The sequence below is a fragment of the Phasianus colchicus genome, chromosome 19, assembly GCF_987193195.1.
Source record: "Phasianus colchicus chromosome 19, bPhaCol1.hap1.1, whole genome shotgun sequence".
Taxonomy (NCBI): domain Eukaryota; kingdom Metazoa; phylum Chordata; class Aves; order Galliformes; family Phasianidae; genus Phasianus; species Phasianus colchicus.
Window position 1 is genome coordinate 9,800,707 of NC_143454.1, and position 70,180 is coordinate 9,870,886.

The 70,180-nt window shown below is 48.7% G+C and overlaps 1 protein-coding gene and 2 long non-coding RNA genes across 8 annotated transcripts in view; all 3 read left to right on the forward strand.

Annotated features, from left to right (window-relative positions):
- LOC116234315 (uncharacterized) overlaps positions 1-1,634 on the forward strand; it is a 7,442-nt gene extending 5,808 nt beyond the window's left edge. For all 4 annotated transcript variants that reach the window (XR_004168107.2, XR_016458849.1, XR_016458850.1 and 1 more), the window contains one exon: positions 1-1,634. This exon is cut by the window's left edge. This is a non-coding gene — a long non-coding RNA (uncharacterized LOC116234315).
- Positions 1,635-7,314: 5,680 nt separating this feature from the next.
- OLFM1 (olfactomedin 1) lies at positions 7,315-32,918 on the forward strand. Of its 2 annotated transcripts, none has more exons than XM_031601833.2 (6): positions 7,315-7,560; positions 17,103-17,252; positions 22,096-22,251; positions 24,499-24,718; positions 29,382-29,488; positions 32,229-32,918. In XM_031601833.2, the coding sequence occupies exons 1-6, from the start codon at positions 7,495-7,497 to the stop codon at positions 32,901-32,903; spliced, it is 1,374 nt and encodes a 457-aa protein (XP_031457693.1). In that variant the 5' UTR covers positions 7,315-7,494; the 3' UTR covers positions 32,904-32,918. The 2 variants fall into 2 exon arrangements, with proteins under 2 accessions (XP_031457693.1, XP_031457692.1); XM_031601832.2 differs by lacking the exon at positions 7,315-7,560 and adding an exon at positions 14,946-15,399.
- Positions 32,919-45,621: 12,703 nt separating this feature from the next.
- On the forward strand, positions 45,622-49,195 carry LOC149915465 (uncharacterized). 2 transcript variants are annotated; one of them, XR_016458884.1, is made up of 3 exons: positions 45,622-45,650; positions 48,519-48,629; positions 48,836-49,195. It is a non-coding gene; the product is annotated as an uncharacterized LOC149915465 (long non-coding RNA). The 2 variants fall into 2 exon arrangements; XR_016458883.1 differs by having other exon boundaries at positions 48,924-49,195.
- Positions 49,196-70,180: the final 20,985 nt, after the last annotated feature.

Sequence of the window (70,180 nt, forward strand, 5' to 3'; positions counted from 1 at the left end):
CTGCCCAGCAAACCTGCTATATCCCTGAGTGATATTGAATGGATATAACATTCATAGTGTTTGCCTTTTTCAGCGACTTGAATGGGATTTCTCTAAGTGCCACTGCTTTCCATGCTCAAACCCTTTGCATTTATCTTCTCAGTTTTTTCTTATTTTTAAATATGCAAGTATAACAGTGGAATGCTTCAAAACCCTGACTACATGCAGAACTGAAGGGCCTTTAAGCTCTTAAAGTTATATTCTGAGAAATGTGGAGATGTTGTGCAGTCCCTTCCCTGGATGCTGGCTGCTTCTATCCTCAGTCCCATCCTGGGCAGCCTTTGGGGGAAGAGAGATTTGGGCTGAGCATGCAGGAGGAATGCAAGGCTTTAGGTTGAAAACACTGAGTGTGAGTCATAATTTTCCAGAAACTGAACAAAAAAAAAAGAAAAAGATGCACCAGCTGCGATACATGGAGGTTTTGAAAATCTCTGATTGAAGTATGTAACTACAGCGGGTCTGCTAGAAAAACCTGAATGAAGGCAATGAGATCCAAACTCGGCTGTACGCCCCCGGCTCTGTGTCACTGGGGATTTAGCACTACGGAGGGACAAATCCAAGGGAGCAGAGAGCAGACAAACCCACGGACGGTTCCTCTGGGAACGGCCAATGCTGCGTTTTATCTCTGCGTTCAGCACCACGGACAGCGCCGGGCCGTTCACTGCCGTTCCCTCTCTTGGGACAACGTGGGTTGGCACCGTCCCCAAGAGAAGGGAATGAAAGGTGACAGACCCATGCTCTACGTTTCTCTGTGCTGGCCCCAACAGTGGGCATGTCATCCGGGTCCAACCGCGGCCTCTGTTTGTTGCACTGTTTCTTTATCACTGGGAACCTCAGCGATGCTAAATGCTCAGAAGGAGCTTGGAGTTCCGATCGGATCCTCAAGCTGACCTGTGGTGTATGGTTTAATGAGGCTAGTTTATGTATGCCATACCCCAAATCTAAAGGTCAGGGGGTTGGGGGCCATAAATATTCACTCTGCGCTGACTGGGTTTTTCAAACAATCTTTTAAATATTTATGACAGTGCTTCAATGGCTGAAGGAGCATCTTGTAATAGTATTAAGAGAAAAAAAAATCCTTCCGTATCTAAAAGCTCAGCGTGAACCATTTTCATATATTATGCATCACTAAGTGCTGTTTATGGCCCTTCTTGGCAGAATTGGTGCTGTAACAAGACAGAGTTCACGCGTGCGGGGCCGTGCAGCACCTAAGGTGAGCGGGTGCTATTTTAACATGCTAAACAGGATATTTTGCTGGGAAGTGACAGAGAATTACAGAATACTACCAATACTGGCTGCATTAAAAATGCTGTCTGGCTTTCATGGTGCAATTTAATCACAGCTGTGCCCTGCTGCCTCTAAAAAGATCTCAGCCAACCAAAGCGTGAATTCTGAGGAAAACGTCTGAAAATGAGAGCAGATGAGTTGGACACAAGCAGCAAGATGGAGCTGGAGCTGTTGCCAAGTTGCACCATGTTCGGTGTTCAATCTGGGGTTGCCCTGCAGCAATGTGAATGCTGTCAGAATGGGAATCCAGTGTCTGCAGCTCAACCTTTGGGCCAGCAGGGAGAGCAGCAAAGAGAAAATCACTTGGAGTTTTTAATTAGCTTCTAATTAAGACTGAGATGGGCTTTTGACTCTGTGCAGAGCAGCACAATTCAGTCTGACTGATCTTACTTTCTGGGTGCTATGGGAGTGTGGCCTTATTACCCTCAGCTCTTTAATTTTCAGAAGTGCTTACGGTTTAGGGGAAAGTGCTCTGTCAGCTGAGTTCCCCAGGACTCATGTGCCTGGCTGGTAAACTCCATCTCCCCTGTGAAGTCTTTTTGTGCAGAGTTAGGGGAAACAACCCAGTTTTTCCCATCCTGCTTTGAGGATGGTCGGTGAACTCAAAAGAAATGGGAGAATGATGGATAAGCAGAGTGATGCACATCACTCACCACATGCATAGAAAGCAGAATCTCATAAGCTTCATTTCCTTAGGAAATCAGGTTTAAAATTAAAGCTAATCAGAATTAAGAAACACTGCAGTTACCCTAAACCAAATGATAGTATAATATACTCAGTATATTACATTCTCAATAGCAAAGCAGCATCTGCTACATAAAATGAAATGTGTGTGTCACCATATGTAGGCAGCATAATGTGGACTCAAATTAAATAAAAACATTTCAGGGTATATGGTCCAATGTGCAATCTGGGCCTTGGGAAATGCTGAGATCCACTCTAAAGTTCCTAACAGTTGGCTAAAATGCTGAACCCAAAAACAGCACAAACTTGGGTTTTTTAGCAACATAAGCTGTTGTCTTCACTCCCCTCCCAGTGAGTCAATATTGCTTCAGGACTGCATTGTTTCTCTTTTTTTTTATTTATTTATTTATTTATTTTCCTATTTGATTCATCTGTGTTTCTTAATGAGGCTTCTTCCCATTAGCTACAAAACACCTGAGCAAGCAGAGCCCTGGGCAGCAGCAATCACTGCTTTCCCTCCATGGAAGGTGCAGGAGGGCACTTGGAAGCCCCATAATACCATTCTGTCTGTTATCCACGTGCTGCAAATGAATGGAAAGAGGTAAACTTTACACAACAGCGTGACTCCCACCTTTCCCAGCCACTCTTTTTTCTCCCTGAAAGCTCTCACAGAGCAAGTGGCTTCTCAAGAAGCACACACAATCCTGTGCTATTTCGAAGCAATCAGGCTGAGCTGCACGAGGCAATCCTCCCAGTGTGAATCGTGCTCAATGAGACTCTGATGTTTGCTATTACCCTCCTTGACCCCACCTGTTGATTCAATAACAAGATAGAAAGTTTGGGCTCTCTTCAAGTGCCTGAAACACTGAGATCATGCTGGGGGGTTTTGCCTGGCTGGGACAGCTAAGGAATTTGTAGTCAGCAAGCATCGATCGTGGGATGAGTTCAACCCTTTCAAATCTGCTCAGGTGGATTTGCTTTTCTTTTGAAGAGAATCTATTAGGCACAAAAGAAGCAAACACAAAGCCATTGTTAAGTGCCAGGAAGGAAGGGATGTTTGCACAGTGCGTGGCCTGGCTGAGGCTTTATCCTTCTTGCTTAAGTCCTTGAATTATTTCAATAATGAACAGACCAGAAAAGCCATTGTTCTGCTCTTTAAAAGCAGTGCAACAAAATTTCCAGCTGTGAGGCTCGGATAGAAGCATCTGATGAGTTAAAAATACAACATACCAAAAACAAAGGGAAAGGCAGTGCCTCCAGTAGGACTAAGCTGTGCTACCGCCTGGAAATGTTGGATGCACCTGTAAAGGCTCCAGGAATTCACAGGACACAATGGCAAAAGGTCTGTGTGCTGTTTACAGTAGGAAAAGAAAACTTGGGGCAAATTAAAGGGAGAGAGCTGTAACCAAGCCCATAGTGCCTGGGGCAGTGCAGCTGAGAGCTGGCTGTGCCTCGGGGTCATCCCAGACTGCTGCATTAATGGGAGTGGACTCATCTCTTCACCAAAATGCCCAGCAGAAAGCTGAAGAACATTACCCATGTTGTTTTAATGAGGAAAATCCCCATGGCTTGTGCTGGAGGAAGGTCCTGCAGCCACACACTGAACTCTGTTCCAGCTCCCTTCCCGTTCATCTTCTGCACCTCCACTGTTCTTCAGCTGCTGCTTTATTTCTGGTTTCTAATGCATGAGGCTGGTTCTCGCCATTCCTGATGCACGCTGCTGGTTGCTGGTCTGTTCTCACTTGGTCTCCCCAAAGCATTAGGTGATGGATTGAAGTTTGGCAGTCTGATCCTCCACCTGCTTCTGAGCTGGGAGGTGAAGGGTTGCAGAGAATGAGAGCTGTTTTCTAAAACTTAGAAAAAAGCAAGCCATCTTTTCAGATCCATACATGCATCTTGTTTTTCTTTCCCTCAGTCCTTCGGGTGCATTTTGAACCCCTAATGCTAACACAGCAAGTAAAACACATGGGACACATCCTTGCTGACCCCAAATCAGCAGCTTAATACAATTAGGAGGCATAAACACACGGTCAGCCAAGGAGTGAAGCAAAGAACCACACGTGGGGGCATTTTGGAAGACCCGAATGAAGTCCCCTGCAGTGCTTTGGCCAAACACACCACCTCTGTTTGATGTCTGTGTTGGGAGTGAACAAAGGCAGCTGCAACCGAGGGCATTCCTGGACATCAGTAGTACATGGGCACATATAGGAGCATTTTTCAAGATGAGGGAAAAAAAAAACAACAAACCAGCCTGTAAATACTTGTAACCCTGGGGCAACAGAACACATATCCTGGCAACGCGTGTGGGTTTTACTCTTCTGTGACAATTTGCTTTGCTATTCATGAAAAAATATGTTGGTGCTGTTACCTTAGCAACTGCCGCATCACATTACAGCGATGCTCTGCCCGAGGTGTGTGGAGCCCTGCCTTAAAGGAGCACGTCTGTCTCTCCTGTGCCTCTCCCCATGGAAATAGAGCTCAGCTGAGCTGGGATCCTCACCAGGGAAGCCTCAGAAGTTGGTAATGAAGCAGGAGGAAATGCGTTCATTCAGATGTATTGTTTGGAGATGCGTCTGATGGTGGCCCGAAGCCACTTTGGACGATATGTTGTATAAACTTGCATCAAAAAGGAGCTGTTTTCCCAAAATATTTTCACTTTTTAAGGGAAGAAAAATGGCAATGAGCAGCCACTGGCAGGCTGGATGTATGGCATGGAACATCTTTGTCCAGCTGTCTCCACCCATAGTGTCCATATTAGCATCTTCAACCAGAGTGGGCCAATTTCCCAAGAAACAACAGTTTTTGCCTTCCTTTGTGTTGACTTCAGTTGAGCAATTCAGCCCCACTTGCTGCAGGTGGGATCCCTAGGCAATTCCTACAGAAAGATATGGTGAAAATCTGTCACACGGTGACATTTCACCTGTAATGTGTGGAGGAGCCAGGAAGCTTCTTTCAGAAAGGCTCTTGGCTCTGAGTTAACTGTGCCAAGCAATGGAAGAGCACCATGCCTCCAGCTGAGTTCTTTCACCTCCCCCTGAGGGAACACAGCTCCATTTTCTAATCAGAATTCTTCCAACTTCCACTCCACACTGTGGACTATCACTTTGCCTCTGTTATCAGATAAAAGATCCTTCATGTGCAGAAACCTCCCTCCCCAGGCAGCCTCTGCTCTCAGCCCCATCTCCAGACCTCACAGCTCTGAGCCCTTTCCAACTTTCTGCAGGTGTTTTCCAAGTCAGGGTAAGACACCATGGGCATTAGAAGACCCAGCTTGCGTTCCTTTGCTGGGTCACCATGGGCAGTTTTTCCTTTCATTTCTCTGTTTCTGTGATTTACACCCAGGAGGGGAGCTCCATGCTCAGGGCCTTATCCATGGGAGCCTTGGGCACAGGTTCTGCGACAGCGTTCTTGGCATTAATTACAAAAGGCTGTAAAAGAGGAATCAATTAAAACCAATGACAGAACTTATGCTTTTGTCATTTACCCCCGTGCAAGCCATAATTATCATTATGAAGGTCAATGGAGCTGGATGTGTATAAAAGCAAAGGAGAGGGTGAAAACAGGACCCTTTTTGGGGATGTGCTGTCTGGGTAATTTCACAGCCAAACCTGGTACTGCTCCCTGGGATCTCTCTGGCCCTTCTCTGTCCTCTGGTTTTGGGTGAGAGCCCATTCCCAGGCAGAGCATCCTGCTGCAGTCCCAGCTGGGGGAAGGTGATGTCTATGGTAAAAAAGCCTTCTAAGGCACGAGGGGAGGATGTGTTCAGACCTCATTGCACACCTGATGCTTTTGGCCTCAGTGCACTGCTCTTGATAAAGTCAAGAGGAGCTTAATGCTTTTTAAAGGTCCTCTGCTTTTATGGGCTATAAAGCATTGACCTTAAAGGGAGATGTTGAGGGGAGTATATTAAAGAGAGGCCTATGGGGGATAGCCAGGCACACCAGCTTTCCTGCAGCTGCTCTCTGGGCTGCTTTTTTTTTCTTCTAATCTCTCTCTAAACTGATCTGATTTTCTTCCCATGGAGGTGCAGGATGCTGGTGAGTCCTACTGCAGCCACAAAGCCTTCCTTTGGGCACTCACTGATGGCAACGTGCTGCTTTTGTGCAGCTTGATCTCAGTAGCCTGGCCCTGCTGAGTCCCAGCTTAGTGTCACTGGGCTGCAAATGCTTTGCCTTCCATCATTTGCTTTGATGGGGAGTTCAGGGAGCCCACCTCCCACTCCAAAAAGTGACCATTGCCACAGGACTGCAGCAGAAGTGCTTCACAATGAGCACTTAAGGAAGTAAAGTCCTCTTGTGGGGCCTCTGCTAATTGGAGGCCAGTGGCAAGTGATTTCTATTAAGGCACTCATTAAGGGCAGACATTCTGCATCACGTTTCTCACACGTGAAAAAGGGGGTGATGGTTTTGTCAGCCTGTTCTGCCAGCTACAGTGGGACTTAACGATATCCACGAGATCCTGGGAAAGCTGTGAGCTGGAGAGCATTTGGAAGGTGTTTAATGGGGGGGGATGGGTGTATCATTCCCACGGGTACTGGGAAGGGCACGGTGTGAGGTAGGCATTGCCTGTGGTCCCCCTCCCTAGCTAAGCTCTGGGTGCCCCAACAGAGCCTTTGTGGGGTATTGGGAGCAAAGGATGCACAGCACGAGGCTTACCCCCCTTCCTCCTGCTGAACCAATTTGGGTGTGAGCCTTCCAGCAGAGGCTGCTCAGAGCCCTCTGGGAGGGTTTGCTCTGGGCAGGACCTTTGCACGGGGGTTTGGCACTTTCAGCATGAAGACCCAGCAGCTCCGGCTCGGGTACAGCCCAGGTGGAGCGAGGTCCGGCCGGCACGAAGGGGGTTAAAACCCCGCCCATCCCCGCGGCCCCCGATGCTCCCCCACCGCCGCTCCCCGGGCTCCTTTTCCCCCTCTCCCTTTGCCGTGTTTAGTTAAATTTCCCCCGCCTTAGTTGATGTCACATCCTGTTCCACAGCCATCCCCTGCTAGTAGCCAGCCCTACCAATTCCTTTTTTTTTTTTTTTTTTTTTTAAATCCCTGTCCTCTCCTCATCACCCCCCCTTTTCAAGGCAAACTTTTGGCAATAGCAGAGATAATCGTTTCGTGCTCCGCTGAATTTCTCCTCGCAAATGCCTTCCGATCAGGGGAGCCATTAAATTAAAAAAAAAAAAAAAAAAAATTGCCAGAGAGCCAGCACGGATTGAAACTGGGATCCCAATAAATATGCAAAGTGAAGGCTCTGCTAAGCAGATTTCTTGCATTGCTTCCCGGGGGTGCTGAGAGTCGCCCGGAAAATCTCAGTGATTATTTTTATTGTATTTTTTTAAATCGCGTTTTATTGTCTTTTTTTTGTTTGTTTTGTTTTTAAATTTGTAATTAAAATCCCCCTGACGAGAAAGGAGCGAGGAGGCAGCGAGGAGCGGAGATCGGCGCAGGGCGGCGGAGCGGCGATCTGCATGCAAGGTGCTTAGGGCTGCCCGCGAGACATGCAACCGGCAAGCAAGCTCCTCACCCTCTTCTTCCTCATCCTGATGGGCACAGAACTCACTCAAGTAGGTGCCTCTCTTGCTTTTCCCACACTCCCCCCAACCCCCCCCCCCCCCCATCCTTTCTCCCCAACGCCATTTTCTATTAAACCTCGACAGCGCACACACAGACGCACCAAAGGAAAAAAAAATAATAAAAGCAACCCTCGTGTAGAGCAAATCGCCGCGATGCTGAAAGCCTGCGGCCGGGATGCGGGATTGGGGGGGGGGGGGGGGGAGAATTGGGATGCTGGCAGCAGGGGGTGCGGGGCCCGTGGGTGCCCCCCTCCCCCCCCCCCGCGTCTCGGCGAAGTTCGGTCGGTGCGTCCCATCGCCCCGCGGTGCCCAGCGCTGCTCGCCTTCCCCCTCCTGCAGCTGCTCCTGTGGGGGTAGTTTTGCTGATATACATACATATATATATATTGAAGTGACATTTAGATGTCCCTCAATGTTTCCATCTGTGGCTCGTGGGAGAGATGAGCACCTCGTACATCCCCCTCTCTCCGCCCTTTTTTTTTTTAATGGGATTTTAATGCCTGTTTTTTACTTGCCTGGCCCCTGGACGGAGCGAGCAGGAGGGGAGGCACCGGCACATCCCTCGCGAGTGGCAATCGAACTCCTATTGACTCCCTTAAGATCAGTGGGGAGAGAGGGAAGCAGCGAGGTGGTGCTCCTTTGTTTTCCAAAGCAGTGGGAAACGGAGAAAAGTAGTTGCAAGAGGATGCTCTAGATTGGGGGGGTTAATTGTAGTGCTGCCTAGGAGCAAAAATGAAGAAAGAAAAAGATGCTGTAAATAGGAGGGGAGTAGAAGCTGCTTCTTGTAGAAGCAATTAGTGGCTGAGCTCTCATCCTGGTTGCTGCACGTATATTATTTCTTGCTTTCTCCAGCTGACAATGCTCTCTTGTCACTGCCCTATTGCTGAAGTTTCTCCTTTAGGGCTTTGCACCCTCCGAGTATTTCTGCTGCCTCCCCCTCCCCTCGATGGAATGGCTCGAGTCGGAGCTGCCTTAATTGCATGGAGCCCTCCGGAGGAGGTCTGGGATGGAAATAATTAGGAGAAAAGGGGGGGGGGGGGGAGGGGGAAGGATAGGATAGGCACTGACATCCAGGCTGTGGATGAGGAGTGAGGAGGAATGAGAACTGCAAGTGAGTGCCCATGAGAAGCCCATTGTGTGTGAGGATGTGTGCAGCACTGCGCATGCGTTGTGCCGGACAAAGCAGCCGGAGAGCCGCCAGCATCACTTGCAGACCTGCAAAAAGGGGCATCCAGCGGGGCCTCAGCAGCAGCCTGGGAGAGCCAAGCAGCACTGCAGGGTTGTCCCCTTCCCCGTTGCCTTTCCAGCATCACCTCCTGCCCTATAAATTGTGCAGCTCACCCACTGGTGCATCATCCCAGGTGCTGTCGCCCCTTTTTTTTTTTTTTGGCCTTGTCAATCCCTATCGCTCTGTGCCTGCGCTTTGTTCAAAGACAGTCTGTCTCACGTTGTGCCTGGCTGCTCTTTCCTTGCATCCCCTATCTGTGCACGCAACGTGCCAACTTTGCACCTGACTTTAAATCAGGGTGGCAACGAGGGATCAGAACGGCGGGGCTGAGCACTGCTGGCTGATTCTGAGCAGTGACCTCCCAGCCTGAGCTGCTGGAAGCCAAAGCTGTGGCTGTGCTGGGCTGAATGCAGCCAGGGCTGCGTGCTGGTTTGCTGCCTGCAGGGAGCTGCTCTGCCAGGCCCCGCTCACCGGCACACAGCCTGCTACCTCTCTTGGCACTGCAGAGCCCTTTCAGAGTTTTAGCATCTCATTTCAGTAGCACAGCTGCCAGATGCAATCCCCAAATATGCCTTTCATTCTGGGCACCGCCCAGCTCGGTGTCTTCCACGTTTAATTCAGTGCCAGATTCACATCTCCATTGCATGTGTGGAGTCTCTCCCATCCCCTATGGAGATCCTGTGCCAGGGGAGAGGGGATCGAGGTTCAGGGAGGCAGGTTGCTGGTTTAGGCAGCTTTCCCTGTCAATGCAGAAGCTGCTGCCATCCCCTCCTCTCCCTCCCTGCAGTGTCTCTGACAGGCCAGCCCACAGTCAGGGAAGAAATAGGGAGAGGAACAGCTGTGAAGGGGAGCACGTGGCTGTCCCTGCAGCCAGCACTGTGCTGGGAAAACTTCTCATGGACAGGGGGGGAGTTGTACTGCAGCATCCTCCAGTCGTCCCCCCATTCCCCAGCTGGGAGCATGTAGGGCTCTGGGACCTGCCTGAAGTAATGGTGGTTTTATCTTTGTGAGAGAAGAGGAAGCTGCCCTCACACGCTCCCCAGTATCCTGGCCCTTTGCAGAAATCCCTGCCCTGGGGGCAGCAGGAGGGTGACCTGCATGATGCTCTGGGACTCCTCCTTGCTGCCAAAGGCAAAGGGCTTCCTGGGCAAAGTGACCAGGCTGCTTCTCCAGGAGAGCCCAGACAGCTCTCCTGGCAGCCATGAGCAGCAGAGCCACTTATGCTCTCTAAGAATCTGTCCCCCCACCCCCTTGTCTGCTTCTAGTGTGCAGATTAGAGTTGCCAGGGCAGAGAGTTTTGGCTGCTGTACTAAAGCCAGGAGTATTGGCAGAGAGGGATACAGGCTGCTGTGTGCTTTTCTATGTGCTTGTCTGTCTGTCTGTGCATCCAATCTCTTTGTCATACCTTAGGGAATTTCATGTCATACCATGCTGGTTTTACTGGGCTATCACCAGAGAAAGCCTCTGCTTTCCTCAAAGTTTCACAGTGCAACTGATGCTCGGATGTTTGCTTCCCCAGTAATCATTGAAACCACACGGGGAGAAATGCACTCCTGGACTGGGGACTTATTAAACAGGTCAGGAATAAAATCAAATAAGAAAAAAAAAAAAAAAAAGCCATTGATTTTCCTAAGGGCACAGTAGGTCTCATGGAGTTACTTTCAGGGCAAGGGAGAGAGCTGCCAGCTCTGCTGGGCTGGGATTGCACCATGTGCTCCCCTCCCAAAGCTGTGTGTCCCCATACTCCTCTGCCCATCACCTCCCATTCCCTGCTCTGGGCTTTTCTCTTTGCTGTTGGAACCCGGTTGGATTAAGCAGCAAATCTGCAGCCTGTAACAGGAGGCAGCTGCCTCATCTCATAAACCAATTTGTGTCTCATTTCACTAACTTCAGCTTTAACCAATAAAAAAAGAAAGGTAATTTTCAGCCCTGGGTTGTATTTATTACTCGAGTTATCAGCCCTTGTAATCAGTATTAGCATCGCTGTGTAAAGTAATACAAAACTAATTACTATCTGAGTGAATTAGATTGATGAAGGCTGTAGGTCGCGTTGGCAATGGAAGAAGCTAGTTCTTGAGCTATGAGTGATAAGTGTTGGCTTGGCTTTGCTGTGAGGGTGCCACAAACAAAAGGGAACAGAGCAGGGATGGAGCATCCCTTTGGGGCTGGCTGCCTGTAGGTGACTCAGGTGGGGGCTTTGGGATGACCCGACTTGGTCAAGCTGTCCCCCCAAAAATAAAAGCTGCACCTGGGGAAATTGAAGCAGAGTCCACACTGCCTCTTAGCACCAGCAAATCCCAACCACAGGGAAAGAGCACCTCAAAGTCTGAATCTTCCCTCCTTTACAGACCACAGCTGGTGCTTGCTGCTGATGTCCCAAAGCTGAGGCCAGGTCCCAGCATCCTGATGTCTCTCTATGGGGGCTTTGACCCTTTTCATGACCCAGACCGTGGTTGCCAGGCTCCTCCCCATCCCAGCTGGGAGGCAGCATCCCAAATCAGCCCAAATGCAGAAGGTCTCAGGGGAAGATTGCTGAGGGGTCTGTGTGCAGATGGAGTTGTCTCAGCTCCTGCAGCTGCAATGGGCTTTCTGGATCCTGCCTGTGATGGGAGGGGAATAGTGAGCTCTGTGCTGATGCAGTGCTGGGATGATGGAATCCAGCCCCAGAACTGAGGTCTGTGTGTGTGATGGTAGCATGAAAAGTGACAAAAACAACCAAAGGCTTGAAAAAATATGGAAGTCAGACTCAAAGATGGGGGAAACTCAGCAACGTTTATTGCTGCAGCAGCCCTGGCTTGCTGAGATCCCACCAAATGATTGCCTCATGCTCCAAAGGTGCGTGCTGCCTTGTAAGGGTGATTCTGCCCATCAGGGCTGGGTGCCTCCTCTGCTGGGAGCTCCTCACAGCTCTCCTGGTCCGTGGTGCAGAGGGATTTTGGACACCTCCTATCCCCGTGCAGGTGATGCGGTCCCTTCTACCCCGCTGCTTGTTTGCCTTCTTGCTGTCTGGGCTGCTTATTCAGTAGCACAACGCCTGGAGGTGGGGCAGGATGAGGGGCCGGCAGGATGGGGGTGGGATGCACAGAGCCAGCAGATGTTCACAGTACAGCCGTATGTCTTTTAAAGCAGCCCCTTCCCCACCCCCCCTCGCCGTGCGAATCTACAGAACCCGATCTTGGGGACTGGAAACAAAGTCCGGGTAAGCGTGGGAAGGACAGAAAAACTTCAGCACCTCTTCTCTGAGCCAGCCAGGAGAGGGAGACAATGACCGCCGTGTGCTGCACACACAACTCACACTCACACTCACACCCGTGTGGCTGCGTTGGCAAACATTGACCCCAACATTGTGGCATTTTGCACGACCACCGGGAAAACAATTCTTTCAAGCAGTGGAATTTTCCACTAAGCAGCTATTTTGGAAGACTCTATTATTGGCTTTTATCTGTCTTCCCTCCTCTTTCTGCCTTCAGAATAAATGCATGCAAATAGGATCTCTTGTTCCCCAGCTGTTTGTCTTCTCCTGCTGCTCACTGCCTGCCTTCAGCTGCTCTTGCAGGGAAGGTGCTTACAGCAAATGCATCAGGACGGAGAAAGTTTAGGGCCATCAGGAGCCTTTTTTTAATGCAATGCTCTGTGCGATAAGAAATGGAGCTATCAGGATGAAGGTGAACTCAACCAGCTCAGCAAAACCAGTGCTATAGCAGCAAGCTTAACAATGTGGTTACAGCATGTGTCACTGCTTTGCCCTGATGCCTGTCTGTGAGTGCTGTCAGTCCTCCCTGATTGCTCCTGGTTTGCTCAAGTACGGGTGCAATGCCAGGTGTTCTGCATAAGCTTCATGCTCTTGCTGGGGTTTGTTGTCTTTTTGTTGGTGTTGGTTTCGTGCTTTTAAAGCCATAGAAGCAGGAAGGAGGTTTTGGTGACTACAGATCATTTAGTTCAGGTCTGGAGGTGACAGAAGTGGTCATCCTGCCTGCTGACTGCAGCACAGCATGGGCAAGAGCAGCATCTCACCGATGAAATCACCCGAGTGCAATGGCAGGAATCGAATCTTTCTTCAGTTCTGATGGAATCCACAGCAAGGCTGTGGTTTTTTTCCTCTCACTGAATGCAACGTTAAGCAATGAAGGATCTGTAGGTCTAATTCACTTTGTATGCAGTTGACAAACACAAGGAACAAACTTTTCTTGCAGCTTCGTTTCAGAATGAACATTAGGATGATTTCAGCGTAGCACTCCGGTGTTACACGGTATGAAATCAGGCATGCAATCAGGGTCTGAGCACAGTGCTGAGCACAGCACGGGCTGAACTGGAGCAGAATGAGAGATGTGATTATTTTTCTAAAAGGTCAGAGCTGTACGAGGCTTTTGCCTAGAGAAACTGTTGTTGCCTGAAACACCTCTTTGTTGCTGGCCACTTTGCAGGCACGATGCTGCATGAGCTGACAGCAGCTTTGCCAAGGGAAGGATGCCCAAAAACTCGAGGACAGTCTGGGCTGAGCGAAGCCCATTTCACGGGATGGAGGTCATTTAGCTACTCAGGTGCAGGACACGGTGTGACCCAGAGGCAGGAGTGCTTTTCTCATGGATTTCATTGCAGCAGGTCGACCTGCTTGCTGGCTGTCTTACCCGGTTTAGAGATGCACTGTTCTGAGCAGTGGGGAAAAGGGCAGTGGCAGCAGTGCTGGGGGTGCTGGGAGGTGAGGGATGGGGAGGTCATTTGCGTTGCTGCAGCCTGGGGCACGCACAGCATCTGGTTCTGCTCCACACTGTTAGGGGGGTGCAGGATCTGACCTGGTGCCAGTGCTCACTCTCTAACTCATCTCTTTTTCTCCACCTGGTGGACTTGCTGAATGTGCATTCATGTCAGTGCTTTTCTGAAACTGCCTGGTGCTCTCTGCAGAAACAGCTCTATGCAGTGGATGCATTTCAGGGCACAGCTCCCCGTTGTTTGGGTCTTTGCTCTGCACACGAATCTGGATGTTGTATGGCAAAGATGCTGGTGGGTGACAGTCTTGAGGTATCCCACAGCACCTTCACAGCCAGTAAGGAGGGAGCTGTGACCCCACCACCTGCAGGAGCTATGCCAGGAGAGGAACTGTAGCAGAAGGGGCAGATTTGGGGTTTGTCTGAAAGGCTCCAGCTGGGGGGACTGGACATGCTGGAGGTGCTGGGGCCATGGAGCACACATGCAGTGTGACATGGAGCAGGGCCTTGGTGGCTGCCCCATCATGCTGAGGCTGATGTAGCAATGGAGCAAGCTGTGTCACTCCTACCCTCTGGAGAGAGACAGAAGATTCATCTCATAATTTGCTTTGCACGGGGTGTTTAAAGGTTCACTCAGAGAAGGACATGCAAGGGGTCTCAGATCTGTGTTGGCCGAGACTTTGGTTTTAAGGCCATTGGGACACATGCAAATAATAACGAGCCAAATCTTGATGCTGAGGAGTTGGATGGAGCAAAGCCGCCATCCCTTCGGCAGTGTACAGATCACGAAGCAGCGGGCACGGTTGGCAGAGCGCTGCTCCTTCACCCCTTCGCTCACAGCATCTCCTTTTGTCCCGCTTTGAACAAACAAGGGGCAGCTCCCATGGGATGCCCGAAGCTGCGAACCCAGCGCTCCGCTCCACCGCAGCGCCACCCGCGGCCACCAGGGGGCGCCATAACGCCGCGCCGCAGCGGAGCCCCGCTGCACCGGGGGAGCCGCCCCCGCCCCGCTCCTCCCGCCCTGCTGCTCTTCCCTTCCTCCTCCCCATCTCCCCCTCCTCCTCCCCCCAAATTTTTCCGTCTTCCCTCAGCTTTTTTCCTTTTCCCCAAACGTCTCCCTCTCTTCCCAAACCTTTTCCTCGCTCCCCAAATCTTTCCCCTTCTCTCCAAGTCTTTTTCCCCCCTCCTTAAACCTTTCCCTTTTGCTCCCCAGCTCTTTCCCTAAATCTTTCCACCCCTCCATCCCTCCTCTCTCCCAATTCCCCAAATCCATCCCCCTAAAATCTCTCCCCAAATCTTTTCTCCCTCCTCCGCTTCCCCCCCCCCCCCCACTCCAATCCCGTTTCCCCTCCTTCTCACTCTTCTCTCCCCCTTACCCCCCTCCCCTTTTTACCCTCCGCAGCCTCTCCGGCTGGCTGATCTCTCCGAGTATTCCCGCCCCCCTGCTCCTCCCTCCCCGCTCCCGTCCCGCCTCCTGCAGCCGCTCGCTCCGCTCCGCACCGCTCCGGTTGGGGCGCGCCCGGTGGCGGCGGGCGGAGGGAAGTAGCCCCGCTCCGCTTTCAACACCGGTACCGACAGCAGCACCGCCAGCGCCGGGCAGGACCGCGGCGAGGAGACGGACGATGGGCCGGCGGCGAGAGGCGTCGGTGGTGGTGGCCGTCGGGCGGTTGTCGCAGCCCGTCCCCAGCGGCATGGAGCCCGGCGCCGGTGCAGAATGAAGGGTGCCTGGCGCCCACCCCCGCAGACATGTCTGTGCCTTTACTCAAGATTGGAGTCGTCCTCAGCACCATGGCCATGATCACTAATTGGATGTCGCAGACGCTGCCCTCCCTCGTGGGGCTCAACACCACCAAACTCACGGCGGCCTCGGGCGGCACCTTGGACCGCAGCACGGGAGTAAGTGCGGGGGGCGGCGGGGGGGGGCTGGCTGGAGCATCCCTACCTTCCTCGGCAGCTCCTGCCTGGGCACCCCCGGGTCACCGCCATCCCTCCGTGCCTCATTGCCCCCCCTGCCCCGGGACCCTCCCTGCCGCCTGGGAGAGAGGGGGTGGGTCTCGTTGTGAGACTCCCGAGCCTCCCGCTGCAGAGAGCGGTGCGACGGGGAGAGGCAGCGCTGTTGTCCCCCGAGATGACGGAGTTACGTTTTGGGGTGGTAGGAGATGCGGTGTTGCGGTGCTGGGTTATCCATCCCCGGCCCCGGGAGTGACGCGGATGCCTCCCAACGCCTTCAGCCGGGAGAGCGCAAAGTTTCCCTCGTGGTTGTTTCTCTGGGTGAAGCGGTTTGGGACAGCAGGTGCGAGTCCTGCCAAATCTCGTTTGCTTCCCTGCCTTTAATCAATAGGCGTTAATGGGATGGAAAATGCAGCGGAGCAGTTGCGGCGTATCTCGGTCGTGCCTTATGTTTGCTGTCCCTGTTTTGCTGGAGGGCTGGGACGGAGCCCGGGTTTGGCACTTTGCAAACGGCAGAGGGAAACGATCCTTCTGTCTGCCTTCCTACAGCAGGAAAAAACGGGTACCTTTCACCTCCAGGCTGCACACTTGTGCCTTATAGCAGAGCCACCGATTTACAGCTCTGCTGCTACAAAGCGGCTGCTTCCTGTAGTGCCTCTGCTGATTGTGAATGAAGCTGGGATTTTTCCATCTTATCAGGGCTAATGAGACCTTTTTTTTTTTTTTTTTTTTTCCTGGTTGTTTTAGCTAGATTAAATTACTCATCTGTCCGCTAGTGTGTGCCTGTGCACATGGGTGTTTGCAAGGTTATTTGTAACACATTGAAATAGCAGAAAGAACATTTCCCTTCTGGCTGGCAAAACAGTGGTACCTTCAAAGTGATCAGACGCTGAATCGTGGCTAAATAATGTATTTTGCAAAGTGCTGGGAGATGAAAGGGAAATTAAGATCAGAGAGCTTTAGAGAGCACGAGTGGTACGAGGAGGATGGGGAGAGTGCTTGGGGCTGCAGCGTGTCCTGGGTGCTGTGATGGCAGTGGTGGTCGTCTGCCCTGTGCTGCATTGCACTGCTGCTGTAGCTTCGTGGGGTCCCAACCTATGGAGAGTTTAGAGGGGAATGGTTGTCCTGAAGAAGCTCCCTGTCCCCAGGAGAGCCTGGCAGAGGATGGAGGAAACGTGACTCCTGGTATTGCATCGCTGGCGCTGGCTCCAGGAGAGCTCTGCAGGTGCTCAGCGACAGCTCAGCTCTCAGCCAGGACGCCATGCCCTCCCTGTGAGTTTGGGCACATCCTGCTCACGGCGTCAAGGAGACCCTGAGCGTGTGGCAATGACAGCCCAGCCGTGGGCTCTGCCAGCTGGTTTGGCATCCGATGCACCCGGTGCTGAGCCTCTGTGATGTGGCTTCTCCGTGTCCGTGCTTCCCCGCTTGCATTGCCCTGTGTGCTCCATCTCTTCTTCTCAGACCCTTCCTTTATTTGTCCCCAATCCATATTTTTGCATTACAAGTGAATCCTGCTCCTCCTCAGAGCATCCCTCCTCTCACTGCACAGCTCTGGGATTCACTCCGTGCTGCTTCCTCCCTCCTCTTCCTCACCCACCCCCGCTGAGCCCCCCCATTTTCTTAACCCTTTTTTCCCCTGTGTCAATCAGGTGTTGCCTACCAACCCAGAGGAAAGCTGGCAGGTCTACAGCTCTGCCCAGGATAGCGAGGGACGTTGTATATGCACAGTGGTGGCACCTCAACAGACGATGTGCTCGCGTGATGCCAGGACAAAGCAGCTGAGACAGCTATTAGAAAAGGTAACGGCTGATGTGTTCTGGGCAAGGGGGGTTGGTTTGGCATGGTGTGAAGGGGGTGAAAAGCTGAGAGAGATGGGCTGAGCCTTTGTTTCCAGAAAAGGCAGAGCTCTGCAGTCAGTGCAGCGGAGAATAATCAGGCAGGAGGACAGATATCTGAGTATTTCTGAAAGGAAAAGAGCCCATGGCCTGAGGTCAGGTTAAAACTGCTGAGACCAAAGCAGAGATATTGAATCACGACGGTTTAGAAAATGAAAAAGAAATAGCGATGTATTAATTTCTATTCACCACGTTAACACAAGGATGAGCCTCAATGAGACTTTAAAAAAACGAAGCCCACGCGCTCCCAGCCAAGCTGATATTAGAAGAGGTCACACAAAACGGTGCAAGCTGTCAGCATCAAATAGCAGAGAGATGACAATTTGTGGTCGTCTTCTACTAACGTTGACATCTACCTGATTAGTTTTTAATAGTCCGCTGTCCAAAGAGATCAAAGAATCTCATTAGGGACGCGTTCCTGATAACAAGAAGCTTTCCAGGTAATAGATTTCACTGAAGAAATGCTGTTTCATGTGAAATGGTGCTCTTCTCTTTAAAATATAAGTGGACTTGTGCTCTGGGTCTGTAATTCTCCTTGGTGCCCTCATGCATGTGTTGCATGACCAAGTGATTTGTACCCCGGCGCTCTTACAAAGCCGATTTATCACTCATCAAACCCAAACCAAACTGATTTTCCTATGCGATAAGGGCAATAAACTCAGCCAGAAAAAAAACTTAGCCCTGAAACACTTCTGATTGTGCCGTCGGCTTCTAAAAATAATCCCAAAGCTCAAGCTTTATTTTTCTGAGCTCTAACGGCAACGGGTCGGGCGGTGCGTTTGGCTGGGAGGCACTGAGTGCTGTGCTGGAGCCCAGCCGTGCTCCCAGAGCTGCTCACATGCATAAACCAAGCGGGCTTTGACCCGATGCCCTCTGCTAACAGCAGGCTGAGCTGAGTGCGGCGGCCCTGGAGGAGCAGCAGCTGCAGAGTGCATGGTGTGAGCGCTCGGGGATTTTTCCCTTACGCAGCTCTCTGGCTGCCAATGAGTAAAGTGAAGGAGGAGTGGGTTGAGAGGCGTGTTCTGGGCCGTGCTACCTGCCTGCTGCTCCGTCTGCAGCTCACTCCTACGCTAACCTATATGAAAACCCCAAAATAAAGAGTGGGCTCTTGGTGTCAGACATCCGATCTCGATCGAGGCTGAAATGAAAATCCCTCTATAGGGAAAATGGATCCGTAGAGGAGAGCTCCCAGCTCCACAGGGAGGATGTCAGACCTGGATGCTCCTTCCCCCATCTGACATTTTCACTCCAGTTTTGAGAAAGCTCTCACCTCCGGATTTCTCGCTGCCAGCAGATGAAGTAACAGAATGTGCCAGGGAGGCAATTCTGGTTGGATTTTCAAAGTAGGAGACCTGGCACTCACCTACAGAAATTATAAGGCGTTGCTTCTAAGCTCCAGAAGAAAGCTGCTTTTATGCATGCGCGTACACAAACCACTCAGAGCAAAAAATCACTGCACAGAGACTCACAGCTGCCAACCCCCACTGACCTTCAGCACACGGGCACCTGCATGCATGGGAGCTGCAGGTGAATCCTGGGCACCCGGCAGGGCTGAGGAGCAGCAGGTGCAGGAGCGGAGGTGAGCACAGGCTGCTCGCCATGCACAAACTGTACAGCCCCAGCACTGCGTGGCTGAGCTCATCCTTGGCATCACTGGCCTGCTCGTGCCGAGCCCTGCGTGCGTCAGGTGCTGAGGCCACATCTTGGCCTTCCTTCAGACCAACACGTCACTGGAATCCTGTTCGTGAGCAGATTGTTTTATCTTCTAATAGAATTTTTTTATTATTATTATTATTTTTTTTCACCTGGCCTTGTTATCTGGGAGGGTTTCCTCCTTTGACAGTTGAACCAGCTTTCGTTTCCTGCCAGCGCTTGCTCTTTGCCAGCACTTATCTCCAGCCTAGGCAGCTCTTCTTGTTCCTTTGATATTCGCTCTGAGGTGCATAGTAATCTCAGCCTTCACTTTGCCTTCTGCAGTCCTTACAGGAAGGATTTTGCACATCCCAATCTATCAGCTATCTATCTCTGCCAACCGTTCCTATTGAGTACCAAAATCTCCCTTGAGATGCCTCCTGCTATGGCTCTGCTGGTTGTCCAGCTACACCAAGCTCAAGCCAAACATTCATCCTGTTCCAAAACCCAGAGTGGCTTTAGAGCTACTCTTCCTGAGCTGATAGCAGAGAAGCTTGAGCAGAGCTAAAAATGATGGGGCGCTGACTATGTAAACCCAACAAAGGATCATCAGGACAATACTGACTGTCAGTTACTCTGGTTTACTTCTGAAACAACTCAATACCAACCAAGAGGGCCAGAACAGAACTGGGTATTTTGTTTGTGTCAACTTTCTGTTCTGAATGCTAAAATTGACTCTTTTCCCCGAGGTGGGTTTGTCTCTCTAATCAGCTTGATGGAAAATGAGGTTTCACGTTGAGATTGCGTGCTCAACCAATGGGGCAAAAAGCACTTTGGCTGATGTGAGCAAAGTAATGGCTAAAGCTGAGGGAATCTGAGACAATATCCTTGGGTCTCAGTTGATTAAAGCACTTATGTCCGTGCTTAAGTTTAAGCTAGGAGAAGTCTCGTTGAAATCTAATCGTGTGCCAAAGTACTTTGCTGGATCAAGGGCTTAATATGCTAATGAGGGAAAACGAGTAGATCTCCAGATGATGGAGCAGACATTGCTGTCAGGGATCAGGAATGACGGAGATGAGTTTGTACAAGTCTGGCCAGAATCCTGCCTGCCTGAAAACAATACAGGCAGCAAATAGCGGGAGGCTGAACTTGTAGAGCGCATCCTGAAATAGCACAGCAGCTAATTTTAGTTGTCTCAGTTTAGAGACGTGTGAGGAAGCTCATTTCCTCTGCAGTCGGGGAAGAGGCAGGCTCCTCCAGAGGTGATTCAGAGCAGCAGCCTGGCTGTGGGGCTGATTCATTCCCTGCAGCCTGCTTCTGTCCGATGGGACCTGCAGAGATGGGGTGCTGCTGTGCATCAGCGTATCCATGCAGGACTGCTCTTGTCTGATTGCCTGCAGCTCGGCCTTTCATCAAGGTTGGGCATTAGTGGACTAAACGAGATCAATTTTTTATGATCCTTACCGGTCGTGTCTATTTCAGCTCATTGAAACAATTTTGCTGTGCAGATGCAGCGTGACTCAGAGGAGGGTGGTCTGGATTATTGGCACAAGAGCATCTATCAGGGGAGGCTGCAGATCAGCTGTGCTTGTCCAGAGCCTCTCCTCTCCTTCCCTAGGGCACAAAGAAGTCTCTGAGCCCCCTACATCCAGCCTGGGCAATGTGCTGGGGCTCAGAGAAATGCCTCCACCTCTGCTGAGACCAATTGTTGGGAGCCCAGAGCAGTGGTACTGGTTATACAAAAGGTTTTCTTGCTGCTGGTCTGTGAGGTACAGGCTGTCTGTGCATTTTTAATGGTTCCCTATGATAGTTTTCTTGTTGTTGTGTGTGGGCAGTGCTCGTTTTGATGACTTCAGGGATGCAGATACACAGGTGGGCATTTGACCCATGCTGTTCCCAGTGTGGGCATCCCAAGTCACTCCTGTGCTGCCCCTCCATGTAAGCCAAGCAGTGCCATTGGCAGGATAGAGCATTGCACCTGCACCTGTCTTTCCCCATTTCTTTCTGTATTTGGCTCCACCAAGGATGGAAATGGAAGTAGACATGTGGGCTCTGGGAAGTGGCTTGCAGGGTATCCTCAGAGACTGTTTGGGATCATGTTTAGGCTTTGCTCAAATGCTCAGAGAGGCTTTAAGCAGGATATCAGGGCACCAGGCTTGGATGCCTGATTCATTTTGAACATGGGCATCAGCCCTGCAATGCCAATGGGGGCATTTCTGTGGGCACTATGGCAGTGGAAGACATTCCTTGAGCTAAGTACAGTACAAACCCAAGAGCCCCTGATGTTCAGGGGCATCCATTGCTTAATGCTAAATATGTACGTAGGTCCTTTCCTAAGTCAGCACTTCATTTACCCTCTCAGTGCCTGAGAATGAGAGGCAAATATCTCAGTTAATCAGCTGGCAGACAGCCTTCAAAACCAGGTCACTCCAGCTCCCATTTCCCTCCATTCCTTGCCCCTCTGGCACCAGCAGCTCTCTCAGCAGAAGCCCACCAGCCTCCTCGCATCAGCTCTGCAGCAGAGCCAGGCAGGTGCACACAGGGGATGCAGGAAGGGGCATCAGTGGGACCTGTTGTGCACCTGTTACACTCCAGCCACCCCATCCTGCAGCTGCACTGCTTGTGGCAGATGCTGTATAAATAGTGAGGCTGCTGGAGTGATGAAGTTTTACTAGCTGGGAGTAAAGCTTGCACTTAGGCAATCAGTGTGCATCACTCACGTGAAGCAATGATAACGTGTGCCTCAACAGAAGTGTTTATCATAGTCAGATGTGCTCCTAATGGGCTCTCCTTGCCCAAATCAGGCATCCTGTGATTCTATGATCCTGTCCCTATCAAAGAAGCCATTACTACAAATGCACTTTATAGTTGACTACAGCCTTTATTTGCATGTGTGATTGTAGAATTATTCTCTGCAGCGCAGCAGAGCACATGATGATGAAACCAGTTTGCTCTGCTTTAGAGCATGGAGTCATAATGCTGAGAGATGCTGATGATGAGCCAGTAAATAATGCATCTGCTGATTACCCTTTTGCTACTTTGGCCCCAGGCAAAGGGCAGCATCTGCACTGCTGGGGGTGCAGCTCCCTTGTAACTCATCCCTTCTTGTTGGCAGGTGCAAAACATGTCTCAGTCAATAGAGGTGTTGGACAGGCGGACCCAGCGAGACCTACAGTACGTGGAGAAGATGGAAAACCAGATGAGAGGACTGGAATCCAAATTTAAGCAAGTGGAAGAAAGCCACAAGCAGCACCTGGCAAGGCAGTTTAAGGTATGTCTGCTTTCCAACCTGCTAACGGAGGCGTAGTGTGACGCAGTGTCCCAGCCTGGCAGCCCCTGCTATACTGCAGCCCAGCTGCAGGCTGTGCTCACAGCACCCCTCAGCTCCCCGATATCCAAAGCACGGCCAGAGAGCATTTTCCAACAGGGTAAAAGCCTAAATTTCTGCATTCCCATGCTGGCAGGGCTGGCTCCATGTTGGAGGACTCTGGGCAGGATGAGGGCAGGCAGAGCCAGGCACCCTCCCACCCCCTTCCCTACTCCTGTTCTCCTTAGGAAGAACCTAAAGGTTTGCAATAGCCAGGAGCTGAGCCTTAGCAAGCAGTTCTGCAGCACACAGCAAACCACACCAGGCTCTCAGCACATCACTGCCCTCCTTGGCACGGGTTGCATCCATCGGGCAATCAGCCAAGCTAACAAACCCCACCAAAAATAATTTTAAAAAGGAATTTACAGCTCTTTGGCTGTCCTCAGGATGGCCAGCTGAGCATCTGAAGGATGTGCAAACGTCCTGTTTGGAAATAAGAGTGTTGGCAGGGCTTTGCAGTGAGTGATGTGCGTAGATTAGGAGTGGAAAAATCATCCCTCTGAATGATGCTGCCATTGCAGCAAACTTTCAGTCACATGATTGAGACCAAGTGAAATTGCCAGAAAGAGGCTGTCAGTAGCACTTGTCGTGCCAAATTGTCGTAATATTTTGGATGAATCATTAACACAAATGGTAGAGATTTCTGCTGACATCCAGGGATGCTTCCCACCACCTGATTCCCATCCTCTTGCCCAGGCTGACCTGTGTGTTAAGCCAGCTGTTTCTTAATGAACATGTTAAATACCAAGATGACACAATAAAAGCTGGGAGGAAGGTTCTCAGAACTTCCCACCAGCCCCAACTCCTGCCCTCCCCACCTGCAGGACCCCATGCTTGGGTTGCCTGCCAGGCTCATCCTTCAGAGTTCAACGTGAGATTCTTTTTCCTTATCCATTCTGATGAGTTTGACCTTCCCCATTGCCTGCCAGGGAACTTGCAGCAGTTATCAAAGTAAATAGGAAAATTAAGACATGCCTCACCTGCAAAGCACAAGAGGGAAAGCCTCTTGGCTTAAATAGGAGGGGATGGGATGCAAAGAAATGATACTGAGGGACAATTTCTGGTCCCCCTTACCCCCAGAGCTGCTTCAGCAGCCAGGCAGATTCTGAGCCCTGCTCTGGATGGGGTCAGGGCAGGAGCACCAGGTGTATGCTGTATGCTGCCATGCTTCATTAACGGGCAGATGCATGCATATTTATGTCTGCTCATTAGCTGCTGGAGCAAAGCGTCTTCAACAAAATGCTGCATACTGTGCCTTTAAACCAGGCCTCCATTTAATTCAAAAGCCAAAATACAGAAACAAGCCTTAATTCCTGCAAAATAAACTTGATAACGACTTGGATTTTTACGCTTTCCATGGCGAGCCTGAAAACGGTCAGGAGCTTTTGTCTCATTTGCTGCCAAAGCATCACTTGAAATAACAGCACAGCATTTTGTTTCTGCTAACGCCAGTGTTGAGATGTGAGTGGTTTGGAGATCTTGTGTTCTTTCTCTTTAGTTCCGTATTGTCTATGAATGGCTATCTATATAAGGCAGGTTAGCGAGCTAGATCCTCAACAGTATTTCATTTTCTTGCTTACAGGGCTAACTTAAAAGCAAGTTTTTTCAATGCTGCAGTGACTGAAGAAGCAGTTCACTCCCATGTAACCATGAAAAGAGGGCCACAGAGCATTTTGCACCATGCATTTATTTTTTTTGATTATTTTCCAAATTAGCACCATATCTCACTAAGGAACCTTGAACCACACAACCGAGATCTTCCTTTGCATGCAATTGTAGATGCATTTCATGAATAGTTTGAAACCCTTGTCAATGCATATATATATTATTTTATTTATTTTTTTTTTTTTGGAAGAAAAAAAAAAAAAAAAAGAACTCTTTGTGTATGTGATCTGAAGCATGTAACCCTAAGATGTTGCATTCTAAAAATGACAAATAAAGGCCTTTCCCAAATATTTTGGTGTTCTGCAGCCTGTTTAATATGTTCTTTCCAATACGTCATTCGGACCAAAATAATGATTAAAGTAATTTTAATGATAATAATTGTGGGGATATGAACATTGCACTCACGTAGGAAGCAACCAGGTCAAGGCAGAGTGTTGCAGATTTTTGCACGCATAGCACTGAATCGAGCTTATTTTAACCTTGCAGGCAATAAAAGCGAAAATGGAGGAACTTAGGCCTTTGATACCAGTGTTGGAAGAGTACAAAGCCGATGCAAAATTGGTATTGCAGTTTAAAGAGGAGGTCCAGAATCTGACGTCAGTTCTAAACGAACTCCAGGAAGAGATTGGCGCCTATGACTACGAAGAGCTTCAGAACAGAGTGTCAAATCTTGAAGAAAGGCTTCGTGCATGCATGCAAAAATTAGGTAGGCTCAGACCAACATGGTGGCACTGGCTAAACACCATCGATGTCCCAACACACGTCCCGGCTGCAGGCAGAGATGCTGCTTGGCCATCTCCCAGCGCCTCGCCTTGCTGCAAGGGGAGCCCCGCAGCCGGGCGCCATCCTGCAAGCACCTGTGCTGCGAGCAACACTCACCCTGCCAGCTGTCCTGCTGGGGATTGCTTGCATGCCTGATGTTGCTCACGGTGCAAGTGCTTCAGGATCAGGCCCGTAAGTAGGCATGTGACTTTTTGCAGCGCTTGCATAAGCGGACGGCGACGTGCGCAAACGCAAGCGGCGCTTATGCAAAGCAAACACATGCACCCATTCTGCTTATGCATCAATGTCTAAGCTGTTTGCTTACCTGGACCTGGCGCATCAGCAAATGTCCCTGCACCCTGCTTTAAGTAGTGCGTGTGCAGGCTGCAAAATCAGTTTCCTTTGTTCCTTTTGCATCTTGCAAACCCCCTATTGAGAAGAGCATGACGTGCTGGCGTGGCTGGGACACTGGGCAGGATGGGGCACCCAGCACCGGGCAGAGGGGCAGGGAGGGGGCTGCCTCCCAATGCACATCTCCCCGCTGCTTGCTGCCCTCGCGCTGCCTTGATTTAATTTCTCCTTCCATTATTGACTTTCTCGTTAAGCAATTTAGGTAATCTAAACACATTAACTGCTCCGCAGTCTATTTTGGTAGCACATATGAAATTACACTCTCAGGTAACTTCAAGGAAGAGCTGATCTCTTCTCAGCACTGTATACCCTTGGCAAGGTAACGTTTCATTTCGCGTGTCTCCACTGTTGGAATTGCTTTTGCTTGTTTCTAGGCACCTCCACACCTCCGCAGGCAGCCACCTCCCTGCCTTCCCATCCTGTTACCTCCTGCTCCCCTTCCAAGCTTTCCCTCTCGTTACAATTTTGGAGAGGCCTCTGGGCACAGAGGTGGCTTTGTGGGAGGAGATGGTGCCCTGTGAGCACCCACACCTTCAGCCCATCCCTTGGGGAGCGGGAGAAGCTGTTGGTGATGGGGAGAGAGGATGGAAGCAGGACCAGGAAACTACACCTGGGCTGTGGGATTGCTTACCTTGGAACAAGTCTTTCAACAAAACCATCCTGGACCTCAGGGCTTCAAAAACATTGAACTTGCCCATGCAATGTTCACCCCTTCAGATCAGGGCTCATTGCATTCCCCCCACGCTCACGTCCTCCCAGTGGGACATCTGACCAAGCCAGTGGCCCAGGTAAGGCTGAGGCAGCTGGGATGGAGAGGTCTTGCGGGCAGTTTTTTCTAGGAAGTTTTGTTATATTTTAAAATTATTACTATAATTTAGATTTTATTTGGGAGCTTTGGCTTTGCTTCTCCTTTTTCCTCCAGCCCTGGGGTGGCCCCAGGCAACTTTTGTACCATGGGGATCTGCAGCACCCCTGTGTGCTCACAGAGACCAACTCTGACTCTTGCAGAAGGGTTCTCCTGGGAGGCTTTGCTGCTCACCAGGAGGGTGATTTATTTGGTCATTTAGCAGCAAACAGCACAGACTGAATGCCCAATGTTTATCGCTCCGGAGCGCAAACCAGTGCAAATAGGAGTTAATTGAATTAAATTCAGGTAACAACCTTACAGCCACTTTGCTGGCACATGGTAAGACCCTGCTTGCTGAGGATTGTGGTTTGCTGCAAATTATGTGCTCAGAGGGATGCACTGATGTCTCACGTAGCACATTTCAGCTTCATTTTGTTCCTGCATGGGGCAGCAAGGCTGCTCACCTGCATTCACCTGCTAGAGCAGGGCTGGGGACCAGGAGGCAGAGGGCATGTGCTGCATTCCTGCCCACATCACCTCCCCAGGGAGCCCTGATGCTCAGCAGCACAGCAGCATTCTCTTTAGACAAGGTCCTTTTTGTATTTGGGGTTTCTTAAGCGTTCTTGATGGATCAATAGTGAAAACACTTCCTGACCCTGTCGTGTGCATGTGAAGGGAAAAAAAGAAATCAATAACGGCACGTTCAATCTGTTATGCTGTTTACATTCTTAAAGATCACTATTTATGTAGGGATTTTAACGTTTCCATTACCCTGAGAGGAGCACTTGGAGAGGGAAGGGGCTGTTGCTCCTTGAATCAAGGGGAATTTCATTCAGCTGAGCTCTGTAGGCTCATGTTTGCCAATGGCATGAGCTTTCCCAAACTCCTGCAAAAAAATCCCAGCCCACAGTCCTGGTGGATGGAGAAAGAGCAAGTGTGTTTTCCCCTTTGGGAAAGGTCAGGTCCTGCTGGCCTGTGCCCAAAGTGTTTGGGATGGGCTGGGTGATGGAGATGAGGGTAAGACACAACCCCACATCTCCAGTGCTGGAAGCAGGTTGGGAGGACAGGTGGGTTGCTGCCCAAGCAGAGCCTGGCAGCACAGCACAGGAGACTGCATTGGTGTAAATTGCTGCCAAGCTGCTAAACATCACTTGCAGGTGGGCTGGATCTCAGGGAAAATGTGGAGTGGGGTGTTAGCATCCTGGGGGGGGTGGTGGTGGTCGTTGTAGCTGGCTCAAAGCGTGTTGTCTGCTGCTGGACAGGGGAAGGGGTTGTGTGTGTGTTGTGCTGTGTTGCACTGCTGCTGTGTGGAGCTGCAGGAAGGTGGTTTGGAGCTGGGACAGCCTGCAGGGCCTCAAAAGGGGCTGAGTTGTGATGATTCCCAGGAGCAGGGGCACCCAGATCACTGTGGGCCTCTGTTCCAGGTACCCCAGTAGGGAAAAATGGGAGTGAAAGCAGATCCTTCAGGAGTGCCCCAAAACTGCTGTCCACAGCTTCCCATCTGGTCATGGATTCAAGCAGTGGGCAGCAGAGTGTGCTTCCCTGGTGCACATTCATCCCTGAGAGACTCACTGGTCACATTTCAGCACTGAAAGTGGTCCCAGAAGGAAAATAAGCTGTGAATGCAGTCTTTGCCTTCCTCCTCTTTAGTGAAATATTGGAGAGACTCAGTTGGAGAGCCAGGAAAAGTGAGAATCCAAGCTTGGGAGCTGCTGCCGTGATCTGAACTGCAGCACAGCCAAAGGAAGTGGCAGCAGACCGAGTCCTCTCTGCCCTAAGTGATATTCCTGCTGCTGGTGGCTGCTAGCCCCATAGAAAGAGGGAAGAAAGCTGATGGTGTTAGGAATGTTGTGCACACCTCAGTGGGAGCAGACAAGAATGAGGGTCGCAGTTGTGCATCCCCAGGTGTAACTTCACAAGAGCTGCAGGGACCTGGGGTCCAGGAATCCTTTGGTTCTGTGATCCATTTTGGACATCTTTCCTTGTATCTGATGCCTCTGGTGGGTTTATGCTGAGTAAGTGCCTTGTCCTGTGTGAGAGCAGCCCTCTTGCACTGCTGGAGAGCTGCTGTGAACGTGCCAAACGTGTATGAGATGGTGCAGACAACACTAGTTTACCCTTATCAGCTGATAGGGCTTTTATTCCCCTTTTACTTTTTTATTTTTTAATCAATGCGCTTTTATACAGCCTTTCTCTCCAGGGAAATGGAAGGAAAGAGAGAAAGTGACAGCAACGTGGGGTGGTGATAATGGAAAGCAGCAAGGAGCAGATCTGTGATTAGGGCTCCTTTGCAAGGGGAATTTACCAGACATTAAGCATTCATTATTTTAACCCTTTGCATCCCTTTGTCAGTGGTTCCTCCCAAGCCGAGTGGTTCTGCGTGCACCACGTAGAATGAGATCCCAGGGGAGACATCAGGAAACCTGTGCTGAACTTTGGGTGCTGCCAAACGTTGGGTGCCAACCTTTGCTTGTCTCTCACAGGAGATGCTGCTGCAGGACTGCTCTGTGCAGGATGTGTCCGGGTTTTCAATGATTGCTCCTGTAGCAATAGAGCTTTTCACGCTGACCACAGCCCATCCTGCTGCATCCCACTGTGTGCCTCCTCCTGTCATTCTGGAGTGCACATATGTTAAAATGACAGCGTCTGGGGAGGCAGGAATGGCAGCTTTGGTGGAAATCAGGGATAGCAGTATATAAAAAAAAGTAAAAATAAGAAAAAAGGAAATCAGCATCTGGCTCCTGGGGCTGGCAGTGGTACAGGAGGGGCACTCCTCAGCAGCCCCTGAGCATGCAGACGTCAGAGCAGGGCAGGCGGCTGGTAGAATCCTGAGATTGTTTCTGCAAGGAAGAGAGATTTATATCACCTAAAATTTCCCACTTCTTTTTTTTTTTTTCTCCTTTCTCCTTTGCATAACCTGTAACAAATGTGTTGCTTCCAGCAGGGCTGGAATAGACACGGCTGTCTTTTTATCTCGGCTGCACCCACTCTATTATAGCAGAAATGAGCAGAGCCATTCAGCTAATTTCTCCACCTGGCTGCTCAACCCTGGCTAACTCTTCTCATTTTCTATTCTGCAGCATGAGCATGCAGCTGCTGCGGGAAGGCTTGTTTTCTTGGGGCAGTGCGATAAGGACAATTGTTGTTAAAAGATGTGGAACAACCATAAACCACCCAGCAGTTGTTCTCAGCCTAATTGCCTTTAATTAAATAACAACACAGCTTCTCGGAGTGCTGGGATGGGGGGCAATGGGGTCTGGCAGGGAAAAGACCCAGCATTAGAAAGCATGTGCCCGAGCAGCGTGGCATTGTTGGGAATGGTGCTCACCAGCCTTGCACTCTTTTTCAGCTTGTGGCAAGCTGACGGGGATAAGTGACCCAATCACAATTAAAACCTCGGGGTCCCGCTTCGGCTCGTGGATGACCGACCCTCTCGCCCCAGAGGGAGAGAACAAGGTAAGAGCGCGGCAGCTCCGTCCCTGTGGTCCTGGGTGTCTCCAGGAGATCTGGGGAAAGAAAATCAAGTATTGCGTAGGTTTGGCAGCCAGGAGGAGTGGAGAAGCCCATGCTGTTGGCCCTTGCTGCTCTTCCGCTGCCAGCATCCCCGATAACGTCATCAAACTCCATTTGTCCTCCGTCCTCCACCTGCGCTGTAGTGAGGAATTAACTGGCTGCAGCCAGAGGGATTTGTCTTGCTTTGTTTTAGTCTTTGTTGTTGTTGTTGTTTTTCCTTTCGTTCAGACCATTCAATTTTGATCCCGAGGAGGTAGGAGGCCAATAACTGGCTGAAAATCAATCCAGGCTTCCCATGACTGATGGAATGGAAAATATCTCGAGTGCTTGCTACAGATTTGCAGGCAGCAAGACATAACAAAAACCACAGTCCTTGGCTGCAGGGCAATTCCCTGCTGCACAAAGCAGCCCTCATCAAAGGATGAAGGCGCCAGCATGGGCTCTATAGGCAGCTATTTTGAGAGCCTGTCCTGTGACCAGCTCTCTGCAGCCATGGGGATGCTCTGCAGAAGCCACACACCCCAGCATGATGCATTGCCTGGGGACGTGCAGCAATGAAGCAGCAGTGACGTGAGATGGAGGGTGAGGTCCCTCCAGCAGCCAACTGGTTGGCACTGGCTCCCCAGTATGACACCTCTGTTATTAAGGTTATTAAACAAAGACAGCCCTAAATACGAAGTAGGATAGGAAGGTTTTGCTCACATTTAGTTCATGAGAGAGGGACAGACTCGTCCCTTCAGGCTGTGTCTGCTGCATCCCTCAGAAGTAATGGGGTTAGGTATGACTTACACATCTGCAAAGGGAGAGACAGATCTATGGCAGCCAAAGTACATTAATTATGTGCTAACGATCTTCCTAGAGAGTTTTATTTCAAACCAATATTTTATTATTTTTATTTTTGCCCCTGACCTTTTCTGCGGATTATTTTTTGTTGTGTGTAGGGGAGCAGCTTTCTCAGGAGTGTAGCTCAGGCTTCACAACCGTGTGTGTGCGTGTGTACGAAATGAATTGTGAACTGTGTTACAGATGCATGCTTATGAGAACTCCATTGGCTGAGTGGGAAGCTGTGGGGAGAGGCCAGGCAGTTCATCATATCCATCTTCCATCGCCAAACCCCGGGAGGTGTTCGGTGGTTTTCATGGTCATTTATTCGTGTCATGAAATCATTGAACACAACTGAACAAAATTGCAAGTCGCACAGGAGCAGCCCGGCGGCGGATGCTGAGCGCAGGGATTGATGCATATTGGCAGGGCAGTGCAGGAGAAGCTGCTCAGAGGCAGCTGGCAGCATGAGGCCATCCATCCCTCAACCTCTGCTTCTCCACAGCACGAATGCCTCTGGATCCCGCCGCCCTGATAACGAGGTTTCCTTCTCTTGTGGTCTTCCCTTTCCCTCTCTAAAAACGGAACGAATGTTTGGTGTTAATTATTTAATACCAAATAACGAAATGTGAGCAGCAGAGAGACAATGGGTTTCAGGGCTATTTTGTAATTTTCCAAACCGGTTCAGTTGAACACAGGCTTTTCTTTAACTGAAGAATGCTTCCCAGCCCCGCGTCCATCAGTGGAAGCTCTCCCATGCTCTTGTGCTCAGGGCTGTGCATGCTTTCCTTTCTGAGTTTTTGCAGCCTTTCTCACAGAGACTGGGGAGGTGGGAGCAATTTGCCACGCTCATTCTTTGCGTTCCAGGGCAGGACTGAGCGGGGTCTGAAGTTCCCTGCAGCCCTCATTGGCCTTGCAGCCAAGCCCAGGATGCACACGCTGTGTGTAAATGTTTGTCTGCTCCTCTAATGGACCCAGGAGACGGCCGTACTGCAGAGCTGCTGTGATCACATTTTGCAAAGGAAGCTTGCTCTGCAGCCTTCCTGAAATCTGCATCCTTAAAGCCATTCCCCGCTGCCATTTCATTTACCTCTTTTCCTTCCTAAACCTTTTTAACAGAAGGCGGCTATCTTTTTTTTTTTTTTTTAGGCAGCAAAGGCACAAGGGTGTCACTCACCGGACGGATATTTCTTCTTGATATTAACTGCACTGCTTTAGCATTTGCCTCTGAATTGGTTTCAAATGACAAAAGCTTTTTTTTTTAAGGAGTCTAGACAGTGTCCCTGGCGAACTGGTGTTTAAATCATGATCTGAAATCTCTTTCCCATCTCCTGATAGCAACATTTTGATGTCTTTGTCTCTTGTATTTCAGCAGTGTTGGTTTAAGCTTTTGATGGGGAAGTGTATGATTTTTAAACCAATATGGACTTTGCCTGCATTTCCCTGACAATGAGCGATTGTGTTCCTCGCTCCTGCATGCCAAATTAACAGAGCTCAGCACAGCAGCTGCTGTAATTTACTGAGTGTGATCGTAATGGGGCTTACAGGAGAGGAAGGCAGCATCTCTGTAGGGTTTAGCCACAGAAAGGTGCTGCTTGCCCTCTGGAGGGACAGTGCCAGTCCTGGGGAGATGCCAGCTTACCTCCAGGAAAGATTTGCCATTCTCTCCATTCCTTGGTGAGTTTGGGGTGACAGCCTGAGCTTTGTTCTGGGCACAGGAGGCTTTGGGCTCCTGTGGGTGCCTCAATGAGGTTGGCCCCAAGCGGCACACTCTGGGTTTAGCATCCTAGGCAAAGGGCTGCCTCACTGATGGGAGGTCTCTGCTGTTCCCTAACCCCACGTGTTTCTGTCGCTCGCCCAGGTCTGGTACATGGACAGCTACCACAACAACCGCTTCGTCCGCGAATACAAATCCATGGCGGATTTCATGAACACCGACAATTTTACCTCCCACCGTCTCCCTCACCCGTGGTCAGGCACTGGTCAAGTGGTCTACAATGGCTCAATCTATTTCAATAAATACCAAAGCCACATAATTATCAGGTTTGACTTGAAAACAGAGACCATTCTCAAGACTCGCAGCCTGGATTATGCCGGCTACAACAACATGTACCACTACGCCTGGGGCGGCCACTCGGACATCGACCTCATGGTGGATGAGAACGGGCTGTGGGCCGTCTATGCCACCAACCAGAATGCGGGCAACATCGTCATCAGCAAGCTGGATCCCAACACCCTGCAGAGCCTCCAGACCTGGAACACCAGCTACCCGAAACGCAGCGCTGGGGAGGCCTTCATCATCTGTGGCACGCTCTACGTCACCAATGGCTACTCGGGAGGCACCAAGGTGCACTACGCCTACCAGACCAATGCCTCTACCTATGAGTACATCGACATCCCGTTCCAAAACAAGTACTCGCACATTTCCATGTTGGACTACAACCCCAAGGATCGGGCCCTCTATGCCTGGAACAACGGGCACCAAATACTTTACAATGTCACCCTCTTCCACGTCATCAGGTCTGATGAGTTGTAGTCCATCCTTGTTTAGAAACTGATTTAGGAAAATTTAAAAAAAAAAAAGAAAAAAAAAAGGAAAAAAAAGGGAGAAATGAATCTAAGAAACAAATGCTAATATTGAGGAAACACACTTTAAATAAGTAAATAAACAAACAGCTGCCAAAATTAAGACCGACGTCATGGAGGATTATTCAGCATAGAGCTGACAGATCAGCATTACCTCTACATTTCTAGAAGTCTGGCCCCGCGTTATGGACTCATGACTAACCATGTACTTGCAGCTGGAACTGCACCTGGAGAACCACTTCAGTTTGGGGTTTTGTTTTGTTTCTGTTCCGATAGCAAACCTATAGTGCATACAAAAGAAGTAAGGCAATGACTGTTGGAAGTTTATCCTTGGGAGACTCGCTCTCTTCTGTGTGGGGGTTGCATGGACATTTTCCGACATCGCGGGCAGCTGTGATGGATGTGTGATTTGTATTTCTAAGCAGAAAGCTGACCCGTGAGGAGCTCTGGCTGTCTGAACAAGACCTATCACAGGTTAGTTTTATTCGCCTTCCATTGCAGCTACTGTCTCTCAACTGTGTTCTTGTCACTTAGATTAACTGTGCTGAGACCCGAAGTAGCTCATGGATCTGTGTCTTAGTAACTATTAAACACGATGGTTTAAGTATGTATTATGAACAAGTTGTTGTACCCATATTGTTTGAACTTATGTATTCAGCAAATATATTGTATAATGTATGTCTGTTATTTACCAGAGGTGGCAAAACTTTGTATGTCCAGTTTATGCAATGAATGTTGTAAATGCAATGATGTAGTTTGGATTAATAAATGATGGTTTTGTTTCTAAAAAGAAAAAAATAAAAAAAGATCAGTGTTCACCCTTATACACAGATAACCAATTTCATGTTGATAATTACAAGAATATTCTCTTACTGTTATAATATCTACATAGCATTATGGTGGTTGGAAATTGCTTCTGTGGAAATTCTGTGCAGTCAGACTCCCACAAGAAGCCCAGTTTATGGAAGTGTGAAGGTAATTACTTTTTTTTTTAAGAGGAAAACTTTGTACTATCCACAGTTATCTAAGGAACAATAAAAATATTAGGAGACTTCTCCGCTTTGTTGTGTGTTCTGTGCGTGAGCAACCAGGTGCAGGGGGAGAGGATAAGAGAAATCATTGTGGGGTTTTGGGGTGGTGGCTGCAGCAAGTTGGGTGTGCTCCCAGCTCAGAGCCCTCTTCTTGCATGGCCTGTTTGTAGGGCTGGGTCTCAGCTGTGGGACAGGCCAGGCTCCATGGGGTTTTGCATACCCTGTCTCTTGACCCTTTGCAAGCTGCAAGCATCTCCCTGAACTCCGGGTGGGTCTTCTTTAGGACTTCTGTAGGCTCTCCTGTTGGTTATCCAAGCCAGTCTGTGCACTTCTGGGGAGAGGCATGTGACTATTTGGGTATGCTGACGTTGCAAGGCATGGCACGATGGCAGAGCACAGGCGTGGCTCTTCGTGCGCTTAATTACCCAAAGTCACTTCTATCATTAGGCAAGATTTGAGGACAAAAGAACAAATTTGCTTCAAAATATTGATCTGCAAAAAGTAAATTGAATTACAAAACGGCAAAATAATGCTGTTTGCTTTAGGGCACAGCTACATTTAGACTCTAATTTTCCTAGTGCAATTCATTTAATACAAGACTCAACAGCAGAAAACGCCCTTGAACACAACAGAGGCAGAGCAGCTTTCCTGTAGCTTGTACCCAAAGTTAATGAGATGAGAAAAGTGCTTTAAGGGGTGTACCTTTGTCCTATTTGCCTGTAGTGCAACGTTCTATAAATGGATGCCATATGGTCATACAGTTAATGGTATGCATTACTTTTCAAGTGGATGAGCCATTCAAAGACAAGTACGTCCCAGCGGATTGCTTTCTATAGCCTGTGACTTAATTATTTGTTGCACGGGGTTTGCGGGTCCAAATTTAGTCATGGGACTCATTGAGATGCTTCAGAGAAACATCTGACCGTGTATTTGTATGCCTGTTTGTGTGTCTTTAATATCTGACGAGGGCTTAATGGAAGGGCACTTGATGAGGTGTCGGTGGGTGTTTGGGTGGGATGAGGAGCACTGTGCTCAGAGGGCTCTGTAGGGCCCAGGATCAGCCCTCCTGCATCCCGGTAATGAAGCTGAGCAAATAACAGAGCAGCTCTAATTTTGCTGGCCAAGTTATTGCTTTCCTATATGTCCTTTGAGCTGGATGTACCTGCCCAGGGATGAATGGAGCACCTACTCATGGACAAACAGAGCTGGCTTCCATTCCCATAGCTTTCACAGCTCTGCTGCTTTCTGCCCTAAGACAAGTCTCCTCTTTGCAGCCATAGAGCTTGGCCCACAGGACATCTGCACAGCTCTGGGGAATGGGAGCACTGGGATTGCCCATAGCCAAGCTGTCCCACTGGGTTACTGGGAGCTCACTCAGCTCCTGCCTACAGCCTAGGCAGAAATGCTGGCTGCTGCTTAGCACTGTCGCAACAGCAAGAGCTCATAATTTCCCTTCTTTCTCTCTTTGCTGTTACTTCTCTGACCTTCATTAGTTCTGCAAGCACCGAATGCAGAGCCCATATGGAGACAGTTATCATAAAAAAAAAAAAAAAAGATCTTGGCCCCTTAATTAGCTCCTCATTATCTGGGAGCTCCATATTGAAGGATTAAGATGTTGCAAAGCAATTTGTTGAGTTTCCAATTAAAACTTTTTGGAACTGTTGAGCCTTTTAATACTTTATGTTTACAAATTATCTTGGACCTAGACAAATACACACATTTCCTTCACCAGGGAAATATAGCTGAGGAGCTGATCGTTATTAATACGAAATCCTTGGGTTTAATAAAGTCATAAACTATGTCAATGAAGCTTTATATACCTGATACAACAGAGATGACAGTCTTTGAATGGATGAAAAAGAGTAAGGCTCATTAAGAGGGCAATTATGAGCTGACTCCCTAATAACTCCGCTTTTACTGCGCTGTAACTATAAAAACAAATTGTACACATCCCTCTTTATAGTAATTTGCCTCAGATGCGTTCCTGCCAGGTGAGGTATGTGCTGAGATGCTCCATTTGGGGGGCAGCAGGAGTACAAGGCTCAGCATCTCCTGGCAGCACGTTGCAGGATCAGGCCCTTCACACACAAGTCAAAGCCAGATGGGCATGGATTACAGTCACAGTGCCGTGCAAGCTGTTTGCTGGAGGAGTGCAGCTCTGAGACACGAACGCAGAAGAAAAATAGGTCTCTCCTGCAAGGCACTGAGCTGCACATGCCTCGCCTGGGTTCCTCGGTGTGTCTGCTGCCAGAGCTGCTGCGATGGCCCAAAAAAGAAGAAGGTGGGTGGCCGTTCAACAAGCCCATGCTGAGCTGCTCCCAGTATCTGCAGAGCTGGGGCAGAGGCAGTGCTGGAGCTTCGGTGGCTCTCATCTTGGGATAAACACAGGGGAGTTAAACGTTTTCCTTAAAAACCTCCTAAAAATGGGTCCCAAGCGGTTGGGAAGCGATGGCTGTCTCCACATCTCATCCAGCAAGCAGACAGAAGGATGCAGCCTGTCTGCAGCAGGAATCAGCCCACCGAGCATCAACCAACCGCATACAGCTTCATCCTCCTGCAGAGCAGTCCCAGGGCCCGCAGGTGGGACAGGCTGGTGGCCATTGTCCAATCACTGCAGGAGGACACGTGTCACCGAGGACGGCTCTGTGCAGTGCATGACAAGCATCACCTTTCTGCAGCGCCGTGCGCTGGGCCTTTGTTCTCAGCCTGCGCCGAGGACTTTTGATAATACGGTACTTATGTTCTTTGGGATGTTGTAAAGCTGCGAGCTGATCTGTATTGAACATGTCGTTTGTATTCCCACGCTGTTTTTTAAGCAAATCTGTCAAATAAAACCCAAAAAAAGGAACGAGAGGAGGAATGCAAAGGAGTGCTTACATAAGGCGTTTGCTGTGCAGGCATCCGCGGGCACTGCGGGCCCTGGCAGCTCCGTGACTTTGCTGTGCATGGGGATAAAGGGCCCTGAGAAGCCCCTTCACCTGGCACGGGGAGCAGCATAGGGGAGAACCGACAGCCCCAGCTGGGGGCATTGCCCCATTTACCCACCAGTGCTTCCCACCCTCTGGCAAGGCAGAGTTCTCTGAGCTTTGGGTTGGTTTTGCAGCTCCCTCTCGATGGGATCTCAGCTTCTTGTCCTCCCTCTGGCTTTTTGAGATCTGCTCTTTGAAAAATCCCCTCGCTCCCAGGATGATTATTTTTCACACCGTTTTCTGTGCATACTTACCCATTTCTGCACTTTCTGAGGATGCAGCTATCCAAAACAAATGGTGTCTACAGCCCGAGCAGCACCTGCAGCAGCTGAGTGGGTCCCTCCTCACTGAGCCCCCAGCGAGGCAGGGAAGGGACCTTGGGGAGAGGAAACATAAACCTGCCATCTGTGGCAATTTAGCATTTACCAGTCATATTGCACTAGGGCACTGTCACTTTGAATGAATGTTAAAGCATTTCCTCTCTGTGGCCTGAGCAGTCTCCTTTTCCCATCAAATTGGCCATGGCATGCCATAATAAAACAGACACACTGTGTCTGCAAAGGGTCACTCGGAGGGGCTGACATCAGCTCGCGGAGGTCCCCTTGTGAAGGAGGCATTCAATTAAAGTTTTATTGCAATTCCGCAGTGTGAAGCCATGAGGGTGAACCTGGGTGGCTGTGCTGGGATTGTAAATTAGTGGCTCAGCGTGGGTTTGCTGGTGATGGCAGCTGTGAGCACAGGGCTCACTGCAGGTGCAGTGGCAGTATGGTGGCATGGGGACTGCAGGATGGGCAAGTGCAGAGTGACATGGGCATGGCTTGGGTAGAGGGATGCCAGCAGGGGCATGGCTTGCAGCAGTGCTGTGGTGACAGGGAAGCAGCCCAGGTGCTTTGCAGATCCTAGTTTCCTACAGAGCATCCTGAAGCACTGCTCCAGATGCGCTCAGTGCCCAAGCGCAGGTGCTCACAGCGTATCCATCACTCCAGGGATGACAGAGGGGAGGAAAGCTGCTGGAAACGAGCAGGGCCATGTGCCCAGATTTTAGCCATAACATTATACTTTCAAAAATTCAATGAACTGGCATTTTGCACAGGAAAAAAAAAACTGTCAGACTTTTAATTACCAGGCGTCGTTACTCTGTTATGATAATGTGAGTGAGCAGAGGATGCTCCACGCCTGCCAGATGCTCACATCCCATGCACAGGTGAGTGCTGCCTGCACCCATCTCAGAGCCAGGGAGAGCATCCCCAGCACAACGCTGGGATCAAGAACTCCAGTAAAACACTCCAGCCTTGGGCGTAGCTCTGAGGTTAAACTACATGGGAGTAAAGCTGTGTAAGGGATGGTCATCCTACAGACCTAGAGATTTGTCCTAGGGGTGTTGTGATCTGATGGGCAATGTGAGGAGCTGCAGTGCTTCCTGCTGCAAGCACACAGCACTCACTGCTGCTGGAAACAGGCTACCAGACCTGAGAGTTTGGGGTCATCCTAATATGTTTTGCATTTTAAATATTAAATGCGTTATTAATATTGTAATTCCCATCTGTTAAGCCAGTGTTGAAAGTACTCTGCTGTGTCAAATGCTCACACCTCTCTCCAAACCTCACAGGAGCCCTCAGGCTCTGCCAAAGACACATCAGTGCCTTGGGAGCTCCCAGGGCATCCTCCAGGGAGGAAAATCACCCAACCAGGGAACATGATTGTTTTACCCCATAGCAACAAGCGACAGGAGGAGCGTCTTCACAGCAGAGCCCTAAAAAAAGGAGCTGCTAAAATAAACATTGGCATATCTCACACCTCCCTCTTCCCCGAAGGATGCTCTCTGGAAGCACATGTGGACAAAGAGAGAAGGGAAGAGAAGGAAAATCGTGATGGAGGGGAAGATTAGAGGTACTCTAATTAAGTGCTGAAATTAATCCTCTGTTGTCTTTCACTATCTAATATGTTTAATCATTACAGCTTCTCTGTTGTTCACTGATGAATCCAGCAGTCTCTTGCAGAGCATCTGGTCATATTATTCCCTTGCTTAATGATAGCATTAAAAAAAAAAAAACCAACACACAACAACAAACGTTTCCAGTGGAGCGTTTGCCCTACATGTAAAGCATCTTGCAGGCAGGTGGTGAGCCAGAGCCCACAGATCCACACCAGCAATGTCCCAGCACCCCCAACACATCCCAGCACCGCTGCTGCCCATGGGCACTCATAGACAGTCACGTGTGTAGTGCTGGTCTTTGAGGCAAGGCCAAGGCAGTGTTGGTTTGGGGTCAGAATCACACTCTTGCATTTTCTTCCCTTCCTCCTTCCCCTCTTTTTCTTTCTTTTTTTTTTTTTTTTGTTGTTGTGTTTTTTGGATATTTTGTTTTGCATCCCAGCAGACCAAAACGCCAACATGTCACCGTCACCGCGGCGTATCTGAAAATGTGACATGATTAGAGATCAGGAAAATAATGAGACAGTTTATCTTCCTTACACACACAGCACTGGATGAGCTACTGGGAAATAAAAAAAGCGTCAATAAATCATGTTGCCTCTGCTGTGGAAGTAATAAAAGCTGCAGTCCCGGTGAGGTGCAAGGGCTGCTCTGACACCAATCTCTGCTCTGCCCTGCCAGTGGGTAGATGGATGTGAGTGATAGGAGTGTTCAGGGCCATGCAAAGCCCTGTGAGTTCCCCTCCCTGTGGGGTTCACCAGGATGCTCTGTCCCTGGGAGGTGCCCACCTCCCTGCAGACATGGGGTGGCACAGCCCTCGCAGCCCCGTAACACATCCACATGCCCATGGGACACCTTGTTCCGTGTTGCATAATCTCTGGGAGGAATAAAAGCAGATCCTAACGCCTTCCCACACACATGTCCAACCCCTGTGATGGGTTTCTTGCCCTGGTTGAACAGAATATTGTGAGGCTGCCATAAATAGGTAGCAATCAAATAATACTGCAGCCCACTCCCATCTGCTAGCTACAAAGCCTGTCCAAACGAAAGGAAGGGAAAGCTGGGAAAGTGGCTGCTTCCTGCACCATTCCATAGGCACTGGCTCCACTCAGTGCTTTGTGCCCCATGCATGATGTTGGAGTAGGAATTTGAGGCCAGGCCTTCTACAGAGCCAGGAGAAATTGCAGGTTGGGATGCTGGAGCTCAGACATCTGGCTGACAGAGACGTGTGTCTGTACCATAATACAATATTGGCAATGCTGTAGGGAAGCACTGATGAAAAGCGAAGCCAGGCCATGGGAAAAATGTGCAAAACTTTGTCATTCAGGCTTTTAATACTTCGAGCATGGCCATGTGGGCATAACTCATAAGAAACAGCAAGAGATCTATTCTGCTGGAGGTTTAGCAAAAGGCAGCAGAGAAGGCAGAGCAGCTGTGCAGTGGCTGCACATGCTCAGGGTGCTCTGTCCTGCAGCCATAGGCACTGCTCAGCATAGCTCCAGACCCAAATTCCTCCAGCTCCAACCCACCGGGGTCTACAGAGCAGCTCTGCAGGTGTGGGTGGGATGGATGGGGGGGAATGGGATAAATAGCTGCAGTGCTGCAAAGAGCAGGCTGGGTGTAGCAAGCTTAGAGCATGTGATGCTCATTGCAGAAGTTGAGGTTGTGCATGTTTTTTAAGTGGTAGTGGGCAGGATGGGGAGGAGAATCAACGTAAGGAAAAGAAGTGAAGGCGAAGGACAGGGAGCCTTTTCAGCTGCTTTCTGCCTGGTGAGTTTCAGCTCTATAATTTTTTGCAGTTGACCTGCAATGAACCCCTGGGATGCGAGGGTTTGGAAAAGACCGGTCCTGCTCACATCCTTCCATCACCCTTTGGCCTTGGACTTCTTTAGCTGAGGTTCAGCCAACATGGCAATGATGCCTCTGCTTGGCTTTGGGGTCCTGCATGGGGTGAGCACAGCCCCTGCTCCTGGCAGGGATGAGGCTGCTCTGAGCTCAGACGTCGCATGGCACAGGAGTGCTGATTCATCTTGCTGCCGCCTGAGATAGGAGAGCAGCTAATTAAGTCAGTGGCACATAAATAAATGTACAAGGTACAACCTCAGGAGCAAAGAACAGTGCTGAAAACTCTCAGAGTTGCACAATCTGCTTTCCTTCCTCTCCGGCAGGGCCTGAGCTCACCTCTGGGACCATCCCTTTGTTTAAAAAATATCAAAGAGAGAGATTTTCTTTTTAATTCCTTTTTTTTCTGTTGCAGTATTAGTTCTTACACTGAAATTAGGTAACCTCCTCTTTCCCTGCAGTTCCCTGTGTCTTGAGCACCCTGAACCTTTGCCGACTCTCCATACATAACCCAGAGCTAGGCTCAGTTTTCAGCTCAACTGGAGGTGTGTGGGGTCTGCAGCCCCTCTTCTGAACAGCAAAGAACAGCAGCGAGCCTGACACAAGCAGCAAACAAGCAATTGCCAGCACTGTGCTAATTGCCAGCACCCTCTGGTACTAATGACAAAGCTGATGTGCCTGCAGCTGCAGGACGATACTAGCTCTGCATTTTAATTAAGCCTTATTAAGTAGACTTTGCATTTGGCTCAGCCCGACCCTGGCTCAGCTCTGTGGCTAACGAGAGCCCGGGTGTGGGGCTCTGCAAGCTGCTGGCAGTCTCTCATTGCTGCTTTCGGGCTGAGCTGAATGTGCACCCAGCCTAAGGCTCTCCTGCCACAGCACCATCCATCACCTCTTTATGGCCCTCTTCCTCTTCAAGCTCTTACTGCTAACATCCAAAAGAGGCCTTTGTTGCGTTTGCATCAAAGCCGTGGTGCTCCGGAGCATCCAGCCGATTTATTTTTATGGCATAACAAGGTTTATAAATTACCATCTTGGCGAGGAGCTGTGAGTATTTGTAAGGAAACAAATCCCTTGGTGTTCTCCTGCTGCATGCAACTCTTCTTAGGGCTCTGTTAGGGCCACCTCTGCCCTGAGCCTACGCTGATGCAAAGGGAAGAGCCCTCCCAGCAGGCGATGTTGCTGCTGCCCCATAGGAGCTGATGTGTGGCATGGAGGTGGTGCAGGTGGATCCAGGATCTTGGTGCTGTCCCCAGTGCTGTTGGGCTCAGCAAGCGGTTCTGTGAGATCCATGTGTTAGTTCAGGACAGACTTTCCCCCCTTGGCATATTTCTGAGACAGCAAAGCTCTTATCACCGCTGGAGGTTCGTCCAATTAAAGAAAATCTTAAAGTTCTTGCACTGAATGTGATAGTAACTCCTCCAAACGAGGGTCTGAGAGATTATAATTAATCTGTAATATATGCACATATCCTGCTGCTTTCCACTGCCTGCTGGTTTTCAGATGTGCTGCAGTCCATGCTGGCCATGCAGGAGCTCTCCCTGTCCCAGCCTCAGAGGCATCTGCCTAATTGTGCCAGCAATATTTTCTTAATGCACTTTCCTACATTGCCTACATCTGATAAGGTCAAAACCACCTTGAGGACAGCTGCTCGGCTGTCAGCTTTGGCTTTTCCTCTCCTGGATCCAGGGAGGGCGCAGCTGCTGTGACCTTCTCTGCAAACCCAGTTAAAGGTGATCAATAAATGCACATGGATTTCCTGAAGGAAGGAAGGAGCTGGGATGGGTCGTGTCTATAATAGCAACTCTTCCAAAGACTCACTTGCAGAGCCGCTCACTGTTTGCCGTGGGAGATGATGAGAGGTGAGGTTGGCCAACACAACAGGCTTGGGTGCTGCTCTAGGAGAGAGGAACCAGGTCTGGGAAGTGGTGGCTGCAGAAAGCTATGCTGACCCACTTTCCTCCGGATGATGGATACAGGGACTGGTAAAAGCTCCATAGCAACTGGATGCTCTCAGTTTAATTATTAAATCCCCATAGTGCTCCCTTGCAAAGATAAATGGATCCAGGATATTTTCACCACTCTCAGCCATTAAAAAAACTCTATATTTAGAAGGTTCTGCTCCACTTTGCTGTGTGTCAAGCAACAACAAAGCTTGAGTGAGGACAAGGCTTTGGAGGAGCACATCTTTCCAGGAAGGTTTGTAAGCCTAAGGAATGTGGCTGCCATACCGTAGCACTTAGGATCGTCCTATTTTTCCACGAAAAACATGTGGGAGGTTCCTTTGATGGCATTTTATACTAAGCTGTTAGAATATCAGGTATAATGGAGAACGTGGTAACCCCATGTCAGCCCCATATGGGGAGACATACCCAACACTGGGGTTATGTCACTGCATATCAGCCAGGAAAGATCTGAGAAAGAGAAGGCAGCACTTAAAGAGCTGCCTTACTGGGGCTATTTTTTATCCCACAGATTCTTTCCCATTCATCTTTTGTTTCTGCTCTCCACAACAGCTCAGGTCAGCTCTTATTATATTCTGTCTGTCCCTCCCATCCCCTGGCACTGAGCATTCAGGCGCAGGCAGCAAGAACTTTTAGATGGCATGATAAATAAAATAGATGCTATTATTAAAGCACTGTCCTGTTTTCTGCTGCCATGGTATCTCTTGTCTTGCCTGGCTTATTGCTGATGTCTTCTGTCAGCCCAGCTTGCCTTTCTCGGGTATTTGATTTATAGTCCAGGGAGATGGAGCAAAAACATGTGAAAATTGCAAATGAGGGTGCAGGGAGGAGTATGAGCAAGGAGAGGGGGAGTGACTGTGATGAGGATGTGCAGACGGGTCCTTCTGCTGCAATGCTCTGATCAAGGACAGCAGTCAGGGTGGTGGGAGAGGTGGGGAAGGTGAACACCAAACCGAGCAGCTCAGCTCTGGGGCTGTGGTTTACACCTTTGAGCTGCGGGAGTAGCGTGCAGCAGAGATGGCAAACTGCTGGTATGCTGGGAGAGAGAGGAGCTTTGTGAGCTCTGTGCAAATGCCTCCAGCGCAGGCTGGCATCTGTTCCTAAAGATCCAGGCACCAGGCACCGATTTCCACGTTGAGCAGGGGCATGACACCCAGCAGCCAGACCTCAGCTGCTACAAATAAGTCCATCCCTTCTGCTTCAAGGAGTTTGTCCTTAGTACTGTCTGTGCAGCACAACGTGTGGGTTGGATATTCAGCCACGCAGGAGAGAAACAGAGGCTGCTGCCTGCACTGGAAGCTGTCCTTGCTGGTACTGACTGCAGCTCTGCAGGATGCTATTTTCATTACTATGTGTGAGGCTCGTGATAATTGAAAGCTGTTCCACTCAGTCCTGCAGACTCCCCAGACTCTCACACACAGCTCCTCCGCCAACCCAAAGCCTGGGAGGGCTGTGGCAGTGCCAGCAAGCAGCAGTTTGATGTCTTCCATTGCACCCCATGTGAGAGGAGGGGGAGGAATGGGGGCTCGTGTCCCTGGCAGAGCAAGAACCCTGATGGGTTCTCTGTAATCTTCCCCAAAACTCAGAGAGAAGATGAGAAATGGGGATTTGTGATGGTTTGAAATGGAAATTAAACCCCTGAGTTGTTTCATCTCCTTGCACCGAGTGGCACAGGAATTCCAAAGGCGGTTTGGAGGCAGATGCTGCTCCTTTAATCTGGTGTTTTGGCCAGTTATACACGCGTGTGCTCGTCCTGCTTGGATTACACTTTTGCATCAAGGATTACAGTTCAAATCCAGCAGTGCCTTTAATGCCTAACACTGGGCAAAGAAGCTGACATTAATATATTTCAGGAGCTCAAAAAAAAAAAAAACACAGCTGGAGGGTTAGTCATTATAAAGTATGATGTAGGATTATCATGCAAGTTGGAGAAATCAGGCATACTGGTGCATCTCCAACTGTGTATTTTTCTTGGGCTATGTCACCCACTGGTTGATCAGCTTTGGATCGTAGATAATTATTCCAGGGAAGAGACTGGAATAATTGGGGGATGGAGCTCGGTGATCTTCAAGGCCCCTTCCAACATAAGCCAATCTGTGACTGCAAATAAACAAGCACCAGCATGCACAGGTTTTCAAGGGGAAGCGGGGAGTTCAGTTTGGGTCCTGGCAGCTCTGCTTCAGATAATTTTACAACCTCCCAAAGAGCCAAAGGTGCTATGTAAAAACGAATGCCTATATATTAATTGCATATAAAGACGAGATGACTCAGGATGCCCCAGAACACCCCCATGAATGTAAATTGCCACCGTTGAGCAGACAGCATTTCTTCATGTTGGCAGTGCTCAAGATGTGGGTAGAGGTAGATTAAATCATGGGGGTTTCCATGAATTACTGCTCATCAGCAGACATTATGCAGAATCTTAAGCCGTTAAGGTCAAAATAAACCAAAGAAAACTATCACTTTTATTGTCCAACCATCCCAGGGAGGTCTGTGTGATCAAGCAATTCTCCAGCTCCTTCTGCACTAAACCTTCTGTTTGATGCTGCACAAATCTGACAACACACATAATTGCTCATGCTGGCTAAAAAGGGGTGAATTTGCAGGAAAATAGCTGTTGCCTTAAGCAGTAAATGCTGGTTGGGAAATGCATCTGCTCAGACTGCTTTGCAGCTGGGGAAACATCACCAAGGCAAGGAGGTGTCCAGAGCTGATACCAGCGCATGGATACACAGGGAGAAAGGCATCTTCCTAACTGGAAGCTGTCAAGAAAGGGTTAAATCTGCAAGATTTCTCCCCCACTCTCACCACCTGCAGAGAGGGTGCTAATTGAAACAGGTGAGAATGAGATGAGTGAGAAAGGCTAATTAGCCTCCACCTACAACAAGGCATAAGTACCTTGATAGGGGGATCTAGTTGCTGTTTGCAGGCCAGAGCAAGGAGGAGTGCTGCTTCTGGGTGAGTGCCTGGCAGCTTTGCCAGCTGATTGATCTTGGTTGTGTAGTTTCTTTGCTTTTCCTGGTTTGAAGCTGCTGTGTTGATGTGAGAGCAGTTGTGTGAAGGGCAGAGCTCATCAGCACTGTGTCTGTTGGAGTATTGAGCTTGTGGAGGTTATGGCAGTGAATTAACTGAGCCTTTTTGAAATCTGCTATCCGTTGTTCTGTCCTTGGGTTGGTGGTGATGATGTGATCTCCAGGGGCAGGTAGAGGTTGCCTTTGCAGAAACAAGTAGGCTGGTTTCTCTCCAGTTTTGGTGTGTATTGGTTGTGAGCACGGCTGGAGGAACCCAGTGGGTGCTGAGCAGCGAGGTAGGTTTTGTTGTGCATCCCTAACCAATGAATGATAACCTGTGTGTGTGTGAGATGTCCTCCTGCTGCCTTGGTCTGGGTATTGCAATTACATCTCCTGTGAGTATTTGAGGAATGTGGAGACGTGGCATTAAGTGATGTGGTCAGTGGGGATGTGATGAGGTTGGGGATCTGAGAGGGTCTTTCCAAACCAGGATGATTGTATAATTTAGATCTCTTATTCGTGCTTAGTAACACTGTATGTGCTCTAATTCTGCTCAAAGCATAGTATTGGGCATTAGCTGTAGTAGGCTGCTTCTCTAGGAATTTTAGAGAAAGTACTACTATTTTTCTAGTAATTCTCTAAGAGACTTGAAAGAAGCCTGCAGTTCGCTTGCAAGTGAGGCCATGCCAGCTCCCTGGGACTGCTCACTTCTTTTGAAGGGATGTGGGATGTCACAGGTATTGACTGTGCCTTTGCATGCAGTAACACTCAGCGTAGCTTCAGTTCTCCCCAGCCCTGGGTCCAGACGCCCCACTGGCAGAGATCAGCTGTGCCTGCCCACCCTATCTGAGAGCTGAGTCCTTTTGTTTCATCTGTGCTTGCAAGCAGAAGGAGCTGAAAATGGCTGTGCCATTGGGGAGTTCAGTTGAGGACTCTGTCTTGAGTCATCTTGGCTGAAAATCTCTCTGGGTACGCTTTCCCCTTCAGTAGACTTAGTAAAGTAGAAATTAAACTGCTTGGGGATTTTAGGTGGTGGCAGAGGTCAATAAAATATTGAAGATGTGCAGCTGTCTGCAGCTCTTAGATGGATGGGAGAGAGCAGGAATGTCAATGGAGCAGCTTACCTGCACGCCAAAACAACAGAGATTGCTGTCTTGTTTGGATGGACATCCATCCTGCAGCACAGCAGATGTTCACAGGAGAAGTGCATATATGATGTCTGGGTTGACAGTGGGCAGTGAGGCAGACAGCAGAGTTGGGTAATACCTTTTTTTATGTTACTAGTCATTTTTTTTCTTTCCATAATATGAGAGTGAGAGGCAGCCCTGAGGAGCATCATGCATGGAATGGAGCTATATTTTCTTGTTGTAATTTAACTTAAATAGATTGTTGTAACACATGTTTAAAGAAAAGAACTGAAGGGAGCTGCTTTCCCATGGATGTGATGTTGATGTTGGGAGCAAGAAGAAATTGTAATGGAACTTTGGCATTTTAGGGTGTTGTAATCCTGCAAGGCAGGGCTATCCAGTCCTGCTCTGTATCAGTGATGTGTGTGTATCAGTAATGTCCTTCTGCTCCAAATGTGACCCAGGGGAACTTCATCAGCCCGTAGTAGCACAGGGCACTGAGAATAATATTGGGTCCACCTAGTGGAATAATTAGACTCAAGCAATCTGAAAAGCTACATTAAGCCATTAATTGCGATTTCAGCCTTAACAGCCTGGCAATGAAATGCTTCTTCTCAATCTTCCTAAGGCAAAAAAAGAAAGACTTGCAGCGGTGTCTGGTGCTGGGGAAATGTGAGGCACTCTGTTCTGACAGACAAGGCTGAGAATCCCTGAGAGAATTGGGTGCCTTGTTCCCATTTGGTTTTGTCTATACGCAGAGTTGAAAGAGCACTCCTATTTGCAGCAAAGACAGATCTTTCTCAGTTTGTGTGCTTGCTTGATGTGGCCTTTGGCTAAGAGTTCCTACTACAGCCAAAGGAGCTGTTCAGATCTTCCAGAAGGCAACTATAAATAGGCTGCTTTGATGTATAAAGATGTTAAATGGATAATGGAGGAAGGGAAAACAACAAACATACTGTTGGAAGGGTTCAGGGCTTACAGTTCCGAAATGCACAGTGCAGCTGAAGAAACCAAGCTGGAGCGAAGCTGCGTGCTGCTGGAGAGGGCATTCTGTGGGAACCCTGCAAAGGCAGAGAGCAAAGCCTTTGTGGTCCTTATCCAGCTCTGTGGTGGGTTGGGGGGGATGGGACACAAGCAATAATATGGGAGTTAGAGGAATCTTGTCTTACTGCTTGCAAAGATATCGATGCAAAAGCAAGACTTAAGTGAAATAGGATTTGGATCCTTAAGGGTCCTTTCCAACTTGGGATGTTCTACAAGCCATGAAATAATTAAGCTTATGTGGGTATCCAGGAGCCAAGAGGGCTTGGGTGATCCCAGCCATCCCAGCAGCTCTCCAACCCACGCCGGTCCTCCCATTGGCTTGGTGATCATCCTGACATCACCTCTTCCAGCTCACATGCAATGAAATACTCTCATACAGCAAATTTCTGCAGCAAGGAGCTCACTAGGAGTCTTTCTGCTAAGCTTTAATCCAGAATGGTCTGTCAGATTTCGTTCTTTTTTGGGTTTTGTCACCACATTCCCAGCTTGGCAATTAAGATCGTTGCCTTCTGCTTTGCTGAAATCATGCACATTTTTCTCAGTCTAAATCTGATCTGAGTTCAGAAGCAACAAGACCTGCTAAAAGCAATCGCTTTGGTCGCTTTCCTATTGGAGAAAATCATTTCAAATCTTGATGTGTGCAGGCAACCTTCTAGGATTTGGGGACCTCGAGGTTGGGCAGCATCCCTTGGTGACTCGCTAAGCAGCAGGATTGCCTCCCTGCACCTAGATGTCTTCAACACATCAAATCTTGGGTATGAAATGAGCTTTTCCATTCTTTGCCCCAAATCTTCTGCTCCTGTCAAGCCTGCAGCAGGTGAAGGCTTACATCTCTGCGTGCTTCAGAAAACATGTCACACAGAGACCAGGTGCTGCTGCTCCACCTCTGAAACAAGGCGCCTTCCCGCAGAGGCGGCCACATGTTCCCAAACAGCTTTCAGACTTCCTTTAACCTTTTCAGGCTTTCCACTGTTGGGCCTCTGTTATTTCCAGATTGGGTTGGCATTTGAACGGGAAAATGGCCTTTTCACAGAAATCATAATTTTCAGCAGGAAGAAATGGATTTATTGAAGGAAAGAATGGATCTCCCCACTGGTGGGGGTGGAAACAGCTGCTCTCCAGGGCCCATGGGATCGCTGCTGCCCAATTTGCTTTCAGCCTGGTGCACAACCCACAACCAAACCACAGCTTCTTCCAAGGAGAGCCTTTTTTCCTGAGATGATTTTCTATAAAATATTCCACCTTTTCGTGCTTTGTTCCAATTCAGAGCAAATAAATATGGATAAATCAACTCCAATTATTTCCCTCCCCCCCCTCTGCATTTCCCTTAGGGCTGTGCTGCTATTATATACGGATAAATAAATTAGCTTAAACAATGGTAAATTGTCCTGAGCTGCCTTTTATTATCAGAAACTTGTGTTGGCAACTAGATAATTTGCTGATGTTATTTTACGTGATCTTCGTTCCCGCATCTGCTCATGAGATTATCCCAAATGTGGTATTGGTGCATTTAAATTAAGCATGAAAGCGTTTTAGGGCTTTTTGCAATGATTGCTTATTTATTTTATTATCAATAATAAATTTAAGTCAAAGCTCAGTGTCTCCCTTTTCAAGGACAGTAAAAAGCAGAGGAGAATCTGGCGGCACATAAAGAGCAGCTCTTTAGGAACAGAGCTGAGCCTGTGCGAAGGCAAATAAGAGACAGAGATGAGATTTATGGGTCTTTTCCCAATTCCTCCTGTTTATAAGCAGATCGTTGTCCTCTCTGAACTTCACATCTGTGCTTAATGAAATGGGAAGGGTGATCTTTCTCTATACTGTTGCTGTGCTGCGTGGGGGAGTACTTAAAGAACCTGGGTAGGGATGGTAGAGGATCATATGTTGTGCTTATTCCTGGTGACAGAGTTCTGCTGCTGTGCAGAGAGCAGCTTTAACAGCCACTGATATTTTTTTTTACGGTTTTTAAATAATTAAATTTATGCTGCAGTTCTGTTTTTATGCAATTAATTGGCTCCGTTTTCCACCCTGACTTCCCAGGGTGAGGGAAGGAATAGAGACAAAGCAGCTCTTCCACTTCTGTGGTTGTAAAACAGGTAGAGCTGAACGCTTGTACCCTAAAATGAGCATCCTCGTGGTGTTGAACGGCGGAGGTGGGGTGATGGAGTGGGCTCTGTGCTGAGAAGGCTCCCCAGCACTTCCATCCCTCCTCCTTCAGCCCAGAAGCGCTGTGCTCCTGCTCTTGTTATACTGTGCACTGGTTATATTGGGTGGTCTGGCTGTGGCTTGCATGATGATCGTGCAGTTGTTTTGAGGATGGAACTGGTGCTGAGCTCCTGCTGCGCTTCCCCTGGACAACCCAAGTGCCCAGCTCTGTGGGCAGTACCCATCAATGTGCCACCTAATTAAAAACGTGATTAATTGATCAGAGAGAGTACTGCATTTCTTCCTTTGTCTTAACGAGGCTAGGATTTCTGCTCTGGCACGGAGATTCCAGCACCACGAATCTCAAAGCTGTGCTAGTGGTGATAGCTTCAAAGGCAGGAATGTCCTAGTTTCTCCCCAAACTGGAATTAATGTAATGAGAGGAAGTCAATGCACAAAATTAACTCAGCTATGGATGATGCTGATGTGCGTCAAGGATTCTGCACCCTTGTGAGCTGCGTGTGGCTGAGTGGGCAGCTTCCAGATACCCAGAAACCCTCGTGTTCCTGAGCAGGAGCTCTGTCCTTTTGACAGCTGTTTCATCTGAGGAAGACAACACTAACAAATCTTATTTGCCCAGGAAGATCTTTCCTCTTCAGGCCCTTCCTTCCCACACACTAGCTGGGTTTCCATGCGTTTGCAGCTTCAGCAGGATGTGTAATGAAACACCTAATAGATTATGACAAGTAAAGGGTTTTGCAGCATGGTAGTTAATGTTCTTTTTCTCTTGCATGTGCAGTTGATAAATCCTTTGCTAGTTTGTTTTTCAATTACTAGGCACAGTTTTAGTGACAAGGAAGCTGTTTCTAATGTTTTCTAGTAGAATCCTTATTATAATAATTATTTAAAATTAGAGGGTGAGTGGAAATGCTCTTGACAGTGAGGGATTGTTAGTGCTGATTAAAGCCAATGACAGTGCAGGCAGGTATTAATAGAGTGCTCCTGCATGCTTCTCCCAGGCTCTCTCCTGGCTTGTGTAATTCACTCTTTTGGTTGTGCTGCTCTTGAGGATGCTTAATGGGAACCTTGTGCCTCCAGCTATGGGAGTATTCCAGAGCAGAAGGCATTGCTTCTGCTGAACTGGGTGGTTGTGATCCCCTGCAGTCCCACCAGTGACCACCCCTCCTGCTGCAGGAGGTGATGCTGGGGAGGAACCCCTGGAGCAGTTCCTCTGTATGACCGTGTTGGCTGTAATGGTGGCTTTTACTCACTGTGTTTGTGCTTCAATGTGGATTTGGAGTGGAGCACTATGGGCAGAGCAGAGAGTGCTGCTTTTCATGGGGTTGTTAGGGTTTTACTGGGACCCCACAGAGCCAGCACCCACTCATTCCATGCAGCCTTCGCCTCCTGCTGTTGCCAGATCTGGAAATTTAGCTGTTCAACTAGCAGCACATTGCTAGCTTGTTTCCCATTTACATCTGAATCCCAGGTTTGCACTCTCTAACTTGAACCATGGCTCATCATAAATACTAATTATTATGGATTGGTCTGACATTTTTTTCTCACACGATCAGCGCGACTTTACAAGGCAGGAAAGCAAGTTCCTCCATTCCATGAAAGCCTATAGCCTTGTCAGAGCAGACGGCAGGGCTGGAGTTCTATGGACGGGGCAAATCCATACAGCGGTCAGTGCGTGCAGCACTGAAGGATGAGATGTGTGGGAAGGTCCATGAATTAAATTGCAAATGCGTGTGCTGTCAGAGCAGGGGTGGGTTTTGTGTACGTGGTGAAGGATGGGCTGGGAGGTGTGGGATGGCAGGGGATGGGCATGAGGAGGTGGTGGGCATGTGTGAACCTTCTGGAGAGAAAAAGTGGGCAGAGTGGGAGCAGGAGTGAGCGCTGCTGGGAGATGAAGCTCTTGTCTGTGAGAAGGATGTGTCTCAAGTGTTTGGGAAATGAGGCAATTTTTAAAGCTTGGCACAGGGAAGATCTGTTGCAAGAAATAATTTTCATGCACTGTTAGATACAAACTTTCTGCTGGTATGGTGGGTCGTTACGGGCAGAGTAAGCTGCTGCTCTTTGTATTGGCTGCTGCCAAGCAGGTTTGCTTTTCCCTGCAAAAGGAATTGCTGCAGCCTCCTGCCTGGCTGCGGGGTGGGCTGCACTCCTGTCTGACCGCTTTGGGGTCTCAGCACTGAGCAAAACCACCATACAAAGCTACTAGATAAGGTATTCGACAGCAGTGATGCTGTAGGCAGTCCCTGGGATCTCTGTTGTCCCAGAAACTCAAGGCTTTGTCAGAAAGAGAAACTGTGTGCATTATGGCATCGTGTAAAACACAGGTAATAGGCTAGGAATCATAGTTATTAAAGCCATTAATAGTGATTGAGGGAGAGTCCCTGTGAAACACAGTCACAAAGGCTGTTTAATTTGAACTGTCTGGCTTTCTGTTGCTTAACACTATCAGCTGAGCATCTTCATTGTGTTTGAATGGGGGTTGGCTCTAGATGCAGATGCTGCTGGTCAGAATAAAGTCAACAGCGTGGTCAATGAGTTGGTCTTGGATGTGTCCCTTTCATGCCACAGCAATGGATGTGCAGGTGCAGAAAATGTGCTCCTGTTCCAGCAGACTGTTGCTGTTCCATGTGTTTCCTGCAAGTTGTTTATAAGCACAACCACATTCTCACTGCCTGGGTACTTTGGGGCTTCAGCTGGCTGGGCTTCAGTTATTTGCTCAGTAAGATCCTGGGTTTGTGGTATTTGGTGGCTTTAGTGTGCTTTGGCAGGGAAATGCTCAGTGCTGCTGATGGTGATAGAATAAAGGTGAGGCATTTAGCTGTGGGGAAAAAAACGTATTGAGCCTAGATTAAATGCCATTTGGATGTGAAAACCTCATTTCAGCAAGAGTCTGTTACAGACCTGAGAAATGAGTTACAGCATTTTGAAAATTCTGACTGGTTAATCATCCGAAGCTTCAGAAAGAAAGAGTCCATCACCCAGAAAGGCAAATTAAATCCGAGTCCACAAAAGCCTTGCGAAGGAAGGAGTGTGCTGTGTGTCTGCCTCGTGCAGGAGGCGTAGAACTCCTGGAATGAGGGTGACATTTTCCAAAGGTAGATGCCTCCTCTCTGGTGTCGTGATGATTTATGCTCCGTGGAGACAAACCAGGTCTGAACTCTCCTTCTATGTGATGCATGTGGGCTGTGCAGGGCTGTGGGTCTGTCCTGCTGTGCCCTCGGGGCTCTCTGCTTTCTCCTTGGCTTTTCCAGTAGGTAAATAAAAAGCAGAGCTGTCACTGAACATCTTCCTGGGGGGTTTCCTGATAGCCAAATTAGTAGTGTCATCTGTGAGAGCTTCACCTCCAACCTCAGTGAAAAAGAAAAGGTTAAAGATGGCCTGGAAATAACCATTATATGGAAGTTTCAGTGAGTGTGTCCCTACCCCAGCTCTCCCCTGCTGGTGCTGTTTCTGGCAATCCCCTCTCTGTTCTGACCAGTAGCTTTCCACTTCAAATTTCTTAGGGAAGCTTTGGGGTATCTAGGCTGCCTTCAAGCAAATAATTGCCAAGGAGGTGATGTTATCTGAAGCTCAGATGCTTCAATTAGGGCACAAATTTGTCCCTGTGGGGAATGGTGGGCTGAGCTGCACTGGGGAATGATGCCTCCCTTGCTGGCCACATGTTGTGTTCTGTGGAAGGAGCAGAGAAGTGCTTTTCATTCTGAAACTCCCCAGAACAGCCTGAGTTTCTCTGCTCTAGCAAGAGCATCAGCTGGGATTAAAAATAAATAATTAAGCAAACAAATTTCTTCCTCCTCTCACTTCCACTGACCAGGAGATATAATGAAAAAAGGAGCTTTACACACATGTCTGACCACCTGAACAGCTCTGAGCCCTCCTGCTGACCTGCAAACATCCCTGCAAGACACCCTCCAGGGCAGCAAGAGCCTGAAGGCTGAGGAAAGCTTGAACAAATCTCTCCCCCCCCCTCCTCTCAGCACTTTCTCTATGAAACGAAGAGCAGCTTTCCCTTCCCCCAGCCTGGGATATTAATAACAAGCTGAACAGTGGCCAAAAGCCTGCCTCCATGTCTTGCTGGAGCAGATCTCTTGCATCTTGTACTTCTTGTGGCAGAGGTCCAGCATCACCTCCAGATGCTTGGAGCCCTCCTGCTGTGTTGCAGAGAGGAGGGGGCACAAGGGATGGCTGGGCAGAAGGCACAGTGGTGGTCAGGTTGGTTTTTTTGGAGGGGGGGACCTGTGAGGACAACGCTTGGTGGCTTGCACTGCTTTGCAGCTTCATTTGTATTGTTCCTGCAGCACCATCTTCTCTCCTCCCAGAGTAAAACGCATTGCACAGCTCAAGCTGTCACTGCCAATGTTTCCCATCTACGGGAACAAAAGTAGCAGAAGTCGGCTCCTCTGCCCTTTGAGACCCACCAGCTATTTGCCACGAGGAATGGCAGAGAGATTACAAGCCATTAGCAGGAGGATTTTTCTCTTTTAAGAGGAAAACAGTGTAGGAGAGAGTCAACTCCTGTGTATTTTTAGCAGTGGTATTGCCTTTATTTTGGTTAGGGGATGAGAGGAGTACATGTGGAAAGGGCTGCAAGAGTTAAGGCTGCTCCTGTTGTTTGCTCACAGCAACAGTCAGTCCTCTGCCCATCCAGCCTCTGCTCAGGACAAGACAAAACCTATCCTTCTCAAGGACAGTGATTCATTTTTCTCTTTTCTATACCTTTATATGCAAGAATTTAGAAGATGGGATACTTTATTCCTTACCCTTGAAGAAGAGAGACTGGAGGGAACACGGTAGAAAGTCAAGAGCACCGGGGCAGGCAGTAGGAATGGGTGGGAGAAGGCATCAAGCAAGGTTGGAATGGTCCAGGCTTCACCCCAATAGAGGGAAGCAAGGAGAAACAACAGGGATTCTTTTTCTGCAGAAGAAAAGGCTGAGGGGGCAAAGACAGTTCACCAGGTATGTTCAGATTTTCTACAGAGAAATAGAGGCTTCTATTCTCTTATTGTTATTTTTTTTTAACAAGTTTGTTGTGCCCATGAAAAGTGATGGGCTTAAAATAGCAGCAGAAGTAGTTCTGGAGGAGATCAGACCAACATCTGTCAGGATTGGTTTCGGTGGAGCTGATCTTGCCTGGAGGAAGGGAAATGGGATCAGTGATTTTTTTTCAAGGTCCTTCCATCCTGTCTCCTGTGACTCAGAATGGCCCTCTGGAAGCATTTGTTTCTCTTTCACTACTGCTCTCTGTCTCAGGATGATTTGGGTTTTTAGTCAGGTGCCTACAGTTATGCATTATGTCCAAAGGACTTCACAACTTTATTTTCCCTTCTTTAAAGGCTGCATGCCTTAGGGAATAGGACAAAGTCCTGTCTTTCCAACAAAGTACAGAAGAACGTTCCTGATTTTTCTGGAGAGAGAGAGGCATAAATATAATTCATCCCACTCTGAGGGTTCAGCTTTGTGATGGGTGGACATGGCTGTACGTGCGGAAAGAAGCCTGGACCACTTCAGAACTCAGGGCATTGGCCAATGGAACTGCAGCTGAGCAGAAGCTTCCAAGTCACGCATTCTTTTTTCCCCCACAGTTTCATAAGCGAAATGCCTGAAAGGCTGATGAAAGTGTTAGGCAAGCCCAGCCAGAATGGGCATTGTGTGCCCAGATGACAAAAACAGGAGTTGACACTTTCCAACATTCTCAACAGTGAGGATTTGTTTTAATGTAATTAGCTGGTATAAAAAAGAACAGAAAATCCCTCTGGAGCCAAAGCCCTGCGACTATTTGCTGTGCCTTTAGATTGAGCCAATACATCTTTGCTGCATTCAACAGCAAGGGAGAAAAAGAGTTCTCTCTCATTTCCTTGAGGAGAAGGATGAAGTGGGAGCTGGTAGCTGATGGGGAGATGTTGGCAGTGGGACCCTTCACAACCATTCACAGCCACTGTCTCTCTCTGGGTCCGTGAGTGAGTCTCCTGGATCTCAGTATCTGAGGTTAGCAGAGCATCAAGCATGCTGCCTTCATATTCACAAGGCAAGCTGTCACATTTCAGTAATGTCTGTCAAAGAGCTCTTGGGTCCCAAGCATGAAGTTCCCCCGATGAATGCAAACTGCAATTGTCACTGAGCCCAGCTCCATGGGGGGACCTGTAGCTCTGACAAGATTTGCTCCATGCTGGCTTCATAAAGGCTTCACTGTGCTTGCTCTTTTCAAGTTAATCTTTTGGTTTTTTTTTTTTTTTTTGAGGTCAGATCTTTCTCTTTTTTTCCCTGTCTCCTATTCTTTTTCCAGCCAACCTATTGAGAGAACAAATTCCTTGTGACCACCCTCAGTCCATTCTCTCCACACATCTTGTTCATTCTTTCTCTTGGGCACTGAAATCTCCACATCTGGAAACTCCTTTAATATCAATACTGGCACAGCACTGTCATGTTGTGTCACCCAAAGCCATGAAGCAGTTTTCAACCAGATTCAGTCTCAGAAACAGCTCAGAAGCAACTTTTCTACTCTGTCTCCATCCCTCTCCAGATGAAGGGATGTACCTTGATGGTTCTTCCTTGTCATGGTGTGCAAAATGGTGTGAATCTCCAGCGTGCATCTCTGCTGGGAAATCCCTTATGGGATGGGAAAGGCACTCATTGCTGGGCTTTCCTGCTGCTGCCCAGGGATGTTGTGTGATACAGACAAGGAAACATTGCCTTGCCAGAGCAGGTGAAAATCCTTGGGAGCAGATGGCACAATCAGTCTTCTCATTACTTTTATTGCCTTCAGAATGTGAGGAAAAACAAGTGCTTGAGGGGCTGATGCAGGCTGATGAACAGGTGTTGGACTCTCTGGCACCTTGGCTGATGCTGTAGGTTGGGGGGAAGGGACCCACAGTGGCACAGCATGAAGGGATGGGGCAAGATGTTTGAGCATCTGGTGTCCCCTTGGACAAATTGGGGTTCTACAAGGATGGCTTGGAGGATAGTGAGCATGTGCTGGGAGGAGAAACACCCACTGAAGACGAGGGGGGAAGACTTGCTATGTCTAATGCATTCAGAGGGGGAAGTGTTGTGCATCCCTCACAGCATACATGAGCTGCAAGTAGAGCCTTTCAGTGATGCAATTGAACTGTTTTGTTAAATATTGAAATATGACCTCCTCTCTCCTTCCCCTCCCCCAAGCAATGGCTTCAAAATTGCATGTTATGGCCAGAAATTAAAACAGTTTCTTTCCAGAGCCTTTCATCATTAACTGCTCATCACTTTGGAGTGCCTCCTAAGGTCAAGAGCATTTCGTCAGTCATTCATCAGCCAAGCACTTGGTGCATTATCCGAGGCTGTCTCTTGGGGAAGCCAAGGTCGAGCAGTAATACACCAGCGAAGTGACCTGCTCATTAGTTCTGGAAACACGTTTTGTCAATGAATGCCCATTAGTGAGCATTTAATTTAGATTTAATAAGGTTTCTAATGTTTAAAAGGACGCTCTACCTTCAAGATATTTGTCATAATTGGAAGGAGGATATTTCCCAGCACTGTTTATAAATAAATCCCTTAGAAGACAGATATTGAAATTAGCTCCTTTAATACTGGAGGTGCCAGGCAGGGAGGCAAAGCCCCGTGTCTGTTTTGGATCTGTCTCCATCTGTGCTTGTTCTGAGATGTCTGCACAAGGAGCAAAGCCACCTCCCCTGCTCGAATGGCAGGCGGGGTATTGGAACTGGATGCTGACACCACGAAGGAACCAAGTGATCTTTGCACAACGTGTGCCGTGGAGTATCAAAGACTCATCTTTTTATTTTTCTTTGGATACTGTAAAAGCTCTGAGACTCAAACAAATGGGGGGAAAAAAAATGCTTTCATGTTCATTCTCAGGCGGAACCCCTGACAGATTTGTACACCGAGGAAACAGAGTGGTGTCAAGGCTGCAGTTAAAAACAGGACGCGGTCGTCAATTGAGAATGCATGAGAACATAAATTCAAGAACTGAGCCAACGGCCTCATTTGCCTTGGGTTTCTCTGCTGCTCCATCGCATCCTCAGTCTTCAGACTGGGGGAAAAGATGCGGATGCATTCTGTGTATGGGAATTCCAGTTTTAACTGGGTTCCCCATGTCCCATACTGGGCTCTGCGTTGGGGCGTGGGGAAGAGCTTGCTGCTGCTGTGCTCTCAATGCAGCAAGGAAAGCACCTAGAGCCCCATTTCCCTGCAGGGATTCATTCTGTTTTCATCTGCAAGGCAACGTTGCTAAGTAAGGAACCCACTGTGTTCTATCAGTGTATATAGAAAAAAAAAAAAAAAATTAGCCAATATTTAATTCTACGATTATGTTGCAAAATAGCAAGAATTCATTCGGAAGACCATTAAGAAGGGCCTTAAAACGGAATGAGCTAATTTCAGGCTGAGCTTTTGTGTTGGGTTGTTTGGAAAGCCCTGACAGCGAGATAGATGCTGGTGGGAAGCTATTAGGAGCAGCAATTCATTTTTAATCCCATTACCCTGATGCACATCAGTTTTTTAAATCAAGGGCTGTACCTTTTCAGATGATCCTGCCGTTATTAGGTGTGCTGTCTACTGCTGGTGTGGGGGGGGACCAAGTAGAATTAATTCTAAATATGCGCTGTAATGTTAGATTGATTTCTTTATTAGCACCTTTTATAGTCAGTTCTCTTCGTCGAAGAGCTCTGTCATATCTCCTACTGGCATAAAAAGATAGCCGTGATGTCTTAAAACGAAGCCAATAAATGTAGAAATTTGTGAACGTGGGGTATTTAATGGCAAATCGTTATATATGGCCCTCCAAATTGGGGAAGCAGAGACTGAATTAAGCCTCCTGAGATCTGACATCTTATTTGCAAGATGAAAAGCTCAAGCAGAGGCCTGGATTGGGGACTGATGAATAATTCTGAGGTTTTACGCTACCCTTCCTGGGTTTATAATAGTTCCTTCAGCCGCTGTCTGCATTGTTTTAAGTTGATGAATCACTACTGAGTTTCTCAGGCTCTTTCCAGCACGGTGTCACTGCCTTTAGCCTCTCTTCTACTTCTTCCAGCAAAGCACAATAGAAAATGTCTGCCAAGGAGCTCCTACCCATCCACCATACCAATGGTGGAAGCAGCAGCCACGATTTATTAGCAACACCTGTTTATTTCACCACTAGTCTCAGGATATCGTTAATATTCTTTCATCACCTTCTTTGCAGCCTTAGAATCTGTCATGATATTGAAAGCACTTTGAGCAAAACTCAAAGATTTTGTTCCTCGGGAAAATCCAACGTTGATGCAATGAGAGAATGTGGTGTAACTCAAATGGTTGTTTAAAACAACCTGAATTTCTGTAGCTTTGGGACGTTTAGGCTTGCACTGAAACGCTTTCTTATTGTGAAGGTGAGAGGTCTGGGGGCAGTTGATGACGTTGCCCCACTCCCAGTAGCCTCTGGTGGGTGCAGGATTGGTTTGGTACTAAGAACCAACATTCCCTCCAATGGGCCAGTGTGATGTCGCATGTAAACAAGAGTCCTTACAGAGCTGCAACACGTGTCTGAGTTTTAATTCAAAAAAACTACCAGCAGCACAGCAGGAAAAGGCATTCATCATCCTGAGTAATGGATTTCCTATGAGTAATATACTCCTGCTGCCTGTTCAAGAGCAGCACTGCGACTCTGCCCATCCCCTGGGGGCACCGGGGGTCACGGCTCTGTGGTGCCAATAGCAGCAAAACTGCATGGAGGGGGAATTGCAACTGCTGCTTTCCAGCAGGTGAGAGTGCAGCAGCTGTAATGAAGCTCTGTGTGCCCACGTGCTTCTTTGGTGTCAGAGCAAAATGGGGAGCGGGTGAGGAGATGGGAATGCTGTGTTTCCATTCCACCTCCAAACTGTTGGTTTTGGTGCTCCGTGGCTTTGCGAGACGTGGTTCAAACGAATTACTGTTTGCAAAGTGCTTCAGGTGCTTTGGGTGAAAGGGAACGTTGTAGTTGCAAAGCAACGCCATTACGTGGCAAATTGGATGAAACCTTTTGCTAAATTAACTGTGTTTCAAAACACTGCGTTTGCAAAGGCTGCTCCTCTGTTTAAAAAAAAAAAATAAAATAAAATCCACTTTTTCATGTTTTTTGCTTTAATCCTGGTTCTTAAAGAAGATTTACAGTCTCATCAAGTCCTGAGAGTCGATGTTAAATTATTGTAATTTATTCCACATTGTTATGTTATTTTTTTGCCGCATATGGTACGTTACATTAATTTAGATAATGTATGCTAATTTTGTGCTAAATTTATGTCACGGGTCCCAGATAGCGTGGAGATTGATGCCTTAGAAATTAATGCAATAATTAATAGCAATAATATAACGCCTTTAGTTTTGCTATGCTGGAACACCTGAATGCTCAGAGTTTCTTGCAGCCCTGCTGTGCACCGCCCTCTCTCCTCAAAGAGAAAATAGAGAGATCTTCTCTCTTCTATACAGAGCCGTATATCAGCCCCACAAAGCACGATCCCCATTCTTGATAGTTCCATTGCAGCAGAAATTGTTGGTCTCTGTGGCGGAGGACCTCTGAGCACAATATTCTTTTATGCCTGCCAACTGCACAACAGCTGGGCACTAAATCTCTGGGTTAACTCAACAAGCTTCCCATTCCTCTCTGCCCAATGGTGGAATCTTCCTTATGGGCAAGTCTTTTGCCACAAGCTTCACCTGGTGCAGCATTGGAACCCCCAGCACCCTTCTCCTCACTTCCATCCTTCACTGCTCACAACAGGGGGAGATGCCATCAGCAACTCATGGGCTGCTCAGCACTCCCCCAACCAAGAATTCCTTTTGTACAAACTTCCCTATGAAATCACCCTGTGTTCAGTTATTAGTTGTACATTAATTACTGTAGGCTTTGTAAAGGCATGAGCTGTGTAAGCAGATCAATGTTGCTCTGACTCCTCTGTGGGCCTGTGGCACTGGTTTGCAACCTGTTGTTTCAGACAGGCTCTATCTTGCACCATATTCTCCTGCCCCTCTGAGGGGCTGTGAGCTCAGGAAAATTCCCTCTGCTGCCTTTTTGTTGTAATTTCAGGATGTTTTAATCTCAGGGATATCAACCAAATGTGAGGTCGGTGTCTGACCATTTGTCTCCATTTGATGGAGGAAAGGCTGTTATTAGGGGGAGGGAGGGATTGTTGAAGCCACTCAAGGCAACCAAATCCTAACGTATGGTGCCAGCATGCTCCTGTGCTAAGGCAGAAAGCACACAGCACTGCAGCATCACCTATCAGTGCCATTCCTCTGTTGATCTGCAGAAGGGAGATGGCCCTTGTTCCAAAGGTGGTATTTGCAAACTATTGGAAATCTGTTTTCCCCAACCCTTAGGTGAATGTGAATAATAGCTTTGGGAAATTTGGGATGGAGCAGCAAGCGGTGCAGCCTGGCCTGGGGCCTGCTTCTCAGCAGCTCTGCCTGGTGACAATGACAGAGATTTTATAAATGAATCTATTTGTTATTGGCAGGCAGTCAGGCTCGGCCATGGAGGGAAACTGGATTGCCTTTAGACACAGCTCTGTTGTACTGCATTCCCTGACATAACATTGCCTGACGTGTGTGTGGGTGCACGGCATCTTTAGGGGATTGTCTCTCCTGTTCTGCTCTGTCTTGTTTTGGGCTTAGGGTTAAGCACATCGTGAGCATCCAGAGGAGCCCCCTGGTTTCTCTCTGATACAGGTGCTGTGTGGGGGATGCTGCGTTGGGATGCAGGGCTTTGGCTCTTGCCCCCTCTAGTTTTCAGCCTGCTCAGGAAAAGGAAGCACCCCATAAGAATTCAGGGTTTGCTGCATAGCAGTACGGAGCAACAGAAAGGAGTCTTTAACTAATGAGCCCAGGAGCAGCTTAATTTTGCCAGCCTTGGCCAGCGCCCCAGAACGCACATCACAAACTTGGAGAGACAGAGCCCTGTCTGAGTTTGCTTTCTGTGGCGGATTTAGGCAGTGACAGCACTGTCTCACATAAACCCCTCCTGCTCCCCTGGTGCTGCCCTGGGAGGCTGCCAGACAGGAGGAGCAGTGGCTCTTGGAGGAACCATCTCCCACCTTCGCTCCGCTCTGCTTGCTGGCAGCCCTGCTGATGGAAATGGATTTCAGCTCCTCCTGCCAGATGGTGATGTGAACCAAGGGCTGCAGACAGAGATCGCCTCCAGGCTGAATTTAAAATGCCTCGGTACATTTTATTTTTGGCCAGAATGCCTTTTAGGAGTGGCGGCAGAGAGCTGCAAGCTGTCCCTGGGATGTGTGAAGAGCAAATGGAGCTGAGTCTTCCACTGCAGCAGCTATCAGCCTTACACACCCATACGGCTTGTGTGCAACCTAGTGCAAATGTCCCCTCCAAAAAGGACAGTTTCTGCTGCAGTTACAGCCTCCTGGCCAAAGGGTCCAGTACTGACCCTCAGTTTCCATTCGGATCCAGGTTCTGCATTACTAAACTTCCCTGCAAGCACCTAGAGGAATCTTTAGTCTCAATGGAAATACCTCACAGCATGGGCAGCCCAATGTTAGAGGCCCTGTGAGGGCAGGGGATGGATTAACACCTGTAGCATTCATCCTGTTAAATGACATCTCCAAGTTGCTTCATCTTACAGGACCCTACCTGTAACAACAGGCCTGGTGCTGCAGGAAGGGACATCCATCCCTAGCACTGAGCTACGTGATGTTTAGGCAAAGCAGTGAGCGTTTGCTCAGTTTCTCTATTCCCATCTCTTCCACAGGCAATGTTTGCTCATGAGCTAAAGGTCCTTCTGATCTCCAGTCCTGCATGAAGTCACGCTCCTGCATTTATGACATCAGCCGTTGCTATGGCTGCAGTGTCGAAAATTCCTCTTTTATCGGTGTTTAAAGGGAATTATTCAGTACTTTCCAGATCAAAAGCACCGGGATCTTGGGATGTGCCTCTGAGCTGCAAAGAAAGTTGAACAAAGCCAAAAATAGCAATATTTGGATAAACTGGATGACAGCCAGATTGCTGACATCAAAACGAGGACAGGACGTTATTCAGTACTTTTTTGAGCTGTGGGGAACTAATGCTGTGCCTGGGGAGCATCTTCCTGGGAGCTCTCCATGCTGCAGGGCACAGCCTGGGCGCACAGCTTGGCACAATTGGCTTCAGCTCCTTCTTCTCAGAGCACTGGGCTCATCTTTGTGGTTGCAGGTGCTTTGTGTCAGCATCAGCTGAGGTCAGCTATGGGCTGAAGAGTTGGGAAAGGAGAAGGAAAGGTGTGTGAGCACCTCTGTGCCACGCAAGCGTCCTTTTTCCAGGCTAAAAAATACTGAAGTAGCAGAGTTGAGCATCTCATTCATCTTATATGTTTGGTCTAAGGGCTCTCTTGCCACCCATCACACTGTTGCTTGGCTCTTACAGCTTTGCCCTGAGCCCCTACTGGGGCCTGCCAGGAGCCAACAGTGATGGTCTGATGGCTATTACTTCCCAATGGAAGCTGGCTTCACAAAACCAGACAAAGGCATGGAGGATATGCTTGGCAACTGTCCCCCTAGCCCCAGAACACAAGGGTTGCTGCTGACGTGGCAGTGCTTCAGTGGCTGCCCTAGAGATCTCCTCTGAGAAGGAGAAAAGATAAATATTCCTCTTGGCAATGGCTCAGCACCACTGATAACTGATGCTGGCAGTGCGTTGGGTTGTCGTGGCGCTGTCCTGTTCCTACACCAGCTGTAAATATCACTTTGGTCCCTCCAGTAGCTGGTTGGGATTAACCCCCAAGGGGTGACAGATGTGCCCCTGTACTGCTTCTCTAAGAAATGGCATCAGATGTTCCCAATCCATGCAGCTTAGGAACACAAAAACCACTGGGATGGAGACCACGCAGGTTCCTGTGATGTCATCTGACTCTATCAATCCCAATGACTTCTCAGGCTGAACTGGGGTACTTCGGAAATACAATGCCATACATCAGTGTGGCTCAGCAGTGATTTTTTTTTTTTTTTTTTTTTCCCAATAATCAAAAGGTTTTTGTAAATGAAGGGTAATTTCTTCCAAGAACAAACCTTTTCCCTTAGGAAAACACAACGTGAGGAAGATTGGGTGTTTGTGTGCCTGCTGCTTTTGAAGGCAAAATGTTGGAATTACAACTCATCATCAGAAATAGTGAGCTGCTTGTAGGGTGCAGTGAGAAAATTGCCATCTCTTATTGAGTATCTTATTTACTTGCAAAGTAAAAAAGAAAGTAAATAAGAAGCTCTGCAAAATATCTGCATCTCTGGCAATTTTCTTGTGTGCAATCACCTACGCCGCCTACGGTATCTGCAATAAATTGTAATCCTGCTCGTTGGCTTCTTTTCCCTATGTACATACATTATATTTTTGCTCAGCAATTTTGACTTCCACCCACTTTTGTTGATGGGTGGAAGGAGGGGGAGCGGGGAATGAAGAATGATGCCATATTTTCAGCATGACAAATTACAATTGGTATTTTATTTCTAGCTGGAATGCCCAATGGTAAATAACTGTGTTTGCTGCTATCCCCCCAAGGTAGCCAATGGGCATCTGAGTGCTTTATTTCAAATTTCACCGTGTTTGAGGTCTGTGATGTTTTTGAGGTGAGCAGGGAGGCAGGCATGGTCCTGGAGGACCTTTGCAGGAAGCAAACAATGCATTGCCATTGAGCGCTGATTCAGACTGCTGCACCGTTGTTGGTTTTTCCCCTATTGAATCAAGCGTGCCTTATAGATTATCCAAGTGACTTTCCATCAGGGGAGCCTAAAGAGGATTCATCATTGTCTGCTAAATGTAGGGCCGTTGTTTCTCATGTGATTAAGACTAGAGGGAATGGAGCTCCTTGCTCCATCCTGGAGCACCCCAAACTCTGGGCATCCCTTGGGAAGGCATTAAATAGGCATTCAATCCTATTTTTACATCTCTGGACAGTAAGTTCGCAAGCTATTTTTGCAAGCTCTTGTTTGTACTTCTAAACAGCTCTGCAGTTCAATGAAGTCCTGACTTTCCTGCTTAAAGCTTCTGTCCTCCTCTCACCCAAAACTCTATCTGTACGTCGGCCTTGGGACCAGCTGTTCTCTCTCTTCTCACAATGGGAAAGCACATCTCTGCTTTGGGTCTCAGCTTGGTTCTTTGCATTACGTTGGAGGCAGCTCTTGGGCACATGATATCAACAGGGCCACATCTGGGCATCTCTGATTTGGAGTTTCAGCTCACTCAGCCTCACCACTGCTGCTTTCAAAACATTAATTCCGGTCGAGATCGGTTTTCCCACATCTGTGTGTTTCTGACCACATCCTCAGCCTTCACAGCTCCCATCAGTCCATTATCTCCCAAATCAAACATGTCAGCATCACACGATGCGCTGCTCCTTGCTGCAGTCGCTCTCATTTGCAAATCTGCGCTAGCGCGATTAAAGTTCCTTTAAAAAATAATCAGTAGAAACTTCAAGGAATCAGAAAAAGTTTAAATTGAAATACTATATATAACCCGTGCTAATCCTCCCCCACTGTCAGATTTTAATTACCCGAAGATATTAAGAAAAAGCCGTGTTTTGTGTGCCTGCAGTCTTAAAAATGATTTTAGACTCCCTTAAAGGGACAGCCCCAAGGGAGCCGTTTGGATTAACACTCTGAAAGGGAAACCTATTTCTTCCTCATCCCTCTCTTCATCTGTTGGGTGTGTAATTGCTCTTAGTAAGATTCCCATTGACTTCAGCTGCCGTTGACTCAGACCCTGAAAGGCAGAGGGTGGCCAATCACGCATCCAAGCAACTGAAGCGCTGCTAGCATTGGAGCAAGGCACACACGGATGGATGTGTTGGACTCGTGTCATTGACTGCGGAAGTGGAAGTAGCAGAGAAGTATTCCTTTTCTTAGAGTGTAGAACTCTTGTGGTTATTTTTCTTATGGGCTTCAAACCTATTATCTCCTCTGTTTGCGGGTGCTGGACCAAGCGAGGTGCTTTGTTTTTGGGGTTGTGGTGGGATGCAGGCTGGCAGTATCCCCTCTCACTCCCAGAGCACCACTGAGCGTTACGTAAGGCACATCTGAGACTGCAGAATGGGATTTTAATTTCCAGAACCAACAGCCTGGAACCAGAATTTTACAATTTCAAGTCTCAGGGGGTTCTTCTTACTTACCATAAAGATTTTATGACCCAAGTCCAAAATCACTCAGCTTTATACTACCCTCAGTCATGCTCCACTCCTTCAGCTCAGCCTCGGGCTCAGTCTGTCTTCTGAGCATCAGGAGCTGTCAGATCCATCCGTGGGCAGGGGAGGATGTGACACATGGGACACTAAAGCAGCGGTGGTGTTTCTAGGTCACCAGAGATGGAGGTTAAGGAGCTTACGAACCCAGTAGGCTTATTCTGTGAAATGCTGGCTTTCCTCAACCCAGCAGCTATAGGAGCTGTGTCATGTAGCACTGCTGGCCATAGCGTCAAGGCTCGTTTCATAGCATGCTCAGGCCACAGGGAAGGGGGAGCTTATCTGTGCTGCTGCTTTCCTGTTGCTATTTCATGATGCTGTGATTGAGGGGTGTTTGTGCTGCCAAAACAGGGGGCCTGCAGTGAGTGCGCTGTCCCTAAGCAGATGGAGAGTGTGTGCAAACAAGGCAGCATCAGCCCATGCATCCTGAATACAGAACCCTGACCAGAGATGCTCCTCAGACCCTTCTGACAGGGGCTGAAAATCCTTAGGAAGCTGCTGGCTGATCTCAGTAGGTGCTGACTGCGAGCAGTGCATTGCTCCCTGGAGTCTTCTTTCTGCCTTGTTTGCTGCCTTGTGCTGAGCTGTCCTGGCTGCAGCAGCTCCCTGAGGAGCCATTGCCTCACTGAAATCCATTGCTGCACCTCATGCTGTGATGTGTTGCATCCCAACTCAGGCAATAGCCTTCCAAGTGACCCGGCCTCGTAATTTGTTGTTAATGTTTTGGGGCCAGGAGGAAAAGAAATAGGTAGACTTTTCCCAAGCTGTGACTCTCTGACATGCATGAGCAATTCTGAAATAAGGGCACTGCAGCTTGTTCTGTAAGGGCTGTTAACTTTACATCCTAATTGCTTAATTAAGCTATCTTGATCCGGGTAATAATTGCAAACTTCTATCTGAGAAAGGTTTGCCGAGTTAAGCAAGAATTGATTAAACTTTTATGCTTCTGAGAGGGCCACCTGCCCTGGATTTCCTTCCACCTGGTGCTGGAATGTCCCCATATAGGCTGTCTTTTTTGGATGGGTTTCACTTCACCCAAACATTGGCCAAAGTGTTGCCTCCTTTGCAGTGTTCCCCAGAGCTTGGAGCAGGACAGCGAGGGTGGGCAGCACGGAGCCACCTCCACCCACAGCCAGAGGAACTTTAACAGCAGTAAAATCAGATTTAGGAGCTCAGCAGCAATATGCATTAAAGACACCCCTTGGAAAGGCACAATGTGCTGGGTCATGCTGTAAGCACAAAGCAACACATCCTTCTGCAAGAGCCGCTTGCAAGGCTGCAGGCACCACCTCCCCTGGCTTTGGTTCAGCACAGACAGCATTGTGTGCCCAGGGACATGGCACCCCTCAAAGTCCCTGAGCTCCAGCTCTATGGGTCTCTCTGTGCTCACAAATCTCAGCCACCCTGACGCGATACTAGCATGGGACACGGTTGTTGTATTGCTGTGGTCACCAGGTACATTTGTTTCCATGGCAGGATGGGGGATGCAGTATTTCCTGCCACTTAGTGATTCGGATCAGGAAGCTGCTAGCTGAGGTTGATGTTGTTGCGGCGTGACGTTCTGGGTGCCTTCTGCATACATTTCCCTTTATTAGTCACAAAGGCTCCCATTGCTGTGTCTTCTCCCTCATTATGCCTGGCCAAGAACTTCCAAACCCATCCTGATCCCTGCTTTGGTATTCAAGGTCCTGTGCTCCTACTCATGTATAGGAGAGCCAGAGGGAAGCGTGTTCCTTCTCCTGCAGCCAATACAACAACCTCCAGTGTCCCCTGCTGTCCCCATCTCCTGCAGAACTGCTGAGCACCGCACACTGCCCTGCGTGACGGATCTCCTTGCGCCTGCAAATGAGCCTGCATCCCACTGATGAGTACATTGAAAGAATGTATTTCTCCTTTCGGTGAAATAAGGACGTTGTTTTAATTGTCTGCTCGTACTGAATGCTGATGTCCTCCCACTTTCGCTGGGGATAGGCACTGCTGGACAAAGAGTCCATTTGTTCAAGGGAGTTTTGGAGGAGAAATCCCCGTGCCGTTGCTTCTCACATATGCACAGCAGCAGAAGTGGGCAGATGAGTGTCTCTGAACCGACACAGCCCAGCCTGTAAGTCACATCAAGGGCTGTCAGATGTTCAGACGTAATGCAGTCAAACGCTTCCCTCGCCCCCACTTCTCAAAGGGAATGGGTGGCTGAGCCCCAGGCTGGGTTCGTGCCCTTCACCACGGAGCCTGGAAGTCAAAGCTTGAGTACACACCAGGTGCCTCGCATCTTTTCCCACTGATCCTTTAAAATCTAAGGGTCCTCTGAAGTTTCTAACGCCATGAGATGGTCTGTGTGCGTGAGTGAGGAGGTGGGACAGGTTTAGGAAGGTGGAAATAAAGGGAAAAGAGGCACAGGGCAGGCAGAGCAGTGACTGACAACCCTTTTTAGGATGAGAGGTAACAGCCTCAAGTTGTACCAGGGAGGTTCAGCTTGGCTATTTCTTCTCAGAAAAAGCAGTGATGCACCGCTGCCTAGGAGGTGATGGGGTCACCATCCCAGAGGTGTCCCAGAACTGCAGAGATGTGACACTAAGGGCTGTGTCAGTGGGCAGGGTGGGGTGGGGTGGGCATCTGAGAGTCTTTTCCAAGATTAAAGATTCTGTGATTCTAGGCAAAGCTGATCGCTATAGCATCGCTTCTACCCTGGAGCAGTAGGAGAGCCAAGTGCCAAACCACACTCAGATACTGAGTTCTAAGCTGTTAGAAGGAGGCTGTTGGAGGTGGGAGATGGAGGTGAGGGACTGCACCTCCCTCTTGTTTGCAGGCAAAGGGCAGATCTGCCTGAAAAGCATGCAGGAGCACGAGAGAGCCCAAAGAGCAAATATTGACTTCTGCCCCTGCATGAAAAGAAAGTCCTAGGAGAGCGGAGGATGCAAAACAAACCCATCTTTCATGCCCTCTTCAGTTAGCAATGCACTTCACAAGGTGAAAGAAATTTGGTACCAGGATTGGACATGCAGTGTATTTCTGACATCCAAAGGCTGCATTTTGGAGAGCAAACCTGTCCCTGCAGCCACGTGCAGGAGCCCTCAGTGCCAACAGCATGAGGCCATCAGGGTCACACGTACCTTTCAGTAGCTGCAGTCTGATGGTCAGATTCTGTGCACGGTGGCACATTGCCATAAAAATCTCAGGGATGCTGCTCTAGGATTTCCAGAGAGCTGCTGAGCTCTGGGAGGGCAGCAGAGTGGGGACAACACGGTTGTGGTCACAGTGGGTTGGGTGAGAAGTGAGCCCTAAAATCCAGTCAGCATGAATAAAATGCAAATAGGTGCATGCAGGGTGGTGAGGAATGATGTGATGCCTTTGATTGCTCCTGCCTGGGTGTCGTAAATCAGCGCTGCCTCAGTCCTGTGCCCTGCTGCCTGATTCCTGCCATTACCACTGTGCTCATCTGCTCCTGTGGTTGGTTTGAATTCACAACCTTGCTTTAATATGGCACTGATGAGATTGCAGGCATTTAGATAAAGTACGGCAGCAACCCGCTTTGTGAGGAATACAGATTTCTCTTCAAAACAGTAATAATACCAAAAGAAATCGTCTCTCTGGCTAAACTTCAAAGGCAATTGCAACAATTTTGCAAAAGATTTTCTGCTCCCTATAATCACTTTCTTATTTTTATTCTTTTGATTTCGCTTTCCCTCTGATGCTAAATGCTCGTAGGCTGCTCGTGATAAAGGCCGTGCCTTGGGGGAACACGGCCCTCACCTATTTCATGTGCAGTGATTACATGTCTGACATGGGACTGGAAGAGTATTTAAAGCAGCAGAACACGTGCCTGCCTGTAGCCCTGTTTCTGAATAAGCCCGGGATGCTCATGAGGCTGGGAAATGTATCCCCATCGCCCTCGGGATGGCTCCAGCAGTGACCCCTCTGTGATGCAGATGAGGTTATGGGGAGGTGAAGAACCAAGAAAGGATGGGGAGCTCAATCCCCACGTCCTGACCG

Excerpts from the sequence above, each read along its gene's own strand:
- OLFM1 (XM_031601832.2), top strand. The coding sequence starts at position 15,250 with ATGTCTGTGCCTTTACTCAAGATTGGAGTCGTCCTCAGCACCATGGCC. Across the intron at positions 17,253-22,095 it reads TGAGACAGCTATTAGAAAAG|GTGCAAAACATGTCTCAGTC; the intron begins GTAACGGCTGAT and ends TCTTGTTGGCAG. Across the intron at positions 22,252-24,498 it reads ACCTGGCAAGGCAGTTTAAG|GCAATAAAAGCGAAAATGGA; the intron begins GTATGTCTGCTT and ends TTAACCTTGCAG.